Consider the following 67,834-nt stretch of genomic DNA (forward strand, 5'->3'; position numbering starts at 1 on the left):
AATAACTCATTTAATTAGTGTTGAATGACAATTTACAAATAAATGATGATTTTTTAAAACCAATTGATAAAAAATAACTCATTCATTATCAATGTGTTAATGTTTCAATCATTTTTTTTGATTTAAATTAGAGTATAGTGAATACGAGTATCCACGAGTACAAATACTATGATATCCATACCTGTCTCGTTAACATGTGGGTATAAAAAAAAACTCTGTTGTGAATTTTATCTGCAAATAATTGTGGATATAAATTTTTTTGACATCCCTAATCTTAAATAACCCACTCCAGTTTTTAAAAAAGAAATAATAAAAAACAGATAAAAATAAACTGAAGTTACATGACTTTCTCTCCAAAAAAGTCATTGAATTCGCTCCCTAAAAACACAATAAATGAGTGGTTCAGAAAATTGTGACCAGGTGCATGCAGTCCATACTAGTGTTAATATTTTGTTTCAGACATTGTTGCAAACATGAAACGTGAGTATATTTATTCTTGCATTTTTTATTCATGAGAAATTAACATATTCTCTTTGTCCATATAAAAAAAAGGAAAAACTATGTACTCTCTTATTTCCTATATATCCAATATCTATTCTCGAAAAAAGTTCATCTATATTATTTTCATTACATGAAGATTTTATTAAAAAAGAAAAAGAAAAATACGAGGATGACATCAAATCATGATAAAATTACTTTGTACACATAGCAAAATAAATCTATATTATGAAAAAAAAAACTCATGATTTTCTTCCCGAAAATCATTTCATACTTTAAATATATCAAGAAAAAAACAAATTCTTAAAATGGAATGAAATTAATAATAATCAAAATAATAATAATAATAAAAAAAAAAAAATGATAGTAATTGTAATAATAATAATAAAATAAAATAAAAATAATAATAATAACAACAGTAATAATAATAGAAATAATTATTATAATTATAATTATAATAAAATAATAATAATAATAATAATAGAATAAAATAATAAGAATAATAATAATAATAAATAATAGTAAAAATAAAATAAAATAAATAATAAGAATAATATTAAGTGTGTTGTATTTACAAGAAAAATCCTAAACATCTCGTCAAGTCGAAAAGAAGAATCATGCTAATCATAGCAATGATTAGATCACAAAAGCCAAAAGAAGAATCATAATAATGATAGCAATCATAGCAATGATTGAGTCACAAAGAGAACTCAATACAACGAAAATCACAAACACACACATACTCTCTAAAATCACCTACTACAAACATCAAGAAATTAAAGAATACAAGAATTTTATTCAGGAGAAAGCTTTCATGCATCAATATATAACACAATTGCATATAATATCATTAAAACAATAAATTGCAGCTCCCCTAACCTGTTTTCCTTAGCTTATTTATCGACTTGTTGTGAGTTCCCTCTTGATCACCATTGATCTTCCTTTGAACAATAATAGTCACTAATTATGGTCTTAATGAGAGGTAAATGGTATAAAACGAAAATACCATTAAACTTGAGTTTAATTGTCATTCATTGGAAATTCTATGATGGTTTTTCAGCCCCCTTCCTTGGTTCAAATCCATAACCATGCTAATGTTCAATTCATGTTTCATGATGACTAATATAATTCTATGATTATATTATCACTCAACATGATCAAGCATATTGTCAAAATAACAATAAATTAAATAACACACAAAATGACATACTTAGGACTTAAACCCAAGTCTTCTCACACAATTAAGTACTCTCAACCATTTGAGCTAGTACTTTTTTACATCACATTAATCAATATTAAATGTCATAAAGGCTCCCACTACCCGCATTTATTAATTAATTAATTATTTAATTAATTAAATTTCACGGGTCTTACACTAACGTACACTTTTTTGTACTGTCGTTCATCTTAACAAGACATGCTTACTAAAACCCTAAAACCCTAATTAGAAATACTTTTAATACATGGATCATATACTCATATGAGCCAGTCACAAAGACTAACCATAAACTCTGATACTATTGATAAGTCTATCCAAGGGATAATTCACTAGGGAGGCATAACAATAATAAGACCTCATCCTAACCCACATAAGAGATTGACACCACCTCCAACCCAAAATCTTAAGGTAATGAGTTTATGCGTCTTGACCCTTATATGATGCTCAACTTTTTTATTTTTACCTAGTGTAAGATTTAGACTCACACTTGCATTCTCAACAATATCTTCCTCAAGGGTGAGTCTCTTCCACATTAGTACACTCCCCCTCGGGCGAAAACACTCTTAATTACAAGTACCCCTTTTCATTTTGTTGTTAATCTTAGTGGGACATGCTTGCCTGAACCCTTTATCAAGAAGACTTTCAATACAAGGATCATATTGTGCTTGTATGAGTTGGTCATAGGACTAACCATTGACTCTGACCCACACTGATGAGTCTATAGAGAGGAGGATTCACGGGAGAGACCATCGGCAGAACTTAGTGTTGACATAGGGGGTCATGGCCCCATTTTTTTATATTTATATAGTTTCATATAATTTTTTTTTAAATTTAACATTTTAATAAATATTATATATTTATATTCCAATAAATTTCTATATATTTATATATATATATATATATATATATATATATATATAGGTGAGGAATAGTCTTTCTTTTCTTCACATTTATTTTTCAATTTTATCTTTTAAATAAAAATAGTTATTATATTAATATTATTTTTTAAGTGATTATTTATTTAATTTAATTATTTTTTATTTGATTATTTTTAAACTTAATTATTATAAATGAAAATTAATTATAGTAAAATAAAAATCATTTTATATTTAATTTTATAATTATAATGATAACAATAATTATAATCTTATCATTTTTTATTATCATAAAAAAAGTAAATACAATGTTTTTACTAGTTTATATAAAAATTTTGAAATTAGTCTTTTGATTCCTATTTTCGTTCAAAAATAATAAGTTGGTCCTCAAATATTTTTAGTCTCAACTTGATCATGATTTTTGGAAAAAATGATGCCATTTTGTCATTTTTTTCAAAAAAATCTTTTGAATCGGAACAAGGTTTTTTCATCAAAATTGAAGTTATGAATAATAATGGTTTGTTTTGATGATGTAATTGACATAATCCTAGTATAAATTTTGGTAAAAAATTCTTGCTCCGCTTTAAAAAATTTAACGTAAAAGATCAAATTGCATCAATTTTTAAAAATAAAAACCAAATTGAGACTAAAAAACATTAGACGACAAACTTGATATTTTTAGACGAAAAAATGGACAAAAAAAGTAATTCAACCAAAATTTGGGCAACTCCAACATATTGACTGAAAATCCGCAACTAAGAGAGACACAATACAAATGAAATATAAGTCCAACCCACATAAAGGATTGATACTACCTCCAATTCAAAACTTTAATGCAATGGATTTATGAGTTTTTAATTTTATATGGTTCTTAACTTTCTCATTTTTAAGTATATTAAAAATCATCAAAACTATATTCTAGATAATGAAAATAAACCACAAATAAAAATATTAGAAAGAAGTAAAAATAATTGAATGTGTCCTAAAAATGATTTTTTACAATGTTGAACGAAATCACACAATAGAAAAAAAGTGTACAATTAAGGATATAATAAAATGAAAAGTATGTTGAAGATTTGAGAAAAAATTTTAAATATCAAACTAGTTGAACGATTGAGAGATAAATAAAATTATTTTAGTAAAACAAAAATTCTATAAATAAAAGAAAATAAAGATGAAAGAGAATGAAGAACTATATGATTCCCTGACATTATAATAAGAAGAAAAACATCTTAAAAATGTGAGTGCATTTTATGGATGTAGAACAATCAAATAATTATGAAAGATGAAAAAAAAAAGATATAGTGAAACAAAAACAAAAGGAGGGTATATATATATATATATATATATATATATATATATATATATATAATTTTAGGTTATTTTAATAATTTAAACATAGACAAAGATGAAGATAGGAATGGTTATTGAAATGAGTACAGGGATAGAAACTCTATATATGTATACATATTCATATCTCCATTTTTATACTCAATTACAAAAATTGAGTATTATTCAAATGTAACCAATGTAGGATTCTTAGTAAAAACAATTCAAAGAATACTGACAAATTTTTTTTATGAAGTTTTTTATTAAAAAAATCTCATTCTATTCTATTTTTGAGTTAACATTTAGAAAAATTTCTCTTGGTCCATTTTTTTTTGGGATGATTAGGATGAGAGAAAAATAATATAAAACATTAGAAGTTGATAAAAAAAAAGCTTATTTATATTTTGAAATTTTAAATTTTAAAAGTATACAAAATAATTCAAATTGTAAAATCATTTTTCTTCCATTAGGCCTATTTAAACACGAACTCTATTTTTTTTTTCCTTTCTTAAATTCCTTCTATGGGAAGAAGAGTTAGTTCGTAGCTGGAAAGATATACATATGATAAGTTACCGGTTTATTTATATAAGATATTTAATGTAAGACTCACTTTCTTTTCTGCCTTAATGTTTAAAGGCCTAGCCTTCTGTTAGGCCTAAGACCGGCCCATAGGGTGTCCCAAAACCCTACTCCTAGCCCTAACCCCTCTCATTTTACTACTTTTCAGAAAATTGTTCCCCTCCTCCCTCTAAGAACTGCAGAAGTGAGCTCTGCTAAGGCACAATCAGAGTACCCGCTGTTTCACTCTAACGTCTTCTCCTGGTAAGTTGAACTTGAGCTTTACCCTTTTCTTCCATTCTAGTGTCTGGGTTCCACCTCGGGTTGACGTGAAAACCTTATGCTAGTCTTTATGCGTCTGTTTTTCAATTTCTTTGCACTGGTTAGAGTTATAGTACTCGTCTCTTCTCCTAGGACCGTTGTGCTTACATTTTGGCTCCACTATATGTTTTTGAGTATATTGCCTGCATTTGCCTCTGTTTTATGTTTAAAATGTTTGGATGATGTTTGTGCCTATGTGGGAATGAACTGTTGGTGCTTGAGTTGAACTTTGCTGGTTTTGCACGTGTGAAAGCAGTGAGTTCTGTTGAACTCCCCCAAGCGAGCGAAGTGGTCGCTCAAAACAAAATGCTCTAGCTTAAGCGAGGAGCTCTCGCCTGAGCGAGAACAGTAGTAACTCGCCACCTCTCTATTTTGAGGGCTCGCCTAAGCGAAAGTCACTCGCTTGAGCGAGAACAATCTCGCCTAAGCAAGATGGGCTAGCTTGAGCGAGACCTCGACGTGCCTCTGTTTGCAGTCTCGCCCAAGCGAGAGCTAGTAGCTTGAGCGAGGGATTCCTCTCGCTTGAGTGAGAGCTCTTTAGCCTGAGCGAGATTGACAGAGTTGATTGTACATGGGTGTGTTTCACATGATTGGATGATTTTTTTTGCTTTAAACAGTTTAAGTATGATGCCATGTATGCTCTATGTGATATATTGGGTTTTAAATTGATGAGATTGGTATGAATGAATTCATGAAACATGATGGGATGATTGGTTGGATATTGGTATGAGTTATTATACATGATAAATCTATGGTTGGTTGGTGAGACATGGCTATGGTATGAGTTGGACGTAATTCCACGAGCCTCTTGGTGAGATCTCATGGTGGTGCCTTGTGTGATGGACGCAATTCCATGAACCTCTTGGTGAGATCTCATGGTGGTGCCTTGTGTGATGGACGTAATTCCATGGACCTCTTGGTAAGGCTTCATGGTGGTGTCATAGTGTATATAATTAGGTAAGGATTCAAGTAAAGATTGCATCCTAAAACTCTAAAGAGTCAGTTAGTCTTACGTAGAGCGGACTGACTCAAGTGGTGAGAGTAGCAGGAGTCCCTAGTCTTTGGTAGGATAATGACCTTAGATGTTTGAAGACTAACCTTGTGCGTGGTAGGGTGAAACCCATTGGCAATGGCTCTACAAAGCAGTAGAGGCCACCACAAGTGCAAGCATATAGTGAATCTGACCGATTATATGTATCCGGATAAATTGAGTCTTAGTCTTGTGGTTTTCTATCACATGCTTGGTTGACTTATGTGTTCTTGACTTTTAAATTGTATGCTTAATTGTATAATAAAAAATCTTTTTACTCTAGCTTACCCTTCTTGTTTGTGTTGTTTTCTTGTGTGGTTTTTCCTTTTTGCAATGATCACCAAGGATCCCTTGGTGTGAGCAGATATGGAAACTTCTGGCGATCGCATTGGCGACGAAAATGTTGCAGCTTAGTTGGACATTGTTTGGTATTGGGCTCACTGTTGTGCCCATGTTTGAAGAGTCTTCATTGTTTTTGTAATCTCCTGCTTATGGGCAAGCCTTTGGATATCCGTTGAAACTCTTATCTTTGTTTGGGCATTGTGTAGTACCTTTGTTTTCCTCTTGGTGTAATTGGATGATGTAAAATCCTTATACTTTAAGTCTTGTATCCCTTTAAATATTATATTCTATGCGATATTTTATTTAATTAGATTTATCTATTAAATTAGACGTTACAATGTAATGTTTAATATAAAATCTTAAAATAATAAATTTGATATAACAACATTCTATATTAATTTCTTGTTGAATAGCTAAGAAACAATCAATGAATTATCACAATCCTCCAAGATAGAAGATCGTACTAGAAATTAATCAAGAAGACACTTAATATTTTTGCTGTCTAATTATAATTTTCAAATTCAAATCATTCCCCTCCTACTTGATTCCAAGCAACCACTTAAGAACATCCTCGCCAAATATGTAGCAAAAACATGTTTGGAAAAGCTTTTTAGCTGTCTACAAAATATATATTCACGACATCAAACTCTCTTTTTTTTAAATTCTTGTACTTTCATCAATAAATTTTTTCAACCTTATGATTGTTCAATTCTTTTTAAGAAAAATCTCCCCTCTTGCATACATTTTTGTAACGTTGCATTAACGTTCACATGTCAGAACATGACAAAGAAGACTTTCCTTGCATGTTCTTGGCTTTCTCAATCAAATTGCCAATATCTCTTATGGCTTCTCAAGATCTTCTCTTTATTTCCGTTTTTCTTACACAAGTTATTGCCTCCTCCTCCAATGCTTTCATCTTTGAAGGATTTGATTTGGTTTAGCGTTATTGGACTTGGAATTGGAATCAATCAGTTGTTTTTTATTTAACGTGAATCTTATATTTTTTAATTCATTTTGCAAATCAATCACATATCGACTTTACATTAGAAAATCAATTTTAACTAATTTTATATTACTTTGACGTAGAATCAAAATACGTGTTAAGCCGCAAAGGATCTTCCATCATCAAACCTAGTCGTTTACTGAAACTCACCAACAGATGAGGTTTGAAAAGACATGAACTATTAACTAATCAATTATTTAATTGTAATATGGAATAGTGATAACACCGGTAATTGTGGTACCCATTGAATTCAACCTTCCATCGATGCTGCCAAAACAGGAAATACACTTTTCATGGCAACCTTGCAGGAATAAAAAACTCTGCAAAAACTGCTTCAAAAAATTTCGTCATTTTCTATTCCTAATGAATAATACGTGTTCTTTAAAAAGGATATCCAAGGCTTGGTGGGTAAGTTTGACAGGAATACAAAATTCGAAATAATATATTCATTGATGATGTATAATTTAAGAGACTATTTTAATGTCTCATTAAAATATATAATTCATGTTATTTTAATCATGGAAACTTAGCTGAAAGTGAGGGGAAACAAACTTTCTTTAATATTTGTTTCTATAAATAGTCAAACATTCACACTCATCAAACCCTACCTACTCCGAAACAAGACTTTCCACTCTTTGCAGTGTGAGAAAGTTTAATAGAAAAGATAATGCAGCAAGAGGATATGCAGTCACCATGGTCCTTCTTTGAAGACATGAACTCAACTTTTGAATCAGGTGTTGAGTCCTATGGCTTCTCTATGTATGACCATGTTGGTGATTCTGGATCCTATGGCTTCATTGTGGATGACCATGGACTCAATACACTATTGAGCACTCTAGAGGATTCCACTTCTGAAATTTCTTCCATACCCTTTTCTTCCTCTTCCTTATTCTTCTCCAATGATCATGTTCACACCCAATACCCAATCATTGAAGAAACTGGGCAACTTCCATCACTCATGGAATTGGATGATTTTGATTCCATTTTGGATACTGAAATTGTTAGTATTGAAGGTCATGGATACCTAAGGGAGAGTGAAGGGAGCTTCTTTCCTACACAGACTTTTTCAAGTGAGGTGGAAAATGCTTGGAGTCCTACCCCATCTGTGAGGTCAGAGTTGTCCACAAATCAAGCATCATCACTATTGACTTTACCTCACCAAAACATGGAAATTGAAAACCAAGTGAGTCTTCCACACTTGCTAGAGGCACATGGAGAGGCCTTGGAGCAAGGACAAAAGTCACTAGCAGAAGTGATTTTGAGGTGCATGAGTCAGAAAGCTAGTCCACTAGGTGAGTCTCTAGAGCGCCTTGTGTTCTACTTGTCTCAAAGCATGACCAATCATGGAGACTATCTCAAAGGTGAGGCCTTCAAGAACTTTGAGGCTGCTTTGAGGGCACTCTATCAAGGTCTCCCAATTGGGAGAGTTGCTCACTTTGCTGCTGTTTCTGCAATTCTTGAAGCCATGCCACAAGATTGTAATAGTGTACACATAGTGGACTCTTGTGTTGGACATGGATTTCAATGGGTTCCATTGATTGAGGCCATTGCACACATGAACAAAACAGTGAAACTGACATCAATTAAATGGGGTGGTGGTGATGAATGTTTTTCTAGTCCATCAAATTTTGAGGAAACTAGAAAGCTGCTCTGTGAGCATGCCAAATCCTGTGGTTTGAAGTTGAAGGTAGAGGAGAAAGGAGTGGAGGAACTTGTTGCTGAGATTAAGAAAATGAACAAAAGGGGTGGGAAAGGTGCGTTTTTGGCCTTCAATTCCATGATTGGTCTTCCTCATATGGGAAGAGAAAGTAGCAGAAGACAAGCCTCAGAGTTTCTAAGGGTAGCTGAAGATTTGATCAACACCTCTGGCAATAGGGGGATTATAACTTTTGGTGATGGAAGTGCTTATCAGAAAGTGAAAAACAACTTCAATTTCAGGTCATTCTTTAAAGTACATTTGGAGCATTACCAAGCCTTGTTAGAAGCAATTGAATCACATTTCCCAACTCGTTTCTCAGAAGCAAGAATCACCATGGAGCAACTGTTTTTGCAACCTTGTATTTCCTCTCTTGATTGGTTACAAATATGGGAGGAGATGCAGAGTGATGAGATTAGCTTTAAGGGTTGCCAATTGAGCAAAAATATTTTGATGGAAACCAGAGAAGTGTTGAGAGGAAATGAAGGTTCATATCAAGCAAGGATCGAAGGACAAAATGACAATGAACTAGTTTTGGAGTACAAAGGAACAAAACTGTTAAGATTTTCAACTTGGAAAAACTAAAACCTGAGTGTCTCATGTCTCAGATCAGATGTTAGTAGTCATTATAATTCGATTTGTACAGATTCGTGTTGATATTTATCTCGAAGGATTATATAAAGATGTTTATTCTTTTTTACACGATATATAACAACTTGCACTTTAATTAAACAGAGGAAATGAAAATAGTAACATATGAGAGGTTTTGCTTCTGGATTAAATTTTGATATTTTGTTTAAAACTAAAAACAAAATCTAGGTAATCATCCACTTCGATTTGAGAAACGAAATTAAAAATATAAACTTTTTTTTTAGAAAAAGAGATTAAATTTACCAATTACTAAAAAAGATGCAAAAAGAAAACTCCTCAATTTAAAAATATAAAAAGTAAATTTCAGATTTAATTTATAGATCTCTTTTTTGTTATTTGAAATATTAAAATAATAACAATAAAAATAAAATATTTAAAAGAAACATGGCTAATAAAATGTTCATAAATAATATTTTATAAATAAATACTTTGACAAGGTTTCAATTTTACACTCAAACTTGAGACCCGTGCGTAAAGCACGGACGTCGTTGTGATTTATTTTATTTTATTTTTAATTTTTATTATCATGGTGAGTTTACATAAAATATTTAAATCATGAGATTGATAATATGAAAATAAATTAAATAATTAGTTAATTTTATTTTAACTTATGTTGAAATATTTAATTTGATATAAATTTCTGAATAGTGAGATATAATATAATTAAATGTTATTATATGAATTTGTTGTAAATTTTAATGTTGAAATAAATAGTTAAATGGAATTGTTATTTTTTTGTTGAGTATAATAATCAAAATAATGGTTATATGCAGGAATTTAATTTCTATAAATATAAATGCTAAAACACAGTAAAATAAATATTATTGTATGTTACAAAGTTTAGATTTAGTAGTTGGATATATCAATTTAAAACGCAGTAATTATAATATATCAATTCTCCGAAATACAGTTACATGAAATCATTAAAATTTAAACGGGTTGTGATATTTTTTTGACATATTAGAGTCTGTAATTTGTAGTTTTTTTTAATAAATATATTAATGGAATGATTATTATATTAAGTAATTGACAATATTTAAATAATTAACATTTTATGTTCTTGTACATTTTAAGTAAAATTTAAGGAACTTATAGATATAATTTTGAGAGGATTTTTAATGAATATTCTGTTTAGATGTATTGCATTTATGTATATGGTTCAAATAAGTATATGATAGAATAATATTGTAACTGAAAATTGTTAGTTTAGACCGGTTTAGTTAATTAATATGGTTATGAAAATAAAGATTAATTTGATATAGGAAGGGTGTAAAGAGAAATTAGTGAGTTGCATACACGAAAGCCGATAATAGTGTTTAGATAGGGTGAAATTTGCTAAAGTTTATCGCTAACATTTTGATGGTTGTAGTTATGGATGATGGAAGAGGAAATTTGTGGAGGATATATGGGGAGAACTTGGAACTCCATGATATGTTCGTCTTCGAACAGGTTTAGATCTGTTTTGAATATGATTTTTTGTTGTAATTTATTTATATGATGGTTGTACATATCGTGGTGGTTATTGTTATGGATTCATTCAGTGGTTGTTATGATAACGAAATTTCAAAGTCCAAATGCTATAACGATGGTAAATTGTATGTTAACCCATAAAATTTAGTAATCAAGAAAAGTATGTCCATATGCATAACTGAAGACATAATGCAAGTAAAATATGTTTGAGATAGTTCCCTTCATTTTAGAATTATATAACATAGGTTAGATGGATGTAAGTGCATACTTGGTAAAACTACATTGGTAGTAGAATTTAAAGGTTTATTTTCACTATCATGAATTAAGATCTTTAGTCCAACTTTGTTTTGAACTCTAGATACTGCAACATATAGTTGCCTATGCTGAAAATTGATGTTGGTAGGTATAATCCTACTGATGCTAGAGATTGTCCTTAACATTTGTTTATTGTCATTGCATATGATAAAATAACTAGTAATTGCCTTCTAATAAGCTTGAAAGTCCATGGGGATTGTGATAATGATAAACATTCGAAGAATATATACTTCATGACCTTTTCTATTTCTAGTAATTATCTTTGCTCCAATAACATGATTTGCTAGTTTGCTTACAACTAATCTACTACCATTATATAATCCCTCATCCTGGTCTAAGTTCCTCAAAAGCATAATTGAGGCCCCAAACTTAAGTTTAATGTTATGATTTGGGAGGCCTAATATAATGAATGTGTATTTAGAAATTCTGGAGTGATTTGATGATATGCATCAACAACCATTTCTTTAGTGTTGGCAATGCTATCACAACTAAGATATTCTTTATGTTCACCTATAACAATGCATTCAATATGTATTATATATAATTATTTATAGATTTAAACATACTACATCCAACAATGATAAGGACAAACATATTCATTAATCTCATTCGTAATTTCTATTTTGCTAGTCAATATTGCTCTAGATTGCAAGCAGTTATCATTGAAGTTGTTTTGTGTTAGATTTGGGTATGCGTTATTTATAATAGCTTGAATAGGATCATTAAAATGCATTATCAAAAGTTATGGTGGAATTTTAATTTCCATTAAACCATCCTTCGGTTCAGCTAGTGTACCATCCCCAACCTTCACTATGCAATCAGTAAATTGTTTATTTCTGTTGTCTTAGTCGGGTCTAACCCAACTTGTGATAGACGAATATTTTTTGTCAAAGTTAATATATGACAATGATCACAAAGGTAAGATGAATTTATAGTAATATCTTATCTTGTTCCTCCTAGAATAACTACGAACACTTTTAGCTTAAGAATCTCATTTTAAGCATTTACACACCACACCTATAGTGTTTGTGCCACTGGTATACTGATAAAATTACATAAAAGCCTGTAAAAATGACATGTATCCTCACTGGACTATGAGTAAAATAGGAAAAGTTGGACACATGGTAACTATATAAATAGGCTCAATTTTGGAATTTTACTATTACATTATATTTGTATATTGGGATAAGTATGTTTTTCATCCCTATACTTTTATGCGAAAGTGGAATTGGTCCCTCTTTAGAACTTCATACAAAAAACATCCTTATATTTTTAAAATGCTTGGAATCTATCATTCATCTTAGACGGTGTTAAGTGATTGATGACATGTCCAACAAAGTTGGTGACGTGAATATAAGTAAATGACACGTGTTAATTTAAATTTAAATAATTAAATAACTTAAAAATCAAATAATGTTTTAATTAAATTTTAAAATAAGAAAACCCACTTTCATCAAAACAAAGCACAACCAAGTTGCATTTTGCATTTTTTTTCGATTAGTGATTTTCGAGCAACCAAAGCATCAAGGTCATTGTAGTTAGATTGTGAACTCGAGGTTGGTCAGTGGGCGTGATTGCAAGTTCAAAATCAAAGTGGGTTCGAGGTGGTGTGATTGTGAATCTTAGGGTTTTTCATTTACAACAAAGGTGTGTTTTCGAGTCTCAAATTTACTGTTTAGGGTTTTTTTCTAGGAAAGTATCAAATTTTTGGGGATAAATGTTAAACCACTCTCAGGTGTTGATTTAGTGATGAAATCACATGGTGAAGGTTGTGCATCTATTCGTAGAAGCTATGGATTGAATAGTACAACTTCATTGTTAGAAAAATGATTGCTCAAATAATACTATTAATAATAAAAATATAAAATTATATAATAATAATTATTAAATCAATAATAATACTAAGAAAATATATAAAACAATGAATATTAATCAGAGATCAACAATTATGATAACAATAATAAATAAAAGATAAAAGGTAAGGAGTAGAAATATTCTGGGTTGAGGCACGCATAGCGCTATCCTTAGAGAGAAAATGCCCCTACTGCACAGGGCTAAACAAATACACACTCATATGTGTTTCAAATCATATGCGTTTCTCTCCCAAGATACAACAACCCGTCAGATCGATCGAGTGCAGCGAAGGATCTCCGAACCTTATGAACACCACTATTTTAAAGATAATATAGAGAAGAAAAGAATAACACTTTTAAGGAAAACTCTAGTGTTTGTTGTCTCTGTTGTTGTGGTTGTTTTTTTTTCCCATGCACCTAGGTGGTATTTATAGGTAGCAAAACGAGACAAAGAAGTAAATTGTAATAAGAATATAGCCGTTAGCCATAAAAAACATTAACACATAAATTAAAGGTCTATAAAAACTTCAGTAACAGTAAGTTTTTTATTTTAATTATTTTTTTTAAAATTATATTAAAATATTTCTAACAATCCCCCACATAATTTAAAAAAATAAAATAAAATATATTATCTTTTAAAACAAAATAAGGAACCTTCCAGGTCTGAACCTTACACCTAGTGCTTATAATTTCCACCCGAGAAAATGCAGAGACTTGATTGTCTTGAACTACATCTCATGTGACCAGGTTTTAGTAAATAACACATACAATATCGGTGTTCATTATAGGTTCTAGTCAGTGGGTGCACATTACGGCCTTGCGCATGTATCTTGTTTCATGAGTGTCACTTAGAGACTTGCCCATGTCTCACAATGGCGGCCCCACCATTACACTCACTAGGTAAACCCTCAAAGGGTGGTTTGTGACTCACACCCCTACAATAATTGTCATTGGGTTTATTAAGAGGTATTTTATAAAATAAGCATAATAATGCACATACCTCAACCATTGGGTTTATTAAGAGGTATTTTATAAAATAAGCATAATAATGCACATACCTCAACCTTATTATTGCCACAATTTATAGTACACCTCGCCATAGGAATGAGATATAAAATTTAATCAAATTATTTGGTGTACTTTAGTCAACAACAACTTCATTGTTACCCATTGAACTTCATTCCATGGGATCGCCATTCATGTGGAGATGGGTGTCCATTGTTGCAACTAATTTATGGGTTATAGTCTCATTCCCCTCGACGACTCAAATACTTGTTGTTGATGCATCAACTCTTTGATAAGCAGATCTGCAATATTTCTTTTTGACCTGACAAAGTCAAGAGAGATAACCATGAGTAATTAAGTTTCTAATACATTTGTCTCTCATTCTAATATGTCAATTTTTCATTGACATTTTTACTAGAAACTTTAAATATAACAATTTGATTGTCAGGATGCTTTGAGCAAAGGAATAATTTATGCTTGCATAATAGATCATGATAGAACAACAACTTTTTAACATATTTCCATGATAGTGCACCTCCATCCAAGGTTAAAACATAGCCATAACCAATAGGTGATTTTGTGTCACCAAAATCAATATCCAATTCACATTAAAAATATCATTCAATGATCTCAAGAAATTGGACATATTGCCATAATATAAGAAACACAAATAATATTACACTAGATGGCAAAATAGTTCTCGAGGTATCACAAACAAATTTAGATAATTTATCAATTGAAGGAAACATCTCTAGATATTTATAAATATAAATAACCAAAGATTCTTTTTTATTAAAAGGTATATTAACCTTTACAAGACACCCCCACACTTTGAAATATTTTTAATGTGGTTCTTTTTTCTTTTATAACTCATAAAAAGTTTTATCTCAATCTTTTGTGTTCAAAATATGGTAAGCAAAATATAAAATTTCACTAATATAATGTTAGGCAAGCTAGAACTTGTAGAATAACATTTACCATATCAAAACATTTTTTTTTCTTTCTTTCACTGCAACATTATATTAACATCATACACTATATAAAGATGTTACTTAATGAATAATACCATGAATTTTACATAAAAACACTCATTTGTAAAGACATGTATCATCACTTCTTTAATTAATTAATTTTGCACCTCAAAATTTTATAATTTGAATGGTCTCTAACCAAATTTCTCAACTTCTCAACAATTGTAATAATCAAAGAAAAAGTTACTAAATATTTTATCACTAGATAAAAACACTTAACTCAAACAATATATCATTTATCAACCAAAACACATGTCTAGAAATAATAATCTTATTGCACTTGGGAACCACTTCATAACCTTGTTGAGCACAAGAAAGATTTTAAATTCAGAAACATGAAAAACTCTTTAAAAATCTAGAAGACAAGTTTAATTTTTATTTGACTATCACTTCAATTTTTGATATGAAGATTTCTTCTTTTATCAGCATTTACATGATCTTAAACATGATATCAATTAAAATAATTCATTTTAATTTCATGTCATAAACAATAATTTTGAATTCATAAATTTGATAAGGTTATATTTATTATCAGTCACTTTTTTTTTCATATAAAACACTTAAAATATATACATGATATAGAACATCTTTATCAATGATAAGAATAGACAATATTAAAGCATAAATTAATATAACAAAAAATATTAGCTATAAACATCACAAAAAAAGATTCAATGAGCAGGAATATCATTTATCCATAATTTCATTTATTGTTACCAATAGAAATAGAGACAATTATACCCAGATTTTTAGGCTTAGTTGACACTGATTTAATTATAACCATAACAAACACATTAGTTCATAAAATGTGTTTTCAGTCTTCAACTCTATACTGTTTATAATTTTAGAAATGAATACAGATGAATAATCAAAAAAAGAAATAACAAGATAATAATTTTTCTCTCTAAGAATGTTAGAAAAATGATTACTCAAATAATACTATTAATAATAAAAATATAAAATGATATAATAATAATTATTAAATCAATAATAATACTAAGACAATATATAAAACAATGAATATTAATCAGAGATCAACAATTATGATAACAATAATAAATAAAAGATAAAAGGTAAGGAGTAGAAATATCCTGGGTTGAGGCACGCATAGTGCTATCCTTAGAGAGAAAACGCCCCTACTGCACATAGCTAAACAAATACACACTCATATGTGTTTCAAATCATATGCGTTTCTCTCCCAAGATACAACAACCCGTCAGATCAATCGAGTGCAGCGAAGGATCTCCGAACCTTATAAACACCACTATCTTAAAGATAATATAGAGAAGAAAAGAATAACACTTTTAAGGAAAACTCTAGTGGTTGTTGTCTTTGTTGTTGTGGTTGTTTTTTTATTCATGCACCTAGGTGGTATTTATAGGTAGCAGAAGGAGACAAAGAAGTGAATTGTAATAAGAATATAGCCGTTAGCCATAAAAAACATTAACACATAAATTAAAGGTCTATAAAAACTTCAGTAACAATAAGTTTTTTATTTTAATTATTTTTTTTAAATTATATTAAAATATTTCTAACATTCATCAACACCCTTTTTGAGCTTAAGAGGAAAAGGAAAAGTATGTGGTTATGGGACAACATTAATGCTTCTCAAAGCAAACACCGTGAAAAACAAAGGAAGGTTGTTCTGGAGATGCATGAATTGGAAAGTAAGTAAATTATAATTTTGGCATTAAATTATGTTATGACTATTTTTGTTTATGGGTTGTGGTTTTCATTGTAGAGTGATTGTCATTGCAATTTCTTCCGATGAGCTGATGAAGCAAAATGTGAAATGGAAGAGAAGCCAGAAAGAGAAGAAGAGGAAATTGGTGACGTTAATGACAAATTGATCATGGAGTTGGTAAGGAAGAATGCAAAGTTGAAGATGAAATTAGAGTCAGAAAGAAAAAAGGGAAAAAATAAAGTTCTTGTGTTTTGTTGTATCTTGGGCATTTACAATTATATTTTGTATAATTTTTGTGTTAAAGAGCAATTGTAATTGATAATTAAGTTTAGGTTGAAAGGTTTCTTTTTGGACTAGTTTGTAGGTGAAGAATGTTGTTAAGTTGTGAATGTAATGAAATTAGACAAGTATAATGCCAAAAGCTTTTAAGCCAATGAAGTTTGACTATGAGAGATTTTGTTCTTGAATTTATATTGTGGTGATGCAGTAACATGTTTTGCTTTTGAAGGTTTTAAGTTGGAGTTTACATTGTTTCCAATTTCGTTGAACCTCTATTTTCAATGTTTTAAGTTGGACTTTAAATTGGATTTTAAATTCATGAGTTGGAATTTAAGTTACGAAAATAAGTTGGACTTTAAAATCATTAAATTCATTGGATTTCAAGTTGTTAGAATAAGTTGAATTTTATTCATTCAATTTAAATGAAGAATAAATTCATTAAATATATTGAATTGTAATGCTTAATAACTTCGTATTATTCTTTAGCCATAATTATTTATGTACAGATTATTCTTTAGTAATAATTAATTATGTCACATTAATGTTACTTTAATATTTTTTTTTTTTGTAAAATGAATGGTTACTTTTGTAAAACTCAGAACTAGTGTGTTTTCTTACCAGGGAGTTATCGCATACAATGTAATTAAGGGTGAGGTTCTCTTACCATCTCACCAAGCATTATTGGTTTGGTGCACGGATAATATAAGATGGTTTACTCGATAACAAATTTAAGATATGACTTGATATGATAGAATTTAAATTTTAAGTCTCAATTAAAACCCAAAAAATAACAATAATTGACATTAGTTCCAACTTATACAATAACTATCATAAATATAAATTATTATTGTTTATACATATTCTTCATACCTTTTGTTGATTAGAAATGAAGACTCGTCCATTTGTGTGCATATTCCCAATATCATCTAAGAACAAAGTAAGGAACCACCTCCATGTTTCTTTGCATTCATTTTCAACCACCGCAAAAACAAGTGGAAAGTATTGGTCATTGGGATCTTTTCTAATAGAAACTAGTAACTGCCCACCATATTTAGTCTTCAAATGAACCCCATCAACTGCAATAAAAGGTCTACAACCAGCAAGAAAACCTTTTTTGCAGCCATCCAAACACATGTAAAAGCTTTGAAATCTTTGCGGGAAAGTGGGAATAAGTTCACTTAGTTTAATCTCACAAGTTGTTTCCCTACCAACTCTCTTAAGTTCTGCGATGTAATCAAATAAAAGAGAATATTGTTTAGCTCCATCTCCCTCAAGTTCTGCCAAAGCTTTGTGTTTTGCTTGCAAAGCTGTCCATAGGCTGATTTTAGTGCTATAACTTTTCTTAACATCATCCATTATCTGGATTGCGGACATGTTTCCCACATTTCTGAACTTATCCATGACAACTTTTGAAACCCACTCTACATTCGCATTTTTGTTGGAAAAAATCCTTGCACACTTATGTCCATCAACGAGTGTTTTAACTTGGAAGGTATGACATGAACCAACTTTACTCACCAATATCACAAACCCGTACCTTTTTTTTTCAAACAGCTTTAATTCTCACCCTATCATTCTTCACAAATTCAACATGTCTGCCATTTAGAACTACATGTTCTTTAATTGCTTGTTTAGCCTCTTCCAATGAGCAAAATTCCATGCCTAGTTTAAACTTGAAGCTGTTACACATATCATGAACTTTATACTTTGAGAAGTTGTCTTGCCCCTCAACATCACTATCCAAATCTTCATTGTTGTACTCCTCGTCAATCTCATGTTCCTCAATAGTATTATTTGATTGGACACCATTAATAGAACCAACCTTTTCACCCCCAACTGTAGACATTGACTTCTTGCTGTCAACTATTTTCTTCCATCTTTCTAGAACATCTCCAATTTTTCTACGAGGTTTATCATCATCCATCTGAAAACCATCATCTTTATCTTCACACAATTCTTCCTCACTATAATCTAGTTCAAAATGTTCAACAGACCCCTCTTCATCTTCACCTTGTTCACCAATCTCACCACCTGTAGTAACATCTCTGTCATCACCTTCACCCTCACCATTCTCTCTTTTCTCAACCTCACAAACATACATGAACATCATCTTTCTCACAACCATCAACCCCAACACTTGTATTGCCTTCAATAAACTCTACAAATTCAAATGTTAGACTCACTACGTGCTTAACATAAATATCTATTGCTTCTCTATTCTCCTCAGCATAATTTGCTAACTCCATGGCATCCCTATCCACACTAAACACTCTCAAATTGGTATCCAAGCTTCCTTTACTAGGCTTCCACCATAACTTGAAATCCCTTATTATACCAACAACCTCAAAATAGGACCACACATCTGGGTTAGCATCAAGAATGACATGTTTCTCACCACCCACGTCATGCAACTTCTAAGATTTCACAAATTTCCCTATATGATGAAATGTTATAAAGAAGCCCATTTCTATACAATGTCAAAACCTTACTTTAACCACCACTTCAAACCCCTAAACCAATTCAGCAAAAAAAAAAAACCAAAATGCATGAATCAAAAAAATAAATCCCTAATTTTTGATTTTGCACGTCACCATGAAAATGTGAATGAAACATTACAAGGAATGTGAACATTAACTCAAATAATATTAATGATTTGCATAATTCTTCTTTCAAAATTAAGTAAACCCATAAAACCATACTTTTGTTGTCCTAAGTGAAAAACCATAAGCTTTGCAATCACACCACCTCAAACCCACTTTCATTTCGAACTCGCAATCACGCCCACAAACCAACCTCGAGTTCACAATCTAACTTCAGTGACCTTGATGCTTTGGTTGCTCGAAAACCATTAATCGAAAAAAAAAGGTTAAATCATTCCAGAGGCCCCCATTTTTGTAGCGAAATCTCAAGTAGGTCCCCCCATTTTTATTTGACTCAATTAAGTCTCTATTTTTGAAAATTCGTTGCAATCAGTTCCTTTCCATTAGTTGTACAGTAACGTGTTAATTATGTGCCACGTGTCAGCACATCATTTTTTTTTATTTTTCTTAATTTTTTTTAATTTTTCATTTTTTTATAATTTAAAAAAAATTGCCACGTGTCAATCTGACATTGTGCCACGTGACAGAAACAATGTGATGTGGCAGTGGCAATGCCACATGTCACTATTGGATGTGAAAAGTCTCAATGTAGTCCCTGTATTTTTTATTTTGCTCAATTTGGTCCCAATTTTTTTAAAACTAATTCAATTTCATCCCTATATCAAATTTAATTTTTATATAAACTAGTATACTGACCCGTCCGTACGCACGGGACGTATTTGTTTTATTTTGTATATTAAATAGTAAAATAGTGAAAGTATTATGTAATGAAATATTATGAAAATTAAGTTATATTATTGTAAATGTTGTTATTCAAGTAATAAAATAGTAAATCTAAGTGATGCAATAATAATTTCAGTTTTAAATATAATAAATAGAATTGATATCACAATATAATATAGTTAATTGAGCGAACATTTTTTTACTTTTTTTATTTTAAAATTTTTTAGAATAATAATATAATTATTATTATATTTATTTAACCATTAAAAATACTAATATTAATATTAATATAAATTATAAATTATAAAAATTTAAAAAATTAAAACTCTATTTAACAAAAGTATTTAGTATAACAACATTTTTTATAATTGAAAAAAGCACACTTATAATAATAACACCATTATGAATAGTAATAATAATAATAATAAAAATAATAATGAACCAATAATAATAATAATATTTATGCTATAAATATTAATATTAATATTAATGCTAACACTAAGGCTAATGTCAACTATAATAATTTATAATTATATACAAAGATATACATTAACAACAAAACAAATAAAAATGACAAGTAATTGAAATACGATCCGTAGTAAATTAATTTAAGATGTGTGTCTAACTATAATAATAATAATAGTAGTAGTAATAATAATAATAATAATAATAACAATAATATCATTATAATAATATCTTGTAGTGATAAAAATAATAATAATAATAATAGTAATAATAATAATAATAATACACTAACTAAATGTGTAAAGAGATACACATTTTTTATGTCATTTTTTTGTTTTTACATTTTTATCCTCTTAATTATTATTTATTCAATTTAAATAATTATTCATAATAAAAAATTATTTGTCAGTTTTATTATTCTACTAATCATAATAATAGAAATAATTGTAGTTAATGATAATAATAATAATAATAATAATAATAATAATAATAATAATAATAATAATAATAATAATAATAATAATAATAATAATAATAATAATAATAATAATAATAATAATACTTATAGTTGGTAGTAATACTAATCATAATAATTATAGTTAATAATAATAATAATTAATTATTATTATTATAATTAGAGCTAATAATAATAATAATAATAATAATAATAATAATAATAATAATAATAATAATAATAATAATAATAATAATAATAATAATAATAATAATAACTATAATTAGAGTTATAATTGATAATAATAACAGTAATATAAAAATAAAATAATAAATATCATGAAAATTAGGTTATATTGTTTTAAATATTATTATCAATGAATTTGTAAATTCAGTTTTAAATATAATAAATAAAATTAATATCACAATATGGTGTAGTTAATTGATTTTACAAAATAATTATAATAGTATATGACCCGTGCGTGTGTATATGCATATTTTTTTATTTATTGCAAATATGTTTAAAATAATAATATAATTGTTATTATATTTATGTAACCATTAAAATAATAATAATATAAATATAAATTATAACTTATAAAAATTTTAAAAGATTAAAAATATATTTAGCAAAAGTATTTAGTATAATAACATTTTTTATAATTAAAAAAACACTTATACTAATAACATCACTATGAATATTAATAATATTAATAATAAAAATAATAATGATACTAATAATAATACACTAACTAAATATGTAAAGAGATACACATTTTTTATGTCTTTTTTCGTTTTTACATTTTTATCCTCTTAATTATTATTTATTCAATTTAAATAATTATTCATAATAAAAAATTATTTGTCAGTTTTATTATTCTACTAATTTTAGTAACTATTTTTTTTTTCAATTCAAAAAATACCAAGACATAAAGATAAAATGAATAACAAAACAAATACAAAGAGCAAATAATTGTAATATGATCTCATAGTAAATAAAAGTAAAATATGTGGCTAAGTATAATAATAATAATAATAATAATAATAATAATAATAATAATAATAATAATAATACCACTATGATAATATCACGTAGTGATAAATTTTTTTTTAATACTACTACTAATAATAATAATATTAATATTAATACAACTACATATATAAAGAGATAAATATTTTTGGTGTCTTTTTTATTTTATCAATTTTATCCTCTTAATTATTATATTTTAAATTTAAATAATTATTTATAATAATAAAAAATTCAGTTTTATTATTTTACTAATTTTAGTAACTATTTTTTTAAATTGAAATAATTGTTCAAATGGAAAAATAAATGAACAACAAAACAAATAAAAATGATAAGTACCCGCAGGTATCTGCAACGGTAGGAAACGAATGTTAAAAATAGATATCTACGGGTACGAATATTTTTGATACTCGCATGTTAACAGGGCGGGTACAGATATCATAGTATCCGTACTGTGGATACCCGTACTCGCTAAACTTTAATTCATAAAAATACCCATATATATATATATATATATATATATATATATATATATTAGTAAAAAAATTCTGACCTAATTTCTTCTAAGTTGCACATCTTGTCTTCTCTTCTGTCTTCATTCTTCCAACTTCAAGTATTGGTACATTGTCTTCTTTTAGGTACACCCCTTGACATTATTGTCTTTCCTTTCTTTGAAATTGGGCATATACATCAAACCCTATATAGACAGTGACATTTATGGTATGGTATGTTTGTTGTCAAATGATGGAATCAAAATAAGAATACTTAACACGTGGCAGTTGAGTTTTATTATTTGTTTATTTTGTTTATTTTTCAAGAATCAATCGGAGAAAGTGAGTTTATTGATCAAAGCACTAATTAAAAAATTTTCATTATGTTGAACGTCATTTTATATTTATTTTTATAACTATTTGGACTTGTATGAACTTGAGTTTATTTGAACATTATTCAAAATTTATGACATTGATGTATTTTATTTTATTTTATTTGAATTTATGATTAAATATTTGTTTCTTAAATAATTTTGTAAATATCTGCGGGTACCCGTGGATACCTGCGGATATGAAAAAATAGGCGGGTACCCGATGAATATGGGTATGGATACGGGACATATATTTATCCAGCAGGTAGGGTATGAGGGAACTACTACTCGTACCCTACTCGCCTTGTTGACATCCCTAAAAATGTGTATCTAACAATAATAATAAAAACAACAACAATAATAATAATAACTATTATAATAATTATAATTCTTAATAATAATAATAATAGTAATATAATAATATTAGTACTATAATGATAAAAATAATTATAATTAATAATAATGATAATAATATTTATAGTTGATAGTAATAATGATTATAAATTATAGTTGATAATAATAACCCGTGACGGATCTTGACCAATAATTTTGGAGGAGCCAAAATAATTTATAGTAAAAAATTTTGAACTCATCAATAATTTATTCGGAATAAAAATCTCCAGTTATTCCTTTTTTAATATAAATAACCATATTACATTTAAGAAATTCCTCTTTCATCTTATTCCAAATTTTGTTTTGATAATCTTCGTCGTAGAAAATGAAACATTAAGAGTTAAATAAAATGAATTAGAAAATAAATCAAGTAAAATATCTTTAATTTGTTTGTTTTTGTCAAAGATTGACATAATTCAATAATGGTAGACAAATCCTTCAAATTTGAACGAGTATGAACATCAACAATGAAATATTGAAGTGAAATTTTAAACTAATCATATATTTATCAATATACCTTTTTTTTAAGTTTAAGACAAAAAATAATTTATCATAATCTAAAAAAATTGAGATGTAATTACTAACAAAAATATATAATAGTAATAATATTTGTTCTTGTAAGGGTTAGAGCCAAGCGATCTCAAAGGCCTTCTGTATTCTTCCGCCCACTTTGCGTCCCTTCTCTTTACAGCTGCTTCTGGACTACCGTCAGGGGTGAGTACCTGCAAATACTCCGATGCTTAAGTCAGTAATAACCCCAGATATTCTCTCTTTAGATATTGGCTTTAGATAAACTTACCTTTTACTAGACAGTCCAAATATCTTTTATACTACCTGGCCTTATTCCCATCATTATTGCCTACAGAGCGGTTTCCTTCTCCCATTAAACACTAAGGAATCTTAATCAATACAGTAACTGCCTCTCATACCTTAACGGTAACATTTCTACATTCCATTGGACTTCCAAACTCTTGGGCCTGTGTGCTATCTTTGCCGTGACTGGGATGGGTCTACCCCTCTGCACTGCTAGCCCATTACGCATCAGAACCCTTGGGCCGAGATGTACCAGGCACCCAGGGCCGATACCTACTCGGCCTCCACTCTGCGCGTGCCTGCCATCCTACCAGGCCACTCCCTGACTTCAGTGCCTCAAATGTGTCTAGCCATTGGGCCGTGATGTTTACGGCTCCTGGGTCGAGACATATGCCTCTGACCACACCACTCTAACCTTCTTTTACTGACTGTGCCTCACCTTTTCCTGTCGTGCCCGTGGCCGAGTATATCCCTCCCAAACTTCCCTATTGTACCTAACTAATGGGATGTACCCAGACTTCCAATACAATATTATATATTACAAATAAGAATAATAACTTTACTACTAATAATAATGTTAATAATACTAATAGTAATAATATATAATAGTAACATATAATAATAATAACAACAATTATTATTATTATTATTATAATACCAATATTTGTTATAATTTTACTACTATCACTATAAATAATATTTATAATAATATGTTATTAATAATTATAAATACTAATGCTTATAAAAATAATACAAATGATAATATTATTTATAATTAATATTATAGTTGAAATCATATAGTAAAAAATTTTGAACCCAACAATAATTTATTCGGAATAAAAATCTCCAGTTATTCCTTTTTGAATGTAAATAACCATATTGCGTTCAAGAAATTCATCTTTCATCTTACTCCAAATTTTGTTTTGATAAACATTAAGAGTTAAATAAAATGAATTAGAAAATCAATCAAGTAAAATATCTTTAATTTGTTTGTTTTTGTCAAAGATTGACATAATTCAATAATGGTCGACAAATCCTTCAAATTTGAATGGGTATGAATATCAACATTGAAATATTGAAGTGAAATTTTAAACTAATCATATATTTATCAATATACCTATTTGAATTTATAAAGTTTTTATTTTTAAAGCAATTCTAACATTTATCTATAAATTATAGATATATAAATATTTTAAAAAAATTTAAATAAATATCAGTGCAAAATATAGATTTAAATAAACCTAATTTTGTTAAAAATATGAACTATAATAAAAATACCATTGTAAAATTATATAAAAATTAAATTTGATACATGAATGAAATTGATTCAATTTTAAAAAATTTGGGACCAAATTAAGATAAAATAACAAATACAAGGACTACATTGAGATTTTTCACATCCAATAGTGACACGTGGCACTGCCACATCATATTGTCTCTGTCATGTGGCACAATGTCAGATTGACACGTGACAATTATATATATATATATATATATATATTTAAAAAAAATAAAAAAAATAATTTTTCTGTTACTGTACAACTAACAGAAAGGAATTGATTGCAATGAATTTCCAAAAATAGGGACTTAATTAAGTCAAATAAAAATGAATGGACCTTCTTAAGATTTCGATATAAAAATGGGACCTCTAGAATGATTTAACAAAAAAAAAAACACAAAATGCAACTTGGCTTATCAAATGGGGTTTTCTCTGACAAACATAAAACACGTCTAATTTTTAAGGAGGTTTTCTTATTTTAAACTTTAATTAAAACATTATTTGACTTTTAAGTTATTTAGTATTTTAAATTTTAATTAACACGTGTCATTTATTTTTATCTAGGTCACCAACTCTATTAGACACATCATCAATCACTTAACACCGTTTTAAAATGAAGGATGGATTTCAAATATTTTAAAAGTATAATGATATTTTTTTTATAAAATTCTAAAAAAAGGACCAATTTGAAAGTACAAGGAAAAAAACATATTTATTCCTTATATATATATATATATATTTTTTTTTTTTTTATTTTTTTTTATAGTAGACGCATTTGTGGGTCCAAGGATATTTTTGTGGGTCCAGAGGATAAAAATAAGGGTAATAAGGAAGTTAAAATTGAAAGTGTAATAAGGGAAGAGATTGAACTGAAAACAGAGAGCGGGAAGATTTGATTTGCGTTTGGCTTTTCTGGGAAGGAGAATTCTATTTCTCGAGACGAATTGGGTTTAGGCGTGGGTTTTCGAAAGGCACTTTCGTTTGGTGTTCTTGCGATTTCGCTTTGGGATTCGAAGGTTCGTTGGTTCTCGAAAGGAACTCGAAGGGAAAGTGCACGCGCATTTGCGATTTGTCTTGTGTAGCGGCCAAGGGTTTTGCTGGTGCACTAAGAGAAGGTTAGCTGCTGTGGATGTTCGATTTGGTTCGTGAATTAGCGAGGGTTTGTTCGTGCACTGTGAAGAAGAATTTGGTTCATGACTTAAAAAAAAATGAAATCAAGGAATTAATTTAAATAAACTTTTTTTCAGTATATTTTGAATTTGTAATTTTGTCTCTGAAGAGTGAAGAGAGAGGAGATAGGGTTTTGCAGAGTGATGGCGGAACCTTCAAGAAATATGGAGGTGGAGAAGCTGATCTCCTACACCGACGACCTCGTTACGGTATTGGTGGAACCGCGCGACCTCAACAACCTCTCATATTGTCACCAACAAAAGCTCTCTATGTCTTCCACTTCCCATTCCCACCACCAAGACGTTCGCTCCTCCCTCCAAGGTTTGTGCCAATACCCTTTTTTTCATCACCAATTGTATCACTCTTTTCGTTACCTTTTCTGTGTCGGATGTTGCAAATTTGCTGTTAAACTTTTTATAGATATAGTCTCGATTACAAATGAGTCTTTGTTAAACGCTCTCCTACAAAAGCTATTGGATTTGATAGTGTTTCTAGTCATATGTGGAAGTGGATTCTGTGTATGCTAATTGCTAACTATTACAAAAGGTTTAAAATTGCAGTTCGGTTTCATTCTGTTCCTTGATATTGTGAGAAGTTGTGGACATGTAGCCACAATTGTGGTCGCCGACTCGTAAAAACCTTAACTTTGCAGCCGAGGTTGTGGTATTAGAATTTTTCTAGAAATTATATCACTTATATGGAGTAGTTCTTATCAATGTTGTCTGGTATGAGTGGATCTTCTTCATTATAATGTGTTTTTGAATGTGTTTTTGTATGAATCAGATTGTGAGAAAAAAGTAGATGCTTGCAAGCAGCAAATAGAGGAAGCTAGATCTGAGACTGTTTCTGACGCGGAACTGGACCTTCTGCAGAGAGGACTGGAGGAAGAACTTGAAAAAGAACGTTTGTTGAAAGAAGAGTTTAGATATGTCTCTAGTTGTGTTTTTGTCTTTTCAATTGCGTAGCTTTATAGCATAATATGTCTTACCATCTGTTTCTCATCAGCACAGCCATCGGCGAAGAGTTTAATGATCTAGAACAGCAGTGGATTTCTGTCCAAGGGCAAAAGAAGACCTTGCAGAAAATTGAGAAGACCAAGCTAAGGGCTCAGTAAGTAAATTACAAAACTTGAATCGAAGATAGTAAAGCTGCCTCATACATATGATTGATTTGTTATTCATGTTTTCTTTCGTGTTGTAATCTCTCGATTGCTTGTGATGGTGTTTGATTTTAGCATATTGTACATAAAGTGAATGTAAATGTGTTCTTGATAGAGCCCATAGTCACATAGAACTCTTGCCAAAAATCAAATTCCCCCTTTAATGTAGTATAGAGGACACCTGAGTGTCAATCCTAGGAACTCTGATTTTAATAGCTAGTTTGTGAGAGCTTAATCGTGTTGATTGTCACCAAATTGGGGGATATTTGCAATATGGATACAACAACTATTAGTCTATAGAATGGGATGGATGGATACGATGCATGAGACTAAACACAGTGCAGGGAGCGTATATAAAACTACTGTAACAGAAAAAGTTTCAGAAAACTGAAAATGATACTTCAACACAGTCAAAACAAGAAAGAACTGTCTAAATCAGAAAAAGAAATCTCAAAACAGAAAAGAAACATGTTAGTGAATTCAAATCAGCAAAGATAAACAAAAACTGGTTAGTTTAGTTAAAACTAGTTAGTAAACAAAATCTCAAAACAACAAATGAAACTAATCAAAACATCTACTACTGATCTCAAAACAGTAAAGCACTATTGGTTAACCTACAAAAGCAGCAAAAAAGAAAAAGGAATAGGCTCAAAACAGCAAAGAAAATTTTGAAACAGCAAAGAAAGTTCAAAACAGAGAATAAAACTCAAAATGGAAGTACTGCACCTTTCCTAATCTCTAGAAACAGCAAATGACTCAATATGACTCAAAAACAAAGCAATTAAAGATGAAATCAGCAAAAAGAAGTTCAAAGCAGCAATATATGTATAAAGCAGCAAAGGAGAACTAAGCAAAAAAACGAAAATTGAACCACTCCCTCCTCACTTGAGTGACACATTCTCCTCAATGTGCAAGGGAAGCAATCTGGAGACAGCTTCTGTCAAATCTTTGGATTTATCACTGGCTGAGCAGGAATTGATCCATATTTTTGTTCCACCAACTCATTCACAGTAGTAGCTAGCTGGCCAATCTGTGTCTTCAAGTCTTGAATGGTAGCTTCTAAGGATGTCTCTTGTTTCACACGCTGCTGTGGTGCAAAATTTTGTAGTCTGAACTGTTGAAACTGACTAGGATTTGATGCTAAGTTCTGCCTAGCTGGTGGTGGCACATATTTCTGCTGAGCATTAGAGTTGAACAGCTGCATCTGGTTGATAGGTTGCTGGGAAAATTGTTGCAGCAGCTGGATCAATCCAGTCCTTAGTTCAAAATTAAGAGACCCTTCTGTGTAGGGAATCTGGATGCACAGAGGCCGGTAGCCTACATCCAGAATTGCCAGCTCCTTCAAGGTTCTCTCATGCCGCCAGGCCATGTCTCTCAGATTTAGCAGCTTTTGGTTGTGTAATTGACAGTTTGGTCAACAGGTCCTGACTCAAATTGGTTTTTGATTTTCTTCTTTGAGTTCCCGTTTAGCCCTCTCAATCTCAGGATTAAACTTGTGTATTGAGCCTGGTATGGTCATGGACATATACTCACAGCAAATACAGTGAGACAAATGACAGTAATCACAGCAAAGACAATATATAACAGTGGCAGAAAATTCTAAACTACTACTAAAATGATCAAACTAAAAATCAGAAAACATTGTTAACTGGACACAAATGACTACTAAATCATTGTTCCCCTGGCAACAGTGCCATTTGATAGAGCCCGTAGTCACATAGAACTCTAGTCAAAAAATAAATTTCCCCTTTAATGTAGTCAATGCTAGGAACTCTGATTTTAGTAGCTAGTTTGTGAGAGCTTAACCATGGTGATTGTCACAAAATTGGGGGATATTTACAATATTGAACTGTAAAACAATAGGATACAACAACTATTAATCTAAAGAATGGGATGGATATGATGCATGAGACTAAAAACAGTGTAGAGAGAGTATATAAAACTACTGTAACAGAATGCATGATATTATATATATTAGAAAGATGCAAATCTAACATGAAACTAATCTAGAGTGATTAGGAATGACCAATGAATGAATATAATGTCATGAATGATGTATGGAAACATGTTCTGAAAGTTAGAATGAAGAAAAACTACGTGGAAATGTGAATACGAGAACTGTTTGAAGAAATGCCTAAGTGAAACCCTAGAATGCACAAACTGTTTGATGAAATGCATGGAGAATGAAAATTCAAAATTATGCAAACCAAAAATAAAAAATAGAACATTCAAACCAAAAATAGAACAAGTTTCATAATTGGAAAATCTGTCAAACTGGAAACTAACTATTAGAACAAGTTTCAAATGATTAAAATGAAATGTTGAAAGTGAAATCAAACTAGAAAGTAAATTCTGGAAGTGAAATCAATTGCAGAAATCAAATTTAAAGAAAAACATGAAAGGCAGTAACGTAAAACTGTAAAACCTAACTAAATAAACCAGAATTTTAATGTTGAGTCAATGCCTACTAGGCTTCATTCTTGCTAGCCAAGGGTCAATTCTGACTTCTTGGTGTGTAAGTGGTCACTTTGTACTCCTTAAAACTCAATCTTGAATCCAAAAACTGAGTCTAGATAAAATGCAAGAATGAGAACCAAGTGTTCATTAATTGAACTTGAATTTCCGATAAAGAAGGAAGAAATTAACTAACGTAATGCATGAATTTGAAACTAGAATGAATAGAGAAGCAGCAATAGAAGAACAGGAATCATAAGATGAAGCAGAAAGCATCACAGGAAAGTAGAATCAAACGAAAAACAGAATTGAATTGATGGAACCTGAAACAGCCCTTGAGAATAGCACTTGGAATGTACAGAACCAGAAAAAAGGTTTCTGAGAAACTAACCTAAGCCACTACTACTACAACCCACCAAGGAAGCACTGTTTAAACAAGTTTCTAAATGACCAGTCATGCCTTTATATAGGCTGAAGCAAAGAGCTAAAACTGGAAAACGAATGTCAAAACAGGTTAGAACCAACTAACTACCTAACTCTAGTCCTAGAAAACCTAAACAGCAGGTCAACTTTCCCAGCTTCTTCTAAATTGGACTGGCTAATGCAGGTCAACATGTTATGCAGCAAATGCCTAGTCAACTTCCAACTGGCTGTCATAGGTTGCTTCAACATCACAGCCAGTCTTGGACAAGGTTCAGCTCCTCTGTCCAGCTGTCTGTTCATCTCAAACCGCCAGGTGTGGGTTTCTTTGTCTTTTCCAGCTCTGAAACCTCGAATGACCTCTCAGCACGTGCGGCAGCTTGTCTTTCACAGCTTGCAACCAGCCTCTTCCATCCACTCATTGATTGACTTCTCATTTATTTCTCAACTGGTCACTAGCTTGTCTTTACTTGTCTTCCTTTTTCCTTCACAGCACCTAAAACAAGGAGTTCTCTCAAGTTAAATGTACTAAGGTAAAAATCAATTTAGGCACCAAAACTTAACCTGGAAAATTATGCTGCACATGAAAACAGAAAAGTAAAGCTAGAGAATTCAACTATGCTACTTAGGAAATTACTATTGGAAAACTAAACTAGAATAATAACTACTTAAAAAGAAAAAAACTTAAAAACACAATTTTTGCACATTTTCCTAAAATCTCTATTTTTTACAAGAAAAACTGAAAATGGATTAAAACCAAAGAATTAAAACCAAAACAATCCTAAATGAAGCGTTTTAACAATGAAAAACATGACAAATTAGGGACTTAACATTTCTTCTTTTCATTTTCAGGATGATACTGTCAATGTATGCTTCTGTGACAAATATTGTGCCTGACTTGGGTGAACAAACCAAAATCTCAGGCTGTATCCTTTTGATGAATTTACTGTTCTCTGCCCCTTAATCTGTTTTTTGTGGTATTCTGATATTATCTGTTGATTCTTTTCTTAAAAAAATTGGTTGCTCCCTAATCCTCATTTGCAGATATTGTGGATAAGGATAAAGATGCAGTTGAGAAGTTTGAATATGATACTTCTAAGATGACTGCTTTTGATATATGTAATGGTGTTTGGAAAATAATTAGTGAGTGATGCATGTCAACCACATAGGTTGATACTTGCAACGATGTATTATTTTCTCAATTTTGAGTGGACTCTTAGTAGTCCTACAATTCACTCATTGGTATAAGAATTCTGTCTTAATTTATTATGAATGAAAATCTTGCAATGCTGATATCAACTACAGAGAGGAGGGTAATATAGCTTGTAATATTCAACTTCATCCGCTGGTTCTTCGTCTCAAGAAAATGCCCCTGCATTTATTAACACATGCAAAGTAGTTCGCTACTTGCATATCAACTAGTATGCAATACACTGAAGCATATATGAAAAAAATTCAGCAGTTTAAAGCTAGCAGAGGTTTGTGCTGGTGTAGTATTTACTCATACCTAAGGCGCAACTCATCCAAAAGGATGACTCTGCTTTTTTCAGTTGCTTCAGTTTTCACTCCAGTTAGCAGATTTTGTTGCCTAGTTGATACTATATTTTTCTACTTTTATCTGCTGGACTTTGTATATGGATGTATATTCTGGTTTGATAAATTAAAAACATAAGTGCCCGTTTTTAATAAAATGCAATTTATATGATGTTCTAAAGTTTCATTTTTAAATGTTTATACTTCCTACTGTCTAAAATATTGCCGGAGAGAGAAGGCCTAAACTTGTGACATGAATGATTTTATCTTTAACTGCAAGGATGTTGAAGTATCATCTATAGAACCAACTTTTATTATTTTATACGAGTTTAATTAATAATTTGCATACATAGCTAACGTAAATAATTTACAGTGACAGCACTTTGAAAGTTTCAAATGTAATGCTTAAAGTAATTAAAAAAATAATTTTAGTATATATATCAATTCACAATGTAAATATATTATTGCTAACAAAATACCACTTAGCCTCCCATCTCTGAAGTTTTGCTTTTAAGAAAAAAAGGGGCATAGGGGGTGAAATTAAACCAATAATCTATAATTCGCATAGGTGACATTAGATCATTTTAGCAATTAATTATAGGTATAAGTATTTATTGTTATAATCAAAGTTAAATTTTGTTATGTTTACTGTATTTTAAGATGATTAATTTATTTTACATGATAAAAATATATATTTACAGTAAAAGTATGTAAGAATAAGCATTTTCATAAAGAAGTTGAAATTAAGGATTTTTATTTTTCAAAAACGGTCTAATTGTCATTTTTAAATTGAACATAATGATGAAAAATCAGTGTCTTCTGTATTATGATTATCCATGTTAACTGGTAATGACATATTCAGCATTCATTGTGTGTCTTCTTGTTGTGCTTATAAAACCATGCTTAGCAACTACACACACCACTTCAAAACTTATTAGTACTCCATCCATTCCTAATTGCATGCAGCTAGAACATAAGTGCCTCTGTAAGCCTCACAAACATATCGTGTAAAATTTTCATATTCATGTAAAATAACTCAAACGATAACAATCTTTACTCTTTATTTATCAGTATCATCACAAATATGGAAAACTTACTACTGATATATGTGTCAGTATGAGTGTGTTCAAACATTTCCGATTGATTCATTGTTTGCCATCACTAAAGGCAGAAATTCGAGGGGTGCAGTTTCATTAATATATTTCTTCCCAATCTGCATAGCAGTTTAAGTTCTATGTTAAATATCATAAAGCATAGTCCATAAAGTAGAATATCAAATTACATACATGGTTATATTTATAAGGCTAATACAGAATATTGGATTTTCTGCTACCATTTTCTCCGTTTGATGTTGCTAAATTGAAATGGAAGTGGATGCCTCTTCCCTGTTGTTGTCTTCTCTTCTCGAGCTGCTTCTATTTTCTTGCCTTACTGATATATATCTCGGCACCGTTCTTTCTATCTCAGGTTCAAAAAACAAGTCTTGGACCTGTCTTTTACTTCGCATACAAGAAAACAACTCAAGAGTAGGTGAGCATAGAAGAGTAACTAATTACAGAAAATTAAAAACTGCTAACTATATTCACATATATATACACTCAAATCTAAACTAATTAAACTACTGAATATCTTATACAAGTACCCAACAACGACGCCACTAATTTCTTTGAATCTTTCTTTAACTTCAACATGTATATTAAGTCACTTATAGTACCAAACAATTGTAGTATCTATAGGACTTATGCAAAATTTTAATATAAATATGTATATACACCGGCAACCGTGACAACGACGGTGGATGGGGGCGGCGGACTGTGGACGAACAACGAAGGACGACAGTGTCTGTGACAAACAATGAATGAAGAAGATGTTCTTGCTTTTGATACCAATTTGAATAAATTTAGTGAAGTAAAATAGTGAATAATAATTTCACTGATACAATTTTACTAATATATATATATATATATATATATATATATATATATATATATTAAAAAAAGCATAATACAAAGGATTAAGGGACAACCCTAAACCCTAATCCTAAATTTAGGTTCCCATGAATAATAATAAAATAAAAACATTACATTTCAACAAAAAATATATTGTAGATATAATTTTCCTCCAACATAACATATTTCTATGTAATTGTTCAATTAGAAATTACTATTAATTATATTTTAGGGTGAGGTTGTTGGTTGGTTTTCTTAATAATGATTCTATACTTTTTAGAAGTGTAGAAATGTATTTCAACAAAGATAAAATGAATTAATTGAATGATCAGTTTTAGATTGGAGTGTAATGAAGTAAATGTCAGATGAAATAATTGAAGAATCAAGTCAAGAATTGAAATAAAATAACAGAGTTTTTTTTTAAATTAATATAAATTATTTTCGTCATCTAGTAGCCTCCTTACTTGTTCAAAATTCATTATCAATAAATAAAATACAATAGAGAGAATACATTGGTACTCTTGTCCTTAGCTTCTTTCACTTCCTTTTTTTTTTTTGAATTCCACAAACATAAACTACATTTATTGTTCTTGTTGAGCTATGGCAGAAAATTCAATACATTCAAAGTGAAGCAATTATCTATTATATTAAACGTATTTTAGAACTAATAAAATAACAAATCATGAATATTATATATAGTATTTTAAACAAACCGCTTAATTTCACTAATTAAATCCCTTAATTAGCACTTGTATAAACCTTTCCAAATTACAATATCAACCTCTCTAGATATCAACGAGCATCAACCTCTTCAGATATCAACGAGTATCAAACTCTCTAGGTATCCTTCTCCATCTTCCTCCGAGATCAATAACTCTCACTTACAATAAACAATAATAATCTCTCACACCAGAGAGTACAATCACAAATATATTGCACAATGTAAAGATCAATATTACAATGGTTTTCACCTAACCCAATATTACTCTACAAAATATGGATTTGACTCGATGCACTTAGAGTATTCTCCCTTTAAATTCTAGCGTAGATTTGAGAATTTTGCTCATTCTCTATTTCTTCAGCATTTCACTATATCATTCACATTCTTTTTGTCTTCTTCATCTTGGTCTCGATATTTATAATCATATCGTTGATGCATATTCAATGGAGTATATTCTTCATATCTTAAAATATTTGCATCTTGCTTCATCTGGAAGTACTTGATATTACAATCACAATGTGTTACTTCTTGTGAATTATCATTGTTCTTTTCCTTTTTAGCTATTCAACAAGTTGAATTTTAATATTCATTGTACTGTTATGGCTTTAATTATCTAGATATTCTCTTACAATCTTTGATTTGCATAGTCGTTTCCTTGCTCGTGATTGGTTGACAATCATATGACAATATTCTCAATCTTCAATTACATAAGATTGCCTTAATATTTCTATTTAATAAAATAATCGACCAACTTTGATATTCTTGAGATATATCTTTAATCATAATATATTTTTTATTGATTTGATTACCAATTTCAACATTAAAATTTATTTATTCAACTCAGACTTGATCTTTGTATCACTTGGTGATTTATTTAACTTTTATGTGTCGTTTGATGATCACATCTTGACTTGTCTAATAGTTATGATACTTGTATAATGCATGCTTTGACTTTACTCGTCTAATCAACCTTCCATTTAAGTTGTCTAATGGAAGTAATTGTTTGGTAGGGATATTTCACCATTTAGCTTCATAAGTTGACTTTGACTCATCTAACACTAATTCTCATCTAGTGCCTTGATGTGCTTGTGTTGACTTGTCTACTCGTTCTAAATGTAACATTCCTATTTCTCGGGTCTTACACTAAACACGAAGAAAGTTCAAAGCCAAGAAAGGGGGGAGGGAGTTGAAATAGACTTGTTAAAATTGGTGTTCAATTAGAACTTATGAAAAACTTCCGTTTGATTCAGATTGGCCAAATGATTTAGGTAAACAACACTACTGAACCAGACATTTAACCGATTAAAAAGAATAATTAACAAATTGAAAAATTGCCAGAGAATTTAATTGTTTATTACACAAGACTCTTTTATCAAATATAAGTAACTGATGATCAAAGATCAGTCAAGATAATATGAAATAGATAGATTAACTGATCGCTTACTTGATCACAATGAATTATATCACAAAGATTCAATTTATTAACTTTATTAATGTAGTATGTTATAATGTGAGTTGTTGAAAATATTAAAACAATGCACACAAAGTTTTTATACCGGTTCACTTACAAGGAGCTACATCTAGTTAGTCAGAATAGCCTGAGCCTTGACTTTCCATTATAACAGGAAATTACAAGGTTCTTTACAAACAATTTCTTGAAATATACACCTAAACACAATGTTCTTGAAACACACACAAGAAGAACACACAACATAACAAGAACACCCTCATGCAAATTAAAATCACACTAGAAACACTAAGCAACACGATGAATATATGATTAACAAAACTTGGATGATTAGCTTTCTCTAGCCAATCAAAGATCTTCTTCCAAAATCAAGATGGTGACAATCATAGCTCTAAAACTTCACAAACAACCACTAAAATTGTAGTATCTCTATTTCTCTTTGAAAGTGTGTTGAAGAATTTTTGTCAAATGTATTTTTCTCAATTTCGAAAAGACACCCCTCTCAATGATAAAAGAGAAACATATAGCCTATGCTGACTGGAATATTAAGGCGATTAAAAATAACTATTTACCGAGTGTAGTCTTTTGAAAGCAATAGCATACACATAAGGGTTAAGTTGTAGTAGTGCATTCACGATTTTTTTCTTCTTATTAGGCATGATTTGTTCTCTTTCTTTTGTGATTTGACTTTAGCATGGTGGTGGGGCTGTAAGTGATGCCTAGTAGTCTAACTATCTTCATGTAAGTCATCTTTAGCTTTGATGGGATTAGTACGTTTGAAGGTATCAAGTGTTGCTTTCCATATAATTTTTCTTTGACCATTATGGTTGCCGCAGTGGTGGAACCAATTTCTCATTGGGCTTGTTGTGATTTTAGCCTTTGTGCCTTAGCACGTTATTTTAATTCGTGTATCCATATGCATGTTCTCCATATTTGGGATTGGTACGCTTTTTAAATAAGTGAGTGAATGGTAGTGTTGTGTTCATGTTGTGAGGGGTTTTCGTTGTGGAACTTTATTTCCCATTCATGATGTGGTGGTGTATATTTTGTTGGCAATCTATAACTCTTATGTGTTGCACTCTTTTTCCCCTTGTTGGGTTTAGTAGGGGGAAGTCTAGAAGTTGTCTTTGTTCTCACCATTTTCTTGCAAAGATCAAAATTAACCCAAGAAAAACATCCCAAGTCAGTTAATGACAATGAAAAGGTCCATGTTATTATATGTACAAGTTCTAATGTCCAACCAAGAACAAACCAAGCAAGACATTTCATCAAATAATATAGGTGCATTTCCCAAATACGAATTTTCTTGAATCAGTTCATGCATAGATAACCCACATTATTCTGTTCCACCAATAGTTCACCTTCAAACCCATATCACAAGAACAAAACACATCAAACATAGCATGTGCACTACCCTTAGGGTTTGAAAGAGCATAAAAACAAGAATTTGCTTGGTGAAAATGGAAAGAAATGAAGAAAAACTTACCTTGAAGAGAAATTAGCATATGGAGGTAAAGATTGGTGAGATAAATTGGAGAGAATTGAGTGAGGAAAAGCGTGCGTGAGTGTTTGGGGAAGAAAGTAATTGTGAATCAGTTCTCCCCATACTGCTAACTTAAGTCAGGGAAGCGCGTTCCCGCTTGAGCGACAATTGTAAGACCTGAGAAATTTAAATAAATAATAAATAATTAATTACCAATAATTATGGGTTGGAAGTACCTATAAGAGAATTACTTTGTTAAGACATGGAAAGGAGCAATGGTAGCTCAAGTGGTTAGACACACTTGGTGTGTTTGAGAGGATTTGGATTCGAGTCCTACGTATGCCATTAGTGTGGTGTTTAATTGTTGGTTTATTTCACATATGTTTTGGTTGTGGGAAAGATGTATTAGCTTGTTGGTTGTGCATATGTTTAGGAATTGGATGGATGTGAGTTTGAACCTTGGCTAGCCATGAGTAGTTCCTTTTCATTAACCTTTAATTTTTATTAATTTCGTTTTTATTATATTTTTTATTTATTTTAGGCTGTAAAGGAGAGATAGGAGAGGCTGAGTGAGAAAGTAGAGGGTCATTGGGTGTGGCAGCAAGGAGGGTAGGAGAGAACAATGAAATTGTGGTCTAGAGAGAGATATTGAGTGCTGGAAGGGAGTTTTGGAGTGAAGGCAAGGATTGAGGTTTTGGGGACAAGGAGATCACTATGATCACAATGGTTTCATCGGAGATAACCCAACTAGATGAAGATTCAATAATGGACGTTGGTGGTTGTGATGATTGAAGCTTGCCAGCAATAGAATGTCTAGCGCTTCCAATCGATGAGTATGACCTCGACAATGAGGTCGAACCCAGGAAAATGGATTGCAATGTTTGAAGATTCGGGGTGAATGAAGGCATCTCCCTTTGTGCGTGAGGGTTTCATGGAGAAGCAACATATGTGTTTTGTTGGTGAGAATCGTAGTGTGTTAGATTAATCCATTGGTAAGGGTGAGGTTCTTCGAGAGAGAAAGAAAGGTCTTGAATAACTTCTTCTCGAAATCTATAATACCCTAATTTTCAAACAAAAATGCCACTTTCACTTCCCTCTTCTGTTGCCAATGTGGAATTTGAAAGAAAAATTGAAAATTGAAAATATATGCCATATAGGATGCCATGTGAGGTAGTAACAAATGTTGTCAAAATTGAGTAGTCATCCTACTATTATCCTAGTGATTTTAGATGAGGCTTGTGAAAGAGAAAAAAGGTGAGGTGATGAAAATGGGTCAATGGATGGGTCCCACGGGTGTGTGTGACAAAGAAAAAAAAATGAGTGGAGTGTGGGTCCCAAGGGTGTGTGAGAGAAAAAAATGTGAGTGGAGTGTGGGTCCCACGGGTGTTGAGAGAGAAAAAAAAAAGTGAGTGGAGTGTGGCAAAAAGACCAGTGACAACTTTGTATAAGAGGGAATTTTTGGAGTGAAGAAAAGAAGAAAACATGAGTGTGATTAGAAATAAGAATTGAGTTTCTATTATTGTTATTACAATTTATTTATTTATTTATTATTTTTATTTCTATTTCAAATTAACCGAAACATTTACTTTTTTCCTTTAAACTTTTATTTTTTCCTTTAAACTTTTAATTTTTCCTTTTTACAAACTTTATTATTCTTTTATTTCTATAACCTTTTTTATGTTAATTATCTATTTTTTTATTTTTTTTTTCAAAAATACATTTTATTTGCTCGGACGAAATTAGGTGTTGACAAATGTTTATGAGCCTTGCAAACTATCTTTCCTTTCCCTTTTGAAAGGATTCTGAGGGTATGGTAGGTTCTTTAAGTGTGGTACATGTTTCTCACCCTTCTCCCTCTTTTTCTCCTTATTTGTATTTTTTTCTTCTTTTTCTTCTCTTTTATTCACTATTTTATTTACATACTCACTTTTATTTTTCTCTTCCTCTTTCTCACACTCATTTTTTTCTCTTTCATTTTCTATTTCCTCCAAGACTTCCTCCTCCACAACTAGGTTATCTCCAACCCTCTTCCCACAATTTTACCACTCCTAGTAGTAATTGAATTACAGTGCTCCTTGGGATTAGTTTGAGTGTTGGCTAAAAAATGACATGCTTGTTGATTTGATAGCTGCTTTGCCAATTGTCCCACTTGTATTTCAGGATTTCTGATTGAAGCTTTTGTATTTTTCTAATTGGTCAAAGAAGCTTTCATTCCAGAGTATCCTCCAATTTGGTTGTCCTGTCATGTTCAAAAGGATAATGTTGTTACTGTTGTTGATAAGGAGGTTGTTTGTTTGAAGGACCAACATCTTGTTTCCATCCAAAATTCTGATTTTGATTGTTTCTCCACCTCTGTGAAAAATTACCATTATTGGAGAAATTACCTGGTCTTCCTTCATTACTCATGTACTGAACTTCTCCTTGTGAGATACTATAATAAGAACAATGACCATTTGGGTTATTGCCTCCACAAAAGTCACATGGTTGTTGTTGACTAGGAGAAGATTGTATAACTTGTAACTGCTCAAGTAATTTAGACTCCTGCTTGGTTAGGGTTTCAATTTGCTGAGTCAGAATTTTATTCTAAGCTAAGATTGCATCTGTAGTACTAAGATGAAACACTCCTTTTCATTGAACAATTTTCTTATTATGTTGAGCTTGATGATCTGTGGATGTTAATGCCTCAATGATTCTCGTTGCTTTCTCTGCATCCACATTATTGTTCCTTCAGCTGTTGCATCTAATATCATCTTTGTATCAAGCCTCAGACCATTGTAGAAAATATTTAACTGAGTAATATCTTCAAATCCATGATTAAGGCATCTCCTTACTAAAGAATTAAATCGTTCCCAAGCTTCACAGAATGGCTTATCTTGTCGTTGCCTAAAAGTTGAAATATAAGCTTTTGCTTTGATGTAACGAGAAGGTGGAAATAATCTATTCAAGAATTTCTCTTTTACATCATTCCAATTATTCAAAATTTGATTTGGGTGTGACTTAAGTCATTGCTTTGCTTGTCAATGAAAAAGGAAAAAAAAAACGCATATATACATGCTCTAGATCTTCTTCTTCAAAACCCATAGTTCCTATCAATTCATCGAATGTAGAAATATGAGTACATGGATCTTCATTATCCATTCCAGTGAATTGAGAACTGATTAAGCTAAGGAAAGTTGGCTTCATCTCCAATGTTTTAGTGATGGGTGGTATTGCTATGTTAGAAAAGTATCTTGACCCTTGTTGCATAGCATAGTCTCCAAGTGTTCTTCTGGGTGGAGTTAGCCCTTGATTCGCCAAATTTTCTATTTCCTGATGTGTGATGGAAGTACTGGAAGATTCTTCATTTGTTTTTCATTGCTTCTTTTTGTTTTTGCCTCTGTTCCTTCGAGCTATCTTTTCTATCTCTGGGTCAAATGCCAATTTGTCTTCAGAAATCTAACCTCATAAGAACATAAATCAAAACAACTCAAGCAAGGATTAGTACAAAGGAGACAATTGAATAAACTATCTAATTAAGAAAAATATTCACAAAGCTCGATGAGATAACTAGAGATTTCAAAAGAGCATTGTTCCCCAACAACGACGCCAAAAATACTTGTTAGTCTCTTGGCAAGCGTACCAAAAGTCCACTTAGTATAATGAGTTTTAAGTAATAGTGTCAATCCCATGAGGAACATATTCAATTAAAATATATAATTATCTCAATCGCCTATATACAAAAAGTAGATATTTGTTTGATTCATTGTTAATTGTAATACTAAATTTGCATAAAAGTAATATAGTAAAAGTAGAAAGCTTTTTGTAAACTTGGATTGAATTTCATCTATCTCACTTGTTTGTAATTTGGAGGAAAATACATTATAACAGTTGATAATACCAATATTGATGCAACACTAAAAAATCATTTATATTGATTCCTCACATATAAAATTCATAAGATTAGTCCCCTGAATATTGATTCCTCACATATTCAACAAACTATCAAGCATTATGTTCAAGTGTTATAAGCAATTGATATATTGAAATCTATTCGTAAAATCGCAATTCATCAAGTATCATTGTTCAGATCAGATTTTCAGAAATACTTAGATCTAAAAATCATAATCAGGAGTCTATTAATAAGATAGAATCAAGCATTAAGAACAAAATAATAATACCAATATTGAGTAGAAACAGAAATGTTATATATAAATATCACCATATTACATCCAAGTTTGAATCGATTATATTCAATCCTAAGAGAAAAGATTAGCCACACATGGTAGCCATTGAAATCGTAAGAGCTAAGAAGAAAACTCTAGAAAGTATGGATCCTTTACTTTTCGTGGTTCTCCAAAGCTCGTTCAAGATCAATTATAGCCTCCTTTCACTTTCTATTCATGGAATATTTATACCGCATGAGTTTTCGCTTAAGCCACTCGATTCTCGCATAAGCGAGAAGGTACTTCATGTTGAAGAAAAGTCATCTCGCTTGAGCGAAACTATTCTCGCTTAGGTGAGAAATGCCCAACTTGATTGTCCTATGCACAAACTCTCGCTTAGGCGAGGTCTTTTTCGCTTAGGCAAGAATGGCGGCAAGAATTGATCATCATCTAAGCAGTTCTCGCTTGGGCGAGACTATTTTGGCTTGAGCGAACTATGGCAGGACTTCTTCCTTTAACTTTGTGTTTCTTAATTCATTCTTCCTCTCTTATGTTTTTTTCTTTTCCTACCTTAATTTACTTGAAAAATACACAAAATAGAGATCAAATGATTTCTTTTAAGTAAAAACTTGAAAACATGTGATTGAAGTTCATTTTTCTTAGACTAGGGAAATCAATATCATATAACACAAATTAAAAACTGAACTACCAAAATTTTATATGAAATTTTACTAAATTTTGACACTTATCACTAAATACGTTAAAAATATTAATGTTATTATATCACTAATTTTTAAGTTTAAATACTAAATTATATAATTTTTAATATAAAACATCTTTTAATTTTACTTCAAAAATTAGAGACTAAATATTCAACCCTAATTTAATTATCACTTATGGATATTTCAATCACTTACTTATTATTACATGACGTCTAACCACAAAAGCATAATTATCAAAAAATTTCTTATGATAACAACCTTGACAATACAAACCAAAACATTACAACTAATTCATTGAATTAGTATATAATAATTTCAACTACACTTCTTCGTTCCTTTTTTTTTTATTTCCAGGACATATGTAACACGCATGCACCGCCAAGGTTTAGAAAAAACTACCTACTGTTTTAAGAAAACCAGCAAAGTCAATGCACTATTCAATTTTCCCTTGGAGTGTCTTTAATGCTATATGACTTTTATAGGAAGGTTAGATAGAAAATTTGAACATTTATAAAGCATTTAAATACATTAAATTTAAATTAATATAATTTTAAATTATTTATTTTTAAATATTTTTATTTGGATAAAATAATTTAAATTGATCAAAATTTATTTTTTTATTTAGATAAAATATTATTCTAATATTAACTAATAATAAAAATATTAATATTAAATATTTCCTAGTTTTGATTGATTTGAGTTTTTTGGTTAAAATTTATCAAGATTTTTCATTTGATCCATTTTGTTTATTTCAGTTATTGTTAATTACAATTATTTAAGTTGATATTAATTGAGTTGCTTTTACGAAATTGTTAATTGAAGTTTTTTTGTCTTGTATACATTGATAACAAAAACGATAAATGTTAATCGAAAAATGTATTTGCATCCATTAAAAAGGAAAAATAAAAACTTTCTTGACGGAGAAAATCTTAACTTGATTGAAAAATAAAAATTATTCACAACAACCAAAAATAATTTTATCAATGTAAATAAAAAGATAACATATGTCCACGTAAATAAAAAGAAAATACTCTAGATCAAGTAAAAGGTATTACTTTCAACAAATTCTCAATCTTTATTAAATCAATAATATTGCAATCAAAATCTAATTAAGAAAATATAAAAAACAAGAAATTCAAATCGTCATTTAAGCTAATTCAATTCCTACTGTTTTTTTCCTTTATATCGTAAATTTTCAAAATTCAATTTTAATCCTTCTAAATTTTTCTCTACTTTTAATTCTTTTAATTTTGAAATATTTTTTTATATATTCTTCTTTCAACTTATAAGACAATGCTTTATAGAAAATAAAAAAGTTTGTTATGTAATGTGTTTTAAATACGAACAATAATATAGTTTATCGTTTAAAAGTTGAGATTAAGATAATTTGAATATAGTTTTATTTCTTAATCTTTTGGAAAGCTATTTTAAATATAAAATTATAATTAAGCTCTAAACTAAATGTCAAATGTAATTATTGATCTAAAAATATTATTTCAGCGAATTAGAATGAAAAACTGATTTTAAAAATAACTCTCAATTTCTTGACCCTCAATAAAAAAAGAAAAATGATTCAAAGATAAAATGTTATTCCCGATTTTGATTGAAAGTTTGTTTTAATTTAACATTATTTAAGAATCGCGAAGTCAAAAAAATTTAATTATACTTTCTTCCTTAACACTTTTAAATATTTTTTTAAGAATAAAACTTTGAAGAAAATTCTAAATTTTAAAGTTAACAATACCTAATAAGATACTTAAAGACATGAAAATTGAATACGTTTTTTTTTTAAAGAAAGATCAAAACAAAACTTAAATAATTTAGAAACACATATTTTATTTTCCTTGAATAAATCACCTTCATAAATAAACATTACTAAGGTAAATATTTATGGAAACTAAAAGACATCAACATAAGTATATATAATAACTAATACGATCGAGTGTGATATAAACAGGAAAGGAAAAATGTAAGAAATATTGATAAAGTTTTTCTTAAGAAGGGTGTTCATAAATCACCTCTTAACTAATACATGATATACATGAAAGTTGATCTGTTATATACTAAGCTCAAACAACTACTGAAGCTCACTTGTACACTTTTAATCTACGAACTCAATTACATAACTTTTGTATGCCATACCAAGAGATTGGTTATTGTGACTAACACAGAATTTACAACAAGCCACAAAATTTAAGGCCAGAAAAAAAATGACCAAGACCCTTAGAAGTGAAAGTGTAAAACTCAGTACAAAACTACACTATATCAAGAATTTGTTAGAAGCATCATGTCCTTGAATTCCTGAAAATCAAGTTTGCCATCAAAATTAGTGTCATAGGAGCAAATCATGGATGTGCTATCCTTCCCACACCTTTCATCCCACATGCCAAGCCTCTTCAACACACACTCAAGTTCTTGGCTTGTGATGAACCCATCTCCATCCAAATCAAACACCTTGAAAGTCTTCACAAGGTCTCTCTCCACATCCTCAATCTCATCACCCCCTTCTTCTTCCCCATTCTTCTGCTTCACCATACATTCATAAAACACCAAGAACTCACTCAACTCAAGCCTCTTCTTTCCCACCAGACACTCCAACTCCTCCACACTGTACTTGAAACCCGTCTTCTCCAGCACCATTTTCAGCTCCTCCAGGCTCAAAAACCCGTCTCCATTCACGTCCACTTTCTCAAAAATCCTCTGCAAATCGCTGCGTGTTAGGGCACACATCTCGTTCTTTTTTCAAAAGGGTGTTCGAATATAACAGAAAGATTTTGTTTTTCTGCAACACTATGGTCAATTCTTCATACATGGATGCTTTGCACTGCAACACGCGAAGTGTTTATATACATACACAAAAAAGTCATGTGGGCACCACTGTGGGACATTATGGTACAAAAATCTATATTGAGGATTTGATGTTGATGATGTGGCTGAGAATGATCCAAGTCTTCAACAAGATTTTTCCAGGTAGATATTTATGAGTAGAATGTTCTAGTCTATAGATTTTAATATATAGTTTTTAGTTTTTATGGTTAAATAATTTTCCTCTTTCATACGGCTCATTTTCATGAAAATTTTGATTGGAATAAAACTGACGAAGGTGTATTTCAAACGCGTGTTCAGACTCATCTAGAGAGTACACGTGTCAGATAGAAACAGAGGTTTCTGGATACTATCGTTACTGTGTGCATAAACCAAATAAATACTATGTGCTCTTTTGTTCTTTTGCTCGTTTTTATCTTCTAAAATGACCAGTATTTAGGTGTGTTTTGAGCGGAATAAAATTTATAATAAATAAATCGTTATATATACTATACTAAAGATTTTGATAAACAATTTTATAGATAGGGAAATTATATTTAAATTTGTGATATATAAATAATATTTAATATATGTTATTTTCCATTATTGTAAATTTTGAGAAATACTGACATTAAGTTAAAATTGATAATGTAAAAAGTAATAAACGGAAAAAGGAAAGAAATTCAGTTAAAATGCTCAACCGGTGTTAGAAACATAAAGATCATTTCAAATATTCACTTGAAAGACCATGTCATATATTTAGTTGGCGAAACTTCAGCTAATATTTGTAGGTTTCAAAATTTTGTTGAGTTATATTTTTTATTTATTTTTTCTTTTAAAAATATTAAGTTAGTCATATAGAATTTTTTAGTTTGGTTTTGATTTTTTAAAAATTGATACAATTTGATATTTTTGGTTAAATTTCTTTAAGCATAACAATTTTTTTTCATCAAAATTGACACTAGAATTATATCAATCATATCTATGCATTTTGTTCTAGTCAAGATGTTTCTGTCAGGTTTTACAGAGGAGGTTTTATTGGGGAGAACAACATCAATGAGATCTGAGCCTAACCACATAAGACATTGACACCACTCTCAACTCAAAACCTCAAGGCAATAGGTTTATGGGTCTTTATTCTTATATAGTGCTCTACTTTCTCATTTCTAGTCAATGTGGGACTTAGACTCACACTTGGATTCCTAACAATCTCTCCCCTTAAGGGTGAGTCCCTTCAACCACATTGGTACACTCCCCCTCCAGCGGAAGCTGCCCAACCACGAACCACGAGTACTCCTTTTTCTGTCCTTTTCTGTACCGCCGTTCTTCTTAACGGGACACGCTTACCTGGAACCCTTATCTGGGACTCTTGCCAGGAAGACTTTCGATACTAGGACTACACTGGTACTACACTCGTCTGAGCCAGTATTAACCATCAGTATCGGCTCTGATACCACTTGTCAGGTTTTACAGAGGGGGTTTCACCGGAGAGAACAACACCAATAAGATTTGAGCCTAACCACATAAGACACTGACATCACTCTCAACTCATAGACCCATTGCCTTAAGGATTTTTTTTTTCCTTTGGGAAAAACATCTAAATGTATGCTTTAAAGAGCATGAGAAACTGTCAGATTTGAAGGTTTCAATTATAAGTTCTTCCATAAAGATATTCCATCACCAGTGTATTGTACTCGTTCTAAACCAAAATAAAAATTTTGAATTCAAACTTTCTCGATTAATTATATTACTGCAAAAAAATTTGAAATTACTGATTTTGATGAATTATCGACAAATTTTACCAATATATTTTAAATGTTTAATTATCAAATTTTATTAACAAATTTTACAACAAAATTATTTTTAAAAACATATACTTCAGTTTTTTTTTTTATAAAAACTTTTGGCTTGTAAACATAAAGTACTGCACGTATTTATTTGAAAAAATTAAATTATCGATAAAATTCCTATTTCATCAATAAATTTATAGATTAAGACTTTACCAAAAAAATTTATATCATTAATAATTTGCTGATAATTTTAATTTATTGTTGAATTTTAGTATTAATGACTAAATTTGATAATTGGTAATATTAATTTTTTTATAGTGTACGAGAAAAAAATATAAAAATTCCTAATAAAAGTTGTTAATAAGGTTTGTAACAAAAACTAAGTATCACCAAAGTAAAATGATTATAAAAACAAATCTGATTACTAGTTTCACAAGTCATCATGTCTTTGAAATTCAAAGATGGAAAAATATATCTTTGTTTTTTATTTCCTTTATTCAAACTAACGTGTTATTTAATTAGATTTGAATTAAAATGAAGGGTTGAGGATAAACAATTTTTAAAAAGAGATAAATAAGAATGACAATTGAATAAAGTGAGTATTGTTTGATTACGTTTTTCTTTATTTTTGAAGTGAAAATTTATCTTTATCACTAGAGATGACAATCGATTCACTAGAGATGTCCGAAAACCGATCTCTAGGGAAGTCGTACACAAAGTAAAGTCACGTGACCTTGAAGGTCGTTAATAGGCCAATTGGTAAGGTCAACTTATAGCCAACCTCAATGTCAATGAGTTAAGAGCCTCTTTTGGGCCGAATTGGGCCTATATTCAAGTCTTCTGGAACCTAACCAATGATTATTGACTCACAGCTGGCTCAAGGATATTGGTGCTTAGATTAAATTTCTAATCCATTTTTGACCATGTAATTTTTTATTTTGTTGATTATATCTTTCTACGTTTATTCAAAAAAGAAGAAAAAACTTGTAAAGAAAAAACTTGTAATCAGTTTTCGCTATAAATAAAAAATTAATTCCCAGGGCCAAGGGACTGAACCATTTTTTTGGCCTGCTTTGGCTTTTTACTTGAAGTCAAGAGATCCTTATGTTTTTATATTAGATAAAGACCCTCGGATTTTTACCGGAACACTATGGATATTAAATTATTGTCTTATTCTTATTTTCCTTGAATAACGAGCACTTACATCTATCCTTCATTGTTCAAGATATAAATTAAATAATTTTTATAAAAAATAAAAATTAGAATAAATAAAATATGATATCATAAAAATTTGGATTAATATTTTTGATCTCTTAACTTTCTGTAAAATGAAATTAGTCTCTCTTCAGAATTTTGGCCCAATTTAGAACCTCAATTTTAGAGATGTGTGAATTTAGTCATTTTAACCAAATTTTGTTAAGTTTATTTCACGTTTCAAACACGTTTCTCAGTTAACGTTAAAGCGAAAATGTGTCAAACAGTGTAAACAACTCAAATGTTATAATAAAATATATTTGAAACATTAAATTAACTTAACAAAATTTAGTTAAAAGGACTAAATCGACACATTTTTTAAGTTTGGGGACTAAATTGGACCAAAGTTTCGAAGATGAACTAATTTCAATTTTCATTAAAAGTTAAGAGATTAAAGACATATTTAACCCTAAAAATTTCAATGTGAAATTTCAAAAGAGAAATTATAGCTGGATAAATATAAAAACAATGTACCAAATAGTAGTGAACAAATAAAAAATAATTATAGAAAATAGTAAACAATTACATGTAACTCAAATGCCATGACAATCTGAAGAAGAAGAAGAAGGAGGAAGGAACATTTATCATAGGTAGTACATAAATTTGAGGATGTGTTCCCGGAGGAAGTACTAGGGTTGCCTCCCAATAGAGACTAAGTTCTCGATTGACCTAGTACCAGACACCACCCCAATGTCGATGGCTTTATATCGTATGGCTCCGGTGGAATTGGTAGAACTCAAGAGTTAGATAGAGAAACTATTGGGGAAATAGTTCATTTGACCTAGTACTTCGCCATGGGGAGCACCAGTGTTTTTGCTGAAGAAGAAGGATGTGAGTTCACGTCTGTGTGTGGACTATAGACAGTTGAACAAGATGACGATCATAATAACTATCCCCTCTTGAGAATAGACGACCTGATGGATCAGTTGCATGGGGCGTCAGTGTTCTCAAAGATAGATCTGCAGTCAGGATATCACCAGATTTTGGTAAAGGCAGATGATGTACAGAAAACAACCTTTAGGTCCCAATATAGACACTACGAGTACATGGTTATGTCTTTTGGTGTGACCAATGCTCTAGCTATGTTTATGGACTACATGAACAAGATCTTCAGGCCATTCTTGGAGTTTGTCGTAGTCTTCATAGACGGCATACTCATTTATTCCAAGACTTAGGAGGAGCATGCCGAACACCTGGGATTAGTGTTTGGTGTTCTGAGGGAGAAGCAACTATATGCTAAGTTGTCCAAGTGTGAATTCTGGATAAATGAAGTACAATTCTTGGGCCATGTGATATCTGCACAGGGCATTGCGGTGGATCTAGCAAAGATTGAGGCATTGGTTAAGTGGAAAAGTCCCAAGTCGACAACAGAGATCAACTGCTTCGTGGGTTTAGCTAGCTACTATAGGAGATTCATTGAAGGATTCTCAAAGATAGTGGCACCTCTAACACAGCTTACCCGGAAAGACCAACCTTTTACTTGGACGGATAAATGTGAGGGAAGCTTTCAAGAGCTTAAGCGAAGGTTGACGAGTGTTCTCATTTTGGTTATCCCAGATGTTGGTAAACCCTTTGAGGTTTATTGTGATAACTCTCATCTAGGGCTTGGTTGTGTGTTGATGCAAGAGAAGAAAGCGGTGACATATGCTTCGAGGCAACTTAAGGTGCATGAGAGAACCTACCCCACTCATGATCTAGAGTTGACAGCTATAGTGTTGGCCTTGAAGATCTGGAGGCACTACCTCTATGGTGCCTAGTTTCGTGTATTCAGTGATCACAAGAGCCTCAAGTATTTGTTTGATCAGAAGGAGTTGAACATGAGGCAAATGAGGTGGATGGAATTCTTGAGGTAGTGGCAGATGCGTTGAGTAGGAAGAATGTACATATTGCACACCTTATGATCAAGGAGTTGGAGCTACTAGAGAAATTCATAGACATGAAGTTACAAGTTGAATTAGAATATGAGTTCATTTGATGTAGCGCTCTGACTATATCTAGTGACTTCTTGAACTTTGTTAAAGAAAGACAGTTGGCAGATGCTAGTGTAGAAGGAGTGAGAGAACAACTTGGATCAGATGAAGCGAAGGATTTTGCAATGGGTAGTCATGGTGTACTGAGATTCCAAGGTAGGGTGTGTGTACCCGATGATACTGAGGTGAAAAGGTTAATCCTTGAGGAAGGGCATAAGAGTCGTCTTAGTTTGCATCCTAACATGACTAAGATGTACCAGGATCTTAAAGAAACCTTCTAGTGGCTGTGTATGAAGAAGGATGTGGCTTAGTTTGTGTCCGCTTGTTTGACTTGTCAAAAGGCGAAGGTAGAGCATCAGAGACCCGGTGGAATTCTACAGCCTTTGGACATACCGATGTGGAAATGGGATAGCATAGTTATGGACTTTGGGACCCATTTACCCCAAACCTTTAGGGGTCATGATACGATCTGGATTGTGGTAGATCAGTTGACTAGGAGTGCTCATTTCTTGGCAATGAAGTTGAGAATGCCTATGGCTAAGTTGACCCACCTGTACATTAAGGAAATAGTAAGATTGCATGGGGTACCGTCGAGTATAGTTTCTGATAGAGATTCGCGGTTCACTTCCCATTTTTGGCAGACATTGCAGAGTGCTTTGGGTAGCAAGTTGACTATGAGTTCAGCCTATCATCCTTAGACCGATGGTTAGTCTAAGAAAACAATTCAGTCGTTTGAGGACTTGTTGAGAACATTCGTGCTGAATCATTTGGGTGCTTGGGATGAAGTATTGCGCTTGATAGAATTCACCTACAACAACAGTTTTCATGCGAGCATCAACATGGCCCCATATGAAGCCCTTTATGGCAGGAAGTGTAGGACTCCTCTATGTTGATATCAAGATGGGGAAGTAGTGCTTGTTGGACCGGAGTTGTTGGAACAAACAAAGAAGGTGAAATTAGTGAGAGATAGAATGCAAGCCTATCAGAGTAGGCAAAAGGCTTATCCAGACCGCAGGAGACATTTGGAATTCGCGGCTAGAGATCACATGTTCTTAAGGGTGACCCGAACCACTGGTATGGGAAGGGCTCTACGCTCAAGGACGCTTTCTCCTAAGTTCCTTAGCCCTTACTAGATCTCGAGGAGGATTTGGCCCGTGGCTTATGAGATTGTTTTGCCTCCTCAGTTGGCAAATTTCCATCCGGTATTCCATGTCTCGCAGGTGAGGAAATATGTGTTTGACCCATCTCATGTGTTGGAAGCCGAGGATAGGCAGATCAGGGAGGATCTCACGATATAAGTACCACCTGTTGCTTTGGAGGATAGCCGAGCTGAGGAACGTAGGAGAAAACCAATCAGTCTTATCAAGGTCATCTGGGATCGAAGAACAGGTGACTCTACTTAGGAGTTAGATGAGGATATGAGGAAGTCACATTCGCATCTATTCTCCTGGTAAGTCTTCATTTTCGAGGTCAAAAATTTTTGTTGTTGGGGAGAATATAAGGCCCACTTTATTTTTGCCTCAATGTTTAAGGGCTTGCCTTAAATCAGTTGGGCCTAGGGCTAGCCCATGAAGTGTCCAAAACCCCTAGAGCAGCCTAACTCACTCGTTCTTCTATTTTCCATAAACGAACCAGCTTTTTTCCCTCTCCTTTCCCGCAACTGAGCTCTGCTAGGATTTTGCTTCCGCTTTCCGTTGAGCTGGAACGACTCCATTTATTCCATGTAAGTTAACCTCCCAACTGATATTCCCTCTATTCTAGCTTTGTTGTCTTGGTACCAACTAAGGTTCCTCTTGATGACCTCATTTCCTTTCTGTTCCACTATTTTTCTAGCTCACTAAGTTGTTCAAGGAGCTGGATATGTTTTTCTGTTCGTGCCAAAAACCTCTCATAGTAGCCTTGATAAGGTAAGGAAAGCTAGGGTTTTGTTTATTCTTCGATTTTCTATTTGTTTTGGTCTTGCTTCATGATATTATGAGTTGTTTGACGTTGTAATTGCTAGAGAAGTGCTAAAACGTTGTTTAGTGGTGAATATCTGACTATTGCACGCGTGAACAATGGAGAAACATGGTGTTTTCGCCCAGGCGTGTGAGTTTCGCCCAAGCTAGAGTACCAGAAGTTGCTCCCTAGAACTTGCGTGAGCTGTCGCTTAAGCGACGAGCTCTTGTTTTGAGCGAGAGTCCATCTCGCTCAGGCGAGGAGGTCTCGCCTAAGCAAGAGAACGCTTAGGCCACTATTCTCACTTTTCGAGCTCTCGCCTAGGTGAAAGGAGCTCACCTAAGTGAGAGAACTCTCTCGCTTGAGCGAGGCCTTTTAGCCTGAGCCAGAACTGGGCGAGAATATGCTCATGCATTGTTTTCTTCTCTATTTTTGAGTGATGGTCACATGTTTGGTTGGATTACTATATTAAAGCATGTATTGAGTGATTTTGCATGTATTCAATGGCTTACATGTTAGAATTGATGAGTTTGGTGTGATCTTGGTATGGAACATGAATGAATGGTTGGTTATAAAAGTTGACATGGAATTGGTATGCATGATAAATTTATGCTTGGTTGGTGAGACATGATTTTGGTGTGATTTAGGACATAATTCTATGAATCTCGAGGTGAGATCTCATGGGGGTGCCTATTGGTCAAGACGTAATTCCATGACCCCTGTTAGTGGGAGCTCATGGTAGTGCCTCATTAGTTAGGACGTAATTCCACGGGGTTTCGTGGTGGTGCCTCATTATATAATTTAGTAAGGATTCAAGTAAGGATTGCATCCTGACACTCTAAAGAGTCAGTTAGTCTCACGTAAAGCGTACTGACTCAAGTGGTGAGAGTAGTAGGAGGCCCTAGTCTTTGGTAGGATAATGGCCTTAGATGTTTGAAGGCTAACTTTATGAGTGGTAGGGTGAAACCCATTGACAATGGCTCTACAGAGCAGTAGAGGCCACCACAAGTGCAAACATCTAGTGAATCCGACTAATTATATGTATCCAGATAAATTGTATCTTTGAGTCTTAGTGTTTTGCTTGTCGGTCATTATATGCTTGGTTGATTTATGTACTCATGACTTTTAAATTGTATGTTCAATTGCATGATGGAAACCTTTTTACTTTAGCTTACCCTTTCTGCTTGTTTGTATGTTTTATGTGTGGTTTTCTCCTTTTGCGATGATCATCAATTTATTGTGTGAGCAGATGCGAGAACTCCCCGTGGTCATCAGGGTGATGGAGATTCCGCTGCTTAGTCCTTCTTAGGTCAGATCCCACTATCTTCAAGTTTTCTTTTAGGGTGGTAGCCCTTGTATTATCTTGCTCTTTGAGCATTCATTTTGAATATTGCTAATCTATTACTTTGTCTTGTTATTGACACCGTGGTGTGCCTTAGTATTTCATTTTAAGTATTCTTGGATAATTGTAAGAGGTGACATTAATACTCCGTAACTTTGCTATTTATATTATATTGTGTGATGTCTCATTTAATTATGTTCTTATTTAAATGGGATGTTACAGATGTCGTTATTTTTATCCTGGTAACTAGAATTATCTTTCATAGGCTTTTAATTCTCATATTTAAAAAAAATTATTTATTTTATATAATTATTGAATATCATGTCAAGTCTTGGATTTGCTTGATAACTAAAACACACTTGTGTAGGCTTTTGATTCTCTTATTTTAAGAAATAAAAATAAATTATATTTCTTTATTGAATATCATGTGAAGTCTTGGATTTGCTTGATAATTAAAATACTCATTCGTAGGCTTTTAATTCTCTTATTTTAAAAAAATAAAAAAAATTATAAATTATTTCTTTTATATAATTATTAAATATCATGTTAAGTTTCGAATTTGCTTGATAACTAAGTCTTTTGTCGTGTTGAATATCAAATTCTCTTGATAATAAAAAAATATATTAAAATCTAAAATAAAAATAATTATAAATTATAAATTATACTCTCTTTTTTATTATTTTTTGATATAATGTCAATTCTTGGATTTACTTGATAATTTAATCATGTTGAACCTCAAATTCTCTTCATAATAAGAATATTAAAATCTAAAACTAAATAATAATAATAATATCAAACAACAAATATATTTTACAAATAACTACGATATCCTTGATTTTCCAAATGGAAATACGTAGGAGCGAGGTACAATTCTCGTTGAGCCAACAAAAAAATAAAAAATAATTTTTTTATCTTTATTGTTTTGTATATGTATTTATTTTGTTTAATTTTTGGGGAACAACAAATATTTTAAAAATCTACCTTTATCTTGCATACTTAATTAAAGGGGACTGTCTTAGGATGGACGTCGTGAGGATGCTAATACCTTCCCCACACGTAACTGACTCCCGAACCCAAATTTGATTTTAAAGACTATTCTTTCTTTTAAGGTTTTTCTATAGTTTTTCATAATAAACTATGGTGGTGACTCCTTTGTACCTTTTAAATTATTTTCGCCGTCCTGCCACGATCTCGGTTGCGACAAATAGAATTCAATCTCTAAGGTATAGTACAATTATGTTAATAATTGATATTATATTGTGTTTCATGATTGTATTGATCTGAAATTCAATGTAGGAACAACAATGATATTGATGCTGAAATTGTTAAAAGACTAACAAAGATGCTAGACAAATATAATGTGCATGCAAAATCTTTCAGAATGGCAAGGGATAAATATATGGAACATCCATATCATGATCTTAAATTAAAACTTATAGCAGATACTAAAAAAGATGGATGTATATACAACATCTCCATAATTTCAAAAGTATTTGCATTAATAGTAGTTGATGTTGATATTGCTTCTCCTAGGTATATTATTATGGAAAGCAAAACAAGAAAGTCACAAAGAATAAATGAGTTTCACATAAGTTATTTGGGTTATCAATATCCTCTGTTGTTTCCATATGATGAAGATGGATATAAGCATGATATTAATCATCGTGATTCTTTGGCATTAAAACGTAATCGGTTAACAATTAGGGAATGGTTTTGTTTTAGAATTCAAACTTGACAATGTGAGCCAATGACTATTCTAAGATCTAGAAAATTGTTTCAACAATTTTTTGTAGATGGATATACAATGATTGAGTCCGAAAGATTATCATTCATCAGAAACAATCAGTCGAAGCTCAAGGTTGATAAATACTGTAACCTTTGTCAACCAAGTAATGAAAGCCACACTAAAGCTTCAGAGAAAGGGAAATGATTTGTGCTTCCATCAAAGTTTTTGGGTGGCAGGAGATTTATGAATCAATTATATTTTGATGGGATGGCAATATGTGGTCATGTAGGATTCCTAGATCCTTTTGTAATTGTTACTTGCAATCCAAAATTGCCAGAGATTTGCAGAATATTGAACCCTTTAAAATTAACTTCTTCGGATCGGCCATATATTATTGCAAGAGTATTCAAAATCAAATTTGAGCAACTACTATCAAATTTAACAAAAAAAGAATATATTAGGAAGAGTCATAACATGTATGTATTGATACTATAGTTCTTAAATGTACTTACTTCATTTAATCTGTTATTCTAATTATGTAAGTAATTTGTGATTGCATACATGTATAATATTGAATTCCAAAAATGTGGTTTACCACATGCTCATTTTTTGATATTTTTGCATCCTTGTAGCAAATATCCGACACCACTGGATATTGACAAGGTAATCTGAACTGAAATACCATGTGCAAAAGAAAAGTCATAATTGTATGCTTGTGTAAAAGAACTTATGATTCACAGACCATGTGGAATATCAAAGATATCATCTTCGTGCATGAAAAATGGATCATGTTCTTGATTTTATCCAAACAAATTTCAAAATACTATTACAATTGCAAAAGATGGTTTTCCTCATTATCATCGAAGAAATAATAGTGTTAGCATTGTGAAGAATGACATTACATTTAATTGTAGATATATTTCTCCATGTGAAGCGTGTTAGAGAATATTTTTGTTTCCAATTCATAGAAGAAATTCGACTGTTGAACGATTATTTTTTCATCTTCCTGGTGAGTAATCAGTGTACTTCAAGAATGATGATGATATTGATGAAATCATGGCAAAACCATCAGTTAGAGAGTCCATGTTCACAAGTGGATGGAGTGAAACACGAAATATTATGATGCAAGGGATTTAACATATCTACAATTTGTATCTAGGTATGTTTATAATAAGAATCAAAGGTGTTGGAAACCAAGAAAAAAAAGGTAACACCATTGGAAGACTTATATGGGTTCCCCCAGCAAATGGTGAAATTTTCTACCTAAGGAGAATGCTAATAATTTAAAGGTCCAATATCCTACATAGATCTACGAACTATTGAAAACATAACATATCCTACCTTTAGAGAAGTATGTGAAACTTCTGGATTTTTGGCAGACAATACCAAATATGTGGAAGTTATCAAGGAAGCAAAAAATTGGGGATCGGGAAACTTCTTGAGGAAATTATTTGTAATCATCCTTATGTCAAATAGCATCAACAAACTTAACGATCTATGGAACAAAACATGAGAATGACTATCTAATAGAATTTTATATAATGAAAGAATTATTGCTAGAAATTCAGGTAAAATTGACTTTAACAATATCGAATTTATGTTTTAACTCTAAAATTTATTAAATTAATTCATTTGTTACGAACCTCAATCTGAATATGGAAACACTTGAAAATTTGACCTTGATTGAGATTAAGAAGCTATTACAGAATAATAGGAGAACATTAAAGGAATTTCCCTCCATGTCTTATCCTAACGATTTTGCAATAAAGTATTGTGGAAATAAATTAGTATATATAGAACTTGATTACAACAAGGATGATGAGCTACACATGTTTCAATCAAATTTTAAAACTAAGACAGGTTAGTGTTCTTTTCTACATATGTTTCTCATACAACTTATTGGAATATAACATAATTAGTATTGAATTGCAGATAAACAAAGGCATAATTTCCAAAAGATTATAAATGTTGTCTATCATGAAAAGGGGGAATGTTCTTTTTAGATGGATACGGAGGAACACGAAAAATATTTACGTGGAACACGTTATCTTTGGCTCTTCAATCTAAAGGAAAAATAATGCTAAATGTTGCATCAAGTGGCATAACTTCTTTGTTATTGCTAGGAGGTAGAACAACTCATTCAAAATTTAAGATTCCAGTTCTTACACTTGAACTTTTTGTTTGCAACATTACAAAGGGTAGTGAACTATCAAAGTTGATGAAATTGGCGAACCTAATAATTTGGGATGAAGCACCAATGGCATACAAAATTTGTTTCGAGGCCTGTATCAAACTTTAAAAGATATCATGAGAGACAACAATAGATCTGATTTAGTTTTTGGTGGCAAAGTAATAGTATTTGGAGGGTATTTTAGACAAATTCTTCTTGTTATTCCTCTTGGTATCATGCAACTATCAACTTATCCTATCTATGGGACCATTCTAGATCATGAACTTGACAAAAAACATGTGACTCTTACAACATGGATTACACGACTCTACTATTGTTGAAATTGAAGAGTTTTCTGCCTGAATAATCAAAATTGGTGATAATTCATTGAATTAACCAAATGACGGATTAGTATATATAGAAATCCTATCAGAATTTCTAATAAAGAACTATATCGATCATATCCAACCCATAATTAGTACCACATATCACAATTAATGGAAAACTTTGAAGACGAAATGTTCCTAATATAAAGAGCTATTCTAGCCAGTCAGATTGAAACAGTAGATGAAATCAATCAATATGTTTTGGAATCAATTCTAGGTGATGCTTCATTCCTAATTGTCATTTACATATACATTTGTTCCATATTTCATATTTAAGAACTATTATTCATGTATTTCAAGTGAAGTCAAAGAATACCTCAACGTAGACTACATTGATACATCTAACACCATGGAAGTTTATGTATACGACGGTTTACACCAGAATTTTTAAATTTATTGAGAACATTTGGATTACCAAACTACAGTATCAAACTGAAGGTTGGTGCCCCAATTATGCTTCTGAGAAATTTGGATCAATCTCAAGGTTTGTGTAATGGAAGCAGATTAATAGTCACTAAACTTGCAAAGCATGTAATCAGTGGAAAGATTATAACTGCAAAGAAAAGGAACAAAAATTTACATGCCACGTTTATCCATGTCACCATCATAGTCCCATTGGCCATTCAAGTTGATTAAAGGACAATTGCTTATCATGTTATGTTATGTTATGACCATAAAAAAATCTCAAGGACAATCTTTATATTGCATTAGTTTGTATTTGCTTAAACCAATTTTTAGTCATGATCAATTATATGTTGCAACTTCTAGAGTTAAAAGCAAGTCAGGATTAAAGATTTTAATCCATGAAACTGAAAACAATCCTTTGACTACTACAACAAATGTAGTTTCAAAGAAGTTTTTAACAATGTATAAGTGCAATGCATGTCAACATATTTGTATATGCATTTTGGGAAAAAATCTATGTCAAAGAGTACTTACAAAAATATGAATGTTTAGTTGTTGTGCATTGATATGTTGTTCAGGTGTCATCTATTCAGTTTCTGTAAGAAACACAGAGCGGTGAAAGATGGAGATCCAAGTAAATGGTTTGTTGGTGTCATCATATGTGTTGCTTTATCATGTTTCAAAATCACCATTACATTGCTGTAAGAAATCCTTATTTTCGATAATGCATTAAAAATCCAAACCATCCAACAACTAACAACACAACAACATTTAATTATATACAGAGTTTCACCCAACCGATGCTGAATAGTTAACTTTTGACACCAACATAATTCTTTAGTACACTTGTCACATGTGTGGTCTTATTAATTTAATAAGGTCATATAAGTTCTGATGTAGGTTCATATGATAACTACATAATGACACCACCATAATTTTGTGGTGCACCTACCGCATGTCTGGCGTTATTAATGTTATAAGCTCATAAAAATCCTAATGCATGTTCATATAATAAGTACATATCGTAACTACGACTATACAAACCTATATTAAGTCCATAAAACTACAAATTTCCTTTAAAATATTTTTTTGATTGTGTTTTCTATAATAAGTGTAAGTAATATAATTATTTGGAACTTGCTATGGTGTATATATTAGTATAATACTATAGTAAATGAAACCGTACACAATAAATAGTTATTTTTATAACTACCATTATTATATGAATTGATTTTTTTTATAATAAATAATATTACCCAAGTGGAATAGTTATACTATTTGTAATGTGAATCCATTTACACGTAATGATAGTCATATATATATTGCATCATATTATTTATGCATTGGAATTAAGAATAAGTTTATTAACATTCAATTATCATGCACTTGGGATTATATAATGCGAAATTTGGTAATATAGATTTATAATTAATTCAAAGTACTTGGTTATTGAAATAATCTACTTAATCAATATATAAAACTACTACAAGAGAATAATTTAACTATGACTAAAGACAATTAATAGATGTACTGAATATAACACAGAATAACTCTAAATTCATAAACATACATGCTAATATACACAAATATATTAATGTTGACATACAAAACTACTGGAGATCTAGAAAGACATCAAAAGGAAAGAAAAATTGGTAGAAGATGACTTAAAAAAATAAACTTTGGTCCATAAACTACGTCTACACATAAAAAGAGCATGCCAGATGCAAAGAGACCAACCTCTAAGGGTTCCATTACCATCACAGAGTTTTGGTAAAAAATGGTAAAGCTAAAATTTGTTACAGTAGGCATTTGCTAATTATGATCCTGTAACCAATGAAAATGGCTACTTCCCTCCTTCCTTTCTTAACAACCAGGGCCACAATGATTAAATTTGAAACGACTAAAGAATATGAAACACCCAAACCAAATATATAAACTTGTTTCCCAATATCAACCTATAGACATCTTGAAAAGACATATATTAATTATTCCTTTGCCGCGAACTCTTCATATTCTCATGAAATTTTTATTTAAAATTTAATTATATTTATTATATTCAATCAATATTGTTTATCATAATTTTAAACTATATACCTTCACCTTTAACCCAGAATTAAAAGCTTAATGACAAGAAAATAAAATTTCAGCCTAATTACGTAAATTGAATTTAATGCCAATTAAGAAACTTAAATAGCAATAATAATACTAATATAACCCAAATTCAAACAAATCATAATATATAAGAATAAATAATACTACTTAATTAAATCAGTTATATACTTATTTAATCAATATAATAATTATATATAAGGAAATCAACAATAATAATCTTTCAAATCATTGATTTATAAATAATTGATTTATACATAATAATATTAAAATATGTTTTCAAAATAACAAAATGTAAAAACCAACTACATGACCTGTGCGTACGCATAAGTCTCTTACTAGTATATATCCTTAACATATCAATTACATAAGTGTTCGTCATAAGCCAAACATAAACAAAAACACTGAATTGTTATGGTTTATGGACATGAATTGGATTAAATTGGTAAGAGTAAATATGGTGTTGTTGTAAAATTGATAGTCTATGACATAATGAGGTGATTCTGCTTATAACTTTATTTATACATGAAGGTTAAGGCTTAAATAGATGTGATGCATAGAAAAATCTAATTAAATTGTGGCTAATATTTAGATTTCTTTTGATTGATGAGAAATATGGATTACGACTTGAGTTAATGGTGGTTGATTGTTAGATAAGAATAAAGCTTAGCTAAATTAGATGAAAATACCTTCAATTGTAAAACTCAGTTTTTGCTGCATTGTTGTTGGACAACAAGTGATCATTATTGGGTGGCACCTACCTACCGCTGAATGCTGGCGAGACAATGAGCCTCTTACTTTGTGGCGTTGGGTGGTGATTACCAACCATTGGGTGGTACTCTAAGAAATTTCTTTTCTTTTATATGTATTTTATATTGTACTAAATAGTTATCTTTGCAAGCCACAAATTATAATTATGATTGTTTGGGTATTTTTGATAATGTAGAAAAAATTGTGGAAACTTCCATGTGATATAGTTGTCAAATTATTTATTTCCAAAGTATTGAAGGAGATTTGTTATGTGGGACTATCCCGAATCTACTAGTGTCTAACTCACATAGATGAAGATAATTAGGTGGTGAGGGTCGAAGGGGGTTTCAAATGCCAAACGATATGGTATGAAAGATAATCATACTTAGGGAGCTAATGAAGTTAACCCTGTCATGACTTGATAAATCATATTGGTTTGTTCATGATACAAGTTTTGAAAGAAGAAAGAGGTGGTAAGTATGACAAGTGCAGAGTCTCATAAGCCTATTTAATACACTAATCTTCTGGAAGCAATGTCTATATGTATGTTGTTGTTTGAGCCATGTGTTCTGAGATTTGAATGAGCTGGTTAGATAGAGTTGTGGGAATTGATGTTCATAGTTGACTTTGATGAAAGTTAACTATTTTATGCTTTTTAGGTTGGTTTTTATTGAAAATGTTCATTAAATAACTTAAGAGTTTGTTTAAGCCTTTAAGGCTATTGTGTGATGGTTGAATTGGAATAAGATCATAGTAAGACTAGTTTTGATTGAGATTGTATGCTCCACACGTATTATAGAGGTAATAAAGGAAAACTAAGAAAGACTAAGCTAAGAATTGATTTTTATTTTAGAAATATGTTTTGATAATCTTTATAATAAGTTATTATTTCTTTTATATTGAGTTTCTTCTTTAAATGCATTAACTTACCCTTGTATTTCTTCTTTGTGTTTGTTTCTTTTATTTTCTCTAATGATCATATAATTATACGTGAGCAAAGATAGGTGCAAATGGTTGTAGTTGCACCAGTGTCGAGGAAGGTCTCTGGAGGAATATAATGATAGTCAGTTTAGATATTGATTTATATATAGTCGTTATATTTTTTTGTACCTTTAGAGTTCCTTTAAATACCTTTTTGTAATATAATTTTTTTATGTCTTGTAATTATACTTAGAATTTATTAATGGTATGATATGAATTTTGATTACTAATAAGTAATGCCTTAATAACCTACTTTATTTAAAATTTTTGGAATGTTACACCTTAAAGGCATACTTAGTGATAGATTTTCAATCAAAAAATTTAAACATAAGATATATTATTTATATAATCTTATATTAAAGAAAGAAATGAGATTTTCACTATAAGAATGAGTTCTTGAAAAAAAAAACTCTCTAAAATCTTAAAAATGATGAAAAATATTATTTTAAAATCTCTTTTATTACTAAGAAAAACTTTATTGTGACCTACAAAAACTTATTGGCTTAAATATACATTTGGTCCCTATTTTTGTCAAAATTATTCAATTTGGTCCCTATTTTCGTTGTTTAGTCAATTTGGTCCTTATTGTTGTAATATTGCATTCAATCGAGTCCTTTTGGCAAACAGTGTTAAAATTGTCAACGACATAGTGACAACGTGGAACTGTTTGGGTTAAGTGTCAAATTTTTGCAGTGATGTTGGCACAGTGAAATTTTATGGCGGTTGTAGGTTTAAAAGTAAGTGAAATTGAATTGGGGAAGAAATTAGGGTTTCAAGGAAAATTGTGGCCAACAAGAAACTTGTGCACAATCCAGTTGGTGATTTTGAATTGTGAGGTATGTCTTGTCACTATTCGTCTTCCTCCTCTTGCTGTAATAGTTGAGGACAGTCAAGTTGCGGTGGGTCTCATATTTGTGGTTCTAAGGGTATGGGTTTAATCCCCATTTACTAACCTGAACCTAGTTGACGCTCCAATCTCGAATGACAACCTCCAAGCGTAATCTTGAAGCGCAATCTCCAATCTCCAATCGCAAATCACTCTCGAAGCACAATTTCCCCTCTTCACGAACTCTAATTGATGAACAAGAACCCTAATTTCCCCTTTCTCACCAACCCTAATTTTTCCCTATCTCTCGATCACTCGAATGCCCAATTCACTTTTTCACTTCGACTATATCTCGCTGCAGTAAACCTTCAATTCCACCTTTTAATTTTTTTTTCACTTAACCATTGTTTTATGTTTTACACAATTCATTTTATTTTATTTTCCTAAAATATAACTAATGAAACACTGTACCAACGTGTGCCAACATCACTATAAAAATTTGACACGTAACCCAAACAGTTCCACGTTGTCACTGTGTCGTTAACAATTTTAACATCATTTTTCAAAAGGACTCGATTGAATGCAATTTTACAAAAATAAGGACCAAATTGACCAAATAACGAAAATATGGTCAATTTGGTCAATTTGGTCCTTATTTTCGTTATTTGGTCAATTTGGTCCTTATTTTTGTAAAATTGCATTCAATCGAGTCCTTTTGGAAAATGATGTTAAAATTGTTAACGACACAGTGACAACGTGGAACTGTTTGGGTTACGTGTCAAATTTTTATAGTGATGTTGGCACACGTTGGTACAGTGTTTCATTAGTTATATTTTAGGAAAATAAAATAAAATGAATTGTGTAAAACATAAAACAATGGTTAAGTGAAAAAAAATTAAAAGGTGGAATTGAAGGTTTACTACAGCGAGATATAGTCGAAGTGAAAAAGTGAATTGGGCATTCGAGTGATCGAGAGATAGGGAAAAATTAGGGTTGGTGAGAAAGGGGAAATTAGGGTTCTTGTTCATCAATTAGAGTTCGTGAAGAGGGGAAATTGTGCTTCGAGAGTGATTTGCGATTGGAGATTGGAGATTGCGCTTCAAGATTACGCTTGGAGGTTGTCATTCGAGATTGGAGCGTCAACTAGGTTCAGGTTAGTAAATGGGGATTAAACCCATACCCTTAGAACCACAAATATGAGACCCACCGCAACTTGACTGTCCTCAACTATTACAGCAAGAGGAGGAAGACGAATAGTGACAAGACATACCTCACAAACACGAATTCAAAATCACCAACTGGATTGTGCACAAGTTTCTTGTTGGCCACAATTTTCCTTGAAACCCTAATTTCTTCCCCAATTCAATTTCACTTACTTTTAAACCTACAACCGCCATAAAATTTCACTGTGCCAACATCACTGCAAAAATTTGACACTTAACCCAAACAGTTCCACGTTGTCACTATGTCGTTGACAATTTTAACACTGTTTGCCAAAAGGACTCGATTGAATGCAATATTACAACAATAAGGACCAAATTGACTAAACAACGAAAATAGGGACCAAATTGAATAATTTTGACAAAAATAGGGACCAAATGTATATTTAAGCCAATAAGTTTTTGTAGGTCACAATAAAGTTTTTCTTAGTAATAAAAGAGATTTTAAAATAATATTTTTCATCATTTTTAAGATTTTAGAGAGTTTTTTTTTTCAAGAACTCATTCTTATAGTGAAAATCTCATTTCTTTCTTTAATATAAGATTATATAAATAATATATCTTATGTTTAAATTTTTTGATTGAAAATCTATCACTAAGTATGCCTTTAAGGTGTAACATTCCAAAAATTTTAAATAAAGTAGGTTATTAAGGCATTACTTATTAGTAATCAAAATTCATATCATACCATTAATAAATTCTAAGTATAATTACAAGACATAAAAAAATTATATTACAAAAAGGTATTTAAAGGAACTCTAAAGGTACAAAAAAATATAACGACTATATATAAATCAATATCTAAACTGACTATCATTATATTCCTCCAGAGACCTTCCTCGACACTGGTGCAACTACAACCATTTGCACCTATCTTTGCTCACGTATAATTATATGATCATTAGAGAAAATAAAAGAAACAAACACAAAGAAGAAATACAAGGGTAAGTTAATGCATTTAAAGAAGAAACTCAATATAAAAGAAATAATAACTTATTATAAAGATTATCAAAACATATTTCTAAAATAAAAATCAATTCTTAGCTTAGTCTTTCTTAGTTTTCCTTTATTACCTCTATAATACGTGTGGAGCATACAATCTCAATCAAAACTAGTCTTACTATGATCTTATTCCAATTCAACCATCACACAATAGCCTTAAAGGCTTAAACAAACTCTTAAGTTATTTAATGAACATTTTCAATAAAAACCAACCTAAAAAGCATAAAATAGTTAACTTTCATCAAAGTCAACTATGAACATCAATTCCCACAACTCTATCTAACCAGCTCATTCAAATCTCAGCACACATGGCTCAAACAACAACATACATATAGACATTGCTTCCAGAAGATTAGTGTATTAAATAGGCTTATGAGACTCTGCACTTGTCATACTTACCACCTCTTTCTTCTTTCAAAACTTGTATCATGAACAAACCAATATGATTTATCAAGTCATGACAGGGTTAACTTCATTAGTGTATTATTTTTTTTTGTCTACATTTGTTTTTCAATTTTACTCTTTCAATATTGTTTTTTTTAAATTAAAGATTATTTTATCAATATTATTTTTAAGTTATTGTTATTATGTTTAATCGTTTTTAAGTGATATTTTTTAAATTTAACCTTTCTTAAAAAAATTAATTACAATAAATTTGAGAAACAATCATTGTAAAAGAGACATGATAACCATTCAAATGAATTCACTTGGTTCTCTCCTCTCATGACAAAGCTATAATTTCTAGTGGCAAAAAAATAGAGGCGGTTATAACTCCAAGACCAACTATAAGAACCTTCTTCCTTCTTCACCAACTAAACTCCTTTCTTTATGTGAGTCTATGAGTTTAGTAAAGTATAAGGATAACTTCCGATGGGTATTTCTAGAAAATGCATAATATTAGACTCACACATCATACCATTCCTCCTTAGGAATGATAACTACACAGTTCACACAAAAACATAAATATCATACTCTTCTCATCTTAAAACACCTTATTGAATCATTCTGATATCTCACATAGATGATCTAAAGTCATTCTAATATGAAATTCAAAGACTCGCCCAACAAGCACATACACTCGCTTAGTGAATAATCCCCTGAAATTTCTTTCGCCCCACGACTGAACTGTTAGAATTAATTGACGAATTAATTCTATTAGTGACTAATTTGAAATATTATGATGGACTCAATTGTGATTTAATAAAATCTAAAGACATATTGGTTATTATTATGGGAAGTGATAATGAAATAAAATAAAATAAAGATAAGATAAAATAAAAACCAACTTGATGGACGTTGGTTTATAAAGGGATTGGGATTCTGTCTCTAACCATAAGGTTCTTTTCACAGTAACCCATCAAGAACGTGTGAGAAGAGAAAGAAAGGCAAAGAGATAGATTGAGAAACGGTGATTGAAGAGCACACAAGATTACAAATTTGAAGAACGCATATTCACAAGATCTCTCATGGATCAAGGTTAGTGCTCTATTATGTTTTATCTTGTGAGAATTATAAATCTTAAAGATCCTTAATTAGTTTTACATGTGGTATCAGAGCTTATGTTGTAGGATTTATGATTCTCCTTTTATGATGTTTGTTTCCAATTTTTATGAACCCTAATTAAAGTTTTAAGGGTTATTTAAGTTTTTCGTTGCTTTAAAAGTTGAATGCGAATGCCATGGTTGAAAATGAGAATTGTTTTTCACTGCTGAAATTGAATCCCATTGTGCTAGCATTAATCGGAATTGTATGTGTGCCTTTACTGTAACGTGTTTTTATTTTGTTGGCATTGAATGAAAATATAAAAAAAAATAAAAAATAAAAAACTGTTAAAGTTACGTGTGAACGTGCCTAATCGAATTCATTGGATTCTTTTTCCGCTACTGTTACTTCTTTATTTTCATTCAAGATTTTGGATGACGTGAAGTGAATAATGGTGCATCATGTTTAATTGATTAATAAATGTAATTAGAAAGTTTTCGCATTGTCTGCACCATATTTGCACCGTGCGATTATTTCGTTTGGATTCTAATTGAAATCGAATTAATGGGTTTTGTTAAATTATGTTAATTTATTTATTAAGATTAAAGTGTAATGTTTTTATTAGTTTATGTCACTAATAAAATTAATATTAATTATTTTATTTATATAAATAATTAATAATT

General features: G+C 30.9%; 3 protein-coding genes across 5 annotated transcripts; 2 read left to right on the forward strand and 1 right to left on the reverse strand.

The window, feature by feature from the left end:
* The first annotated feature begins 7,792 nt into the window (after positions 1 to 7,792).
* On the forward strand, positions 7,793 to 9,578 carry LOC114193974 (scarecrow-like protein 18). Its single transcript, XM_028083986.1, has one exon. The coding sequence runs from the start codon at positions 7,843 to 7,845 to the stop codon at positions 9,454 to 9,456; it is 1,614 nt and encodes a 537-aa protein (XP_027939787.1). The 5' UTR covers positions 7,793 to 7,842; the 3' UTR covers positions 9,457 to 9,578.
* A 17,041-nt stretch (positions 9,579 to 26,619) lies between these two features.
* On the forward strand, positions 26,620 to 32,276 carry LOC114193334 (kinetochore protein SPC24 homolog). 3 transcript variants are annotated; one of them, XM_028083084.1, is made up of 6 exons: positions 26,620 to 26,889; positions 27,022 to 27,265; positions 27,728 to 27,869; positions 27,953 to 28,054; positions 31,830 to 31,903; positions 32,022 to 32,276. In XM_028083084.1, the coding sequence occupies exons 2-6, from the start codon at positions 27,088 to 27,090 to the stop codon at positions 32,126 to 32,128; spliced, it is 603 nt and encodes a 200-aa protein (XP_027938885.1). In that variant the 5' UTR covers positions 26,620 to 26,889; positions 27,022 to 27,087; the 3' UTR covers positions 32,129 to 32,276. The 3 variants fall into 3 exon arrangements, with proteins under 3 accessions (XP_027938885.1, XP_027938886.1, XP_027938884.1); XM_028083085.1 differs by having other exon boundaries at positions 27,054 to 27,265; XM_028083083.1 differs by having other exon boundaries at positions 26,620 to 27,265.
* Positions 32,277 to 45,033: 12,757 nt separating this feature from the next.
* On the reverse strand, positions 45,034 to 45,827 carry LOC114194011 (probable calcium-binding protein CML44). Its single transcript, XM_028084034.1, has one exon. The coding sequence runs from the start codon at positions 45,723 to 45,725 to the stop codon at positions 45,261 to 45,263; it is 465 nt and encodes a 154-aa protein (XP_027939835.1). The 5' UTR covers positions 45,726 to 45,827; the 3' UTR covers positions 45,034 to 45,260.
* Positions 45,828 to 67,834: the final 22,007 nt, after the last annotated feature.

The sequence above is a fragment of the Vigna unguiculata genome, chromosome 8 (genome assembly GCF_004118075.2).
Source record: "Vigna unguiculata cultivar IT97K-499-35 chromosome 8, ASM411807v1, whole genome shotgun sequence".
NCBI lineage: Eukaryota > Viridiplantae > Streptophyta > Magnoliopsida > Fabales > Fabaceae > Vigna > Vigna unguiculata.

What these genes read in the sequence shown, in the direction of transcription:
- LOC114193974 (XM_028083986.1), top strand. Translation starts at nt 7,843, where the DNA reads ATGCAGCAAGAGGATATGCAGTCACCATGGTCCTTCTTTGAAGACATG.
- LOC114193334 (XM_028083083.1), top strand. Translation starts at nt 27,088, where the DNA reads ATGGCGGAACCTTCAAGAAATATGGAGGTGGAGAAGCTGATCTCCTAC. An exon ending in CGTTCGCTCCTCCCTCCAAG is followed by an intron (nt 27,266 to 27,727) that starts GTTTGTGCCAAT and finishes TGTATGAATCAG; the next exon opens with ATTGTGAGAAAAAAGTAGAT. An exon ending in AAGACCAAGCTAAGGGCTCA is followed by an intron (nt 28,055 to 31,829) that starts GTAAGTAAATTA and finishes TTTCATTTTCAG; the next exon opens with GATGATACTGTCAATGTATG.
- LOC114194011 (XM_028084034.1), bottom strand. Translation starts at nt 45,725, where the DNA reads ATGTGTGCCCTAACACGCAGCGATTTGCAGAGGATTTTTGAGAAAGTG.